Here is a 72,089-nt window from a genome sequence, read left to right as displayed (position 1 = left end):
CTATTTCAATTTATATCTATCACTGTGTCACGGTGAAGGAAATACCGACATCAAACCAAAAAATAGAAATCTTAGAAACGGAGATAGTTTCGATGGATCAAAATATTGTTATGTCAAGTGATGCATTAGTTACAACATCGACAGAAGACAATGACTTTAAATACCACTCCTGGAAAAATGTCGTAAGCGTATGTTTGTTAATATACGTATAGTTATACGATCTACGATTCGTTAATATATAGGTACACTAATTTTGCGAAATGAAGTAAGATGCTAGTGGCTAAATATGAGTCATTTAGCTATTGCAAAAATATTTTTAACTGCCGGATACTGACATACTATATATATAGTAGTAGTATATTATATAATAGTAGTATATTATATAGTTAATTATTCACTTACTTAATTGAACTTCATGATCAGTTTGTCTACCAATCACCGGAGCTATTGGAAACAGACGAATACTCTCCTTGATTACAGCTTCTAAATATGACAGCTGCGACAAATGATCCTTAGTCACGTTGTCACTATCTCCAACAACGTTTTTTATTCTATTAAAACATAACGTATTTAGATGCATTAGTAAATTTTGGTATTTTTATACAATGGGTAAACAAGCTGACGGCCGGATGGTAAATGTTAACCGTCCCTATATACACGAAGCGCACTATGGATCACTTTATCATGTGACACCCGCGGGCCTTCTCTGTCATTCCAGAGGACTAAACTATCATACACCTTATCCTATGCAGGGATGTTATGAATATGAAATATCGGATACAGATAGGTTTCGGATATAGGAATGATTATTATACCGGATATGGATATGAAATTATTTCGTATCGTCCGTTAGTTTCAGATAATTTCGGTTAGGGATATTATTTATATCGTGTTGTAGGTAGGTCAACATTAATTATTGTATTCCCTACCTACTTATTTAGAATAAAGCAGTTATCGTCGTAACATAATGTTTCATTGACACAACATGGTGACAGCGGTCTTATTATTTAGAAATTAAAGAGTTTTTGTCGATATAACTTTTGTTAACTTATACGAGTAACAATAATAAAATAGTGCCGTTATTAAATTAATAAAAATGGAACACGCAAGGCCACCTCCGGAGTTAAGTATGGACGGTAGCCCTGTCGGCCGGGCCGACGCATGGAAAAGGTGGAAAACCCAATTTCTATTATTTATTAAAGCTTCTGGAGTCCACAAAGAAGAAACTGGAGTACAAGCGAGTTTGTTGATAAATTTAATTGGAGCAGATGGATTTGATGTTTATCAGACTTTTGCATTTGAAAGTGATACACAACGTGATGACGTCAATATATTGATAAAAAAATTTGATGAACATTTCGGCGTGAAGACAAATGTCACATTAGCAAGATATAATTTTTTTACGCGTAATCAAAGTGAAGGTGAATCTATTATACAATATGTGACCGCATTGAAATTATTGAGTAAAAATTGCGAATTTCTGACATTGGAATCTGACCTTATTCGCGATCGTATTGTCTGTGGAATAACAAATATCGCAGTGAGGGACCGCTTGTTACGATCAGAAGATTTAACTTTAGAAAAAGCCATAAATATATGTCAAGCAGATGAAGTTGCTGACGGGAGACGACAACTAATCGAGTAGCAATCGTCAGGCCCGGGGCCTTCGTGAGCGCCGTAAGAGCGCGCGGTTCACGCGTAGTCATATAGCGTTACCAACCGCAGAGGGAATAGTCACAATATGCATACGGTGCCAATTGTCCAAGATGTGGGGCCAAAGATAAAACATGTCCTGCGTTGAATATTCAGTGTTACGTTTGTCATAATTATGGTCATTTTGTAATGTGTCTGTTAAAAAAATGTATGATATTGAAACATTAAAATCAACACAATGAGTCATTTTTTGTTTCTGTAATTTCGAATTCAACTAATTCCAAATGCTATCCATCAGGATTGGTACGAATACTTGAGATGTGATGGTGGGGTTGAAAAGTTTAAATTAGACACCGGTATATAATATATTTTAATGAAAGCATGATAAATAAAAAAGGAAATATATAGTCGTAATATAATTCCAATAAAAGGTATGTGTAATTTAAGTTTCTATTATAAAAACCAGTTATATTGTTTACCTTTTGCTATTTCTTATCTTAACTGTGAAAGTATTTTAGGACGTCAAACATGTACCGAATTAGAATAAGGCGTGTTCATGGTATAGACCACCTATAACGATATATTTCAGGGTTTGGCTCTCATATAGTTGTAAATCCGTCTGTGATGCCCGTAATTAGTGCAGATTCCATTAGGTATACGTGACAAATTAAAAAGTGAGTTAAATAAAATGATGGATATGGGTGTCATACGAAAGATCCCACCCCACTCCATGGGTTACGTTATAATGTCAAAAAAAAATGCTTTATGTCTAGACAGTCATTTTCAACTACCTACAACAACTTACGAATCCCAAATATTTTTCTGTCTAATTCGGTTTACTACTGGACTCTTCCAGTTTACCTTTGCACATTTAATACTCCGTTTGGAAGGTTCCAATTTTTAAGATTACCGTTTGGTTTAAATTGTGCCGCCGAAGTATTCCATGCAAAAATTAAACAGTTATTTGAGGATTTAGAAAAATAGATACCTTATTTGGAAAAGCTGAACATGACACACGCTTAAAAGCGCCGACAACTATTGAAAAATGTAAATTGTGTGTAGAACATATTTGGGTCATGTATTTAATATCCATGCACGAAATTTATATTCATTAGAGAGATTTTTAGCTATTAATTAAAATAAATTATTCAACATGTATCACTCCTTTGTTCAAAAAAAAAATACAGCAACAAAATGCATTTGAAAAGTTGTACAGCTTTGTTTGATGTGTCACGCCCGGTAGTATTATCAGTGGATGCTAGCAGTACCGCTTTAGGAGCGGTGCTTATGCAGGATGGTCGTCCAGTAGAATATGCGTCACGAACATTAACTGATACACAACGTCAGTGAAAAGGAACTGTACAAAGGTTTAATCAGTATATATTTGGCAAGAAAAATATTATGGTGGAAACAGACCATAAGACGTGTCGCAAGAGTGTTCGATTACAACGTATGTTATTAAGATTACAAGTAAATTGTCCAAATTATAAACCAAAATTAATGTATATTGCCACCTAAGTTGACATTCATCAAGTTAATCTCCTTATGAGTAATGTGAAAATGTCAAACGATAAATTAAATTTAGTCAGAGAACATACATGTTGTTGATTTTTGTGAATTGCTCCATTACATTAATAACAAGTGGCCTAAATACAAAAATAATTTACCTGAAAAATTAAAGAAATTTTGGTCTTACAGAGATGAATTACATAGCATAAATGGAGTTATTTTCAAAAATAATTTAATTGTCATTCCGCCATCATTAACTAACTATCGTACATGAGGGTCATCTTGGTATTGACCGATGCAAAAGGCGAGCGCGGGAGGTGATTTTTTGGCCAAATATAACGCATGATATCGAACTTCATGTTAAAATGTGTTCAACTTGTCGAGAACTCAAATTATCCTAGTAAAGAACCCATGATCCCTATTAAAATACCTAACTTACCATGGAATAAAATTGGTACAGATATTTTTGAATACAATATTACTTAATTTTAGTTACTATTATTCGGGTTTCATTGAAGTGGGAAAACTAAACAACATAACCACAAACTCAGTAATAAACATAATGAAGGAAAGTTTTATGGTATACCGGAATCAGTCATAAGTGATAATGGTACACAATTTACAAGTCGTGATTTTAAACTATTTGCACATCAATGGGGTTTTACACATATAACGTCATCCCCTAATTATCCACAATCAAACGGGAAAAGTGAGAGAGCCGTCCAAACTGTAAAAAAAATGATAAAAAAATCAGTTCATAGTAATGAAGATTTCTATTTGAGTCTATTGAGTTATAGAAATACTCCCCGGGATAATTTGGGTTCTCCAGCACAGCTGCTGATGGGGAGACAAATTGTAAATTACCTGTACATCCAAAGTTGTTAAGGCATGATTGTAAAATATCTCATAATTTTGTTCATAAGAGTTTATTAAATAAACAATTGAAAAGTAAAATGTATTATGACATACAAAAACATTGCCAGAGTTAAATGTTGGTGATAACGTCATGATATTGGATCATAATAACAAAATGCATGGACAAGTTATTTCTAAGTGCCCAACTCCACGTTCTTATATAGTGAAAAATAGACGAGGTGCAACATATCGACGTAACCGCCGACATTTAATAAAATGCGAGCCCAAGTGCAGTAGACAAGCGATGGGGATAATACTGAGCAGGATACTTTAAAAAAAAATCATTTTGCCGTTCCATGTTCAAGTAATACTAATTATTTATCTAATTCATCTAATATCCATAAAAAACAAATTGAGGGCAAAAAACCCATATCCATATCCCCACCGCTTACTCGTAGTAAAGCTAAGGAAATGAAAATGAATATTGATAATATTAATTTACACTGTAACAACTGTAAGAATAGGGGTGGTAGTGTATAAGTAGTTTTAATCAATAGTTTTTCTTTATTGTTTATTTCCATACGTAGACTTATACATACCAGTGTTAGAAAGTATATTTTGTTTATTTGTTTAAGGGAAAGATGTTGTAGGTAGGTCAACATTAATTATTGTATTCCCTACCTACTTATTTAGAATAAAGCAGTTATCGTCGTAACATAATGTTTCATTGACACAACATATCGGATATTTGATAGTTTCGGTTACGGTTACGGAGCTCCCTAACATCTCTGATCCTATGACTTAACTGCCTAATATGCACTCTACAACCGACATACAAATTTCAAAGGAAGCTGCTTGGCGGTAAGAGTCATGAGACGACTTTTTACAGTTCACCCCTGCTCTTGTATTTTGTCTTCTCGATATTTCGATAGTACTGTTATAATGAGCAAATTACTTTACAGTAGTCATAACTGTAATGTAATAATTCCAATAAAACGTAGTAAGATCATGTATTCTTCATTATAACACAAAAATTAGGAACACATACACATATAATATCTATATATAGTATAAAAGTATATAGTCGTCAATAGACACGAATACTACAGGCCTTACGAGATCATGCTGACACCCATAATGGCTCTCATATGTTGAGATTTCGGAGGTACGACTCCGTACTATAATGTCAATGCTCAGTCATCGTCGTTTATTTCTTTGTTAGCTATTACAATAGGTACCAAAGTAAAAATATGAAAGATCCCAACGTCGACAACTTAGAGGAAGACTAGCACGAAATTTATATTCTTAAAAGCTAAATTAAAATAAATTGTTCAATACATACTCGTTGTACACTTTTTCCTGAATTTCCGAATGCGTTCCAATACATATTAGTGTGTACAGCAACTCGAAACTTGACGTGTCGAAAGTGGCCAGCAGTAAATTGTCTACCAATTGCCTAAGTTGTTCATCAGTAAACAAACGAACACCGTTAACCATACTTTTTTCTAGTATTATATTTAACGCACTTTGGAATTTTTCCGCTGTAAATAAAATAATATTTATTATTACAAAATAGCAAAGGAAGAAAGTAAAACAATTCAATTTTATTCAACATTGTCGAATTGAGCATATTAAAAGGTTGTAGAAAGCGATTTCATACATTCGTGTGAAACTTTTAAAAAGATGGCAATATTGATGTGACTTTTTTTTAAAGGTGTCAGCACTAACTCTTTCAATACTTAGTTAATCCGTTTTTTTTTTCAGATCTTTCATTCAGATTCTTAATATCATGCTCTTTTACCTTGCACTTGTAGATATAAAAATAGGCCACACAAGATGTGCGTTATCTATACATATAAATAAAATTGCAGTGTCTGTTTGTAATATGCAAATAACCGTTTTTTACTACACGCATATGAATATAAATACGGTACATACACCAAAATAATATTTTTTACCATTTTTATCTGTCTGTCTACTTGTTCCGGCTATTCTCTGAAATGGCTGGACGGGACTTTTATTGGCAGGTAGCTGATGTAACAAGGAGTAACTTAGGTACGTACTTTTATTTTAAAAAAATAAAGTTAAATTCCACCCGGACGAAGACGCGGGTACAGCTAGTCTATCATATTTAACGTGTAAACTGCATACCGTGGTAGAAGCGGAAATTGAAACACAAACTGAATATGAAAACTATTGAAAATGCAATTGTCAACGCTATAGAGTAGACAAAGCGATACGAAAGGGTCAAGGTAGCATAACACCGTAGGTACTCTCTAATTTCATACAAACTTCTATACATATACTATATTTGTAGTACTATTATGTGCTAGTGACTAAATTAAATATGAACTTACATTCAGTTTCAACATTTTCCTGTTTTAACGATATACTTTCCAAGTATTCCGTTTTTTTCTTTTTTATCACCTGTAATTAGAAATACAACATTTTAATCAATATTAATATTTTGGAATAGTATACCTGTATTTATATACTTTTGCTTAGTATACTATAGTAGCACGAGCCTACCTAAGTACAGAATAGTACTTAGTACATATATGTAATATGAAAACGAATAAAATTGTGGGAAATGTATCTTTAACAAAATAATAAAATGTTTACGTTTTTGTAAAGAATATACATGTACCTAAATGTAGACAAAGAGGACGGGAAACAGTTGACGTAAATTCAGATAATATATAAAATACTATTCATTTTTTATAGTACTTTATATATATATACTATATATATTAAGAACACTTCTTTATTTTGAATACATCTATTATATATCATCTGAATAACAGGGTGTTGTTCAGATGTCTATATATAATTAATAGATGTATTTAAAATAAAAATCTTATACCTTTGCATTTTTATAGCATATTATATGTATTTTTATAAGAACACACCCTGTTGTTTAGATGTCCATATATAGTAAATATATGTATTCGAATAAAATATCAAAATCACATACTTTTCGCATCTTCTCTGAAATTATTTTTAATGCTTTATTTTGCTGCTGTCTAAGCGAACTGAAATAAAACATAATGTCTGGAATTGTCCATAGGTTTGCACATCTCAAAGTTAGAATATCCAACACTTTGTGTATTGCCGCGGCGTATTCATCATCAACCATAAATAATTTATCATCGCTGTTCACCCCCAATGCTGTTTCTGTATACAATATTACATATTTCAGTTCTATTGATCTTATTTTATATAATGTGTGTATAGTATATCCTTTATTCGCATTGTACAATGGTAAATAATGCACAGGTATATTTAAATAATAAACTAAACGCATGTGTAAAAAAACAAGACTGCTTAAAATGTCAAAACAATTAAAAAAAATCGTCATGTTATTATTTTTTTTATACTACAATGGTGGCAAACAAGCCTACGGCCTGCTCATATTCAATACTAGGAAACCATGAACAGAAACATTATTTTATAATTTTTCTGAGAAATATACGATTTTATTAATTAGACAAATGACAAAAATTAAGTACCTCTATGTTTATAATAAATATAACACAATATTGAAAATATATATCTTTTACTTACCACATGAAACTTCCAAAACTTTAATTATTAATAATTGACTAAAATCTTCATAATTTCCAACATTTGCCTCCATTGAGTCGGCCAGCCGTTTAGAGTGGCGGTTGAAGATATCTACATAGCCGTTTATAACTTTTGGTTTGAAAGCGTAATCCACTATACGTCTATTACGTTTCCATACTGCTACTGTAAAAAAAAATCTGTATGCAGACGTAGCATTGTGGTGAACATTGCACTGCATAATTGATTTTTTTAACCCCGTTGGGTTCAACATATTAAATTAAGCTCGAAGTGTATATTTATATATATATATATATATTCGAGAACACTTCGAGCACAAATTTAACGTGGGTGAAATCGCGGCCATAGCTAGTTAAATATATATATTTAACTACACATACCTGTGCCCGCGATTGCCCGCGATTTCACCCGCGTTAAATTTCAATATATCAATTTTAATATAAAATAAAGCATATATCTTATTCTGATGCATAAGCTATATTACTGTAAAGTTTAATCAAAATCCGTTCAGTTGTTTTTGCGTGAAAGAGTAACAAACATCCATACTTACGAACTTTCGTCTTAAGGTTATAGGAGCCAACGGAATATCAGCACTGCAGATTTATCTGCAGCTATATGCTGAGCTGGTTTCCTCTTCATCTTTGCAACACACAAAGCCACCTCAAATTTTAATTTCTACAATTTACATATTGGTATATTTCTGTATCTCATGTAGGTATGCTATGTGTTTGTAATTGACGAATAAAGTATTTATCTATCTATTTATCCTCTACTTAGTTTGGGACTAAATGGCGCTGTGTGAATTGTTCGGGGTTATTAATTTTATTATATAATAAAATAAAATAATTGTATTATACTTACAGTCAGCTGCAACCAGTTCCGCGCCAACATATGGCCGAATCACATTATATACGAATAACTTATCTAAACAACGATTTAGAACTATTGACGCATCATCCGGATCAGTAACAACTGAAAATAATAAATTAATAGTATTACACTACTTATACTAATTTTAAGATTAATAAATATATAAAAGAAATCTCCGTATTGATAGATAAAGAATATGGTATCTTCAATGTTAAACATGGTACAGAACTGTATATTATTTATTCTTTAATAAATTAGGTATTCCAAATTGTAATATTATAAATACAATATTGCGCTATATTTTGCTATAATCTATGGTTGAAGGTATTAGAGAGAGATAGGTATATGTTACACGTCAAATTTTTGGCGCCCAAAAGTCTTTATTTTTAAATATACTCTGTATAAACTACAGAATGAATTCAAATAACAGACCATCACGTACCATATAAGTGCTTATATTACAAAAATAATTTTATACATTACCATATACAGTTAGGAATGGCACCGTTACTTTAGTCAGTCCTCCATTAGTACTGCTGAATTTGCCAAATGCTATTAAAAGGTCAAAGTAGTCTAGAAAAAAAATACAAATTATATAGTAATTTTACTTGGGGTATAAAAAATATTCTTAAAAAAAAATCAAATTAAACAAAACTTTTTTTTCATGTAGGATATTTTAGCTGCTTATAACGTAAAATTTTTTATATTATTTTTTCCCTACCGTACAGTGCCCTTAAATGTGCCTTATAAAATACCCAGACGTGCAGTTCCAAATGAATAATATATACCGTTACCGTTACCCGTACCTTTGTATATGACAGAACCAATATTGGACCGAATTCCCCAATAACAAGGATAAACCACAATTACATTATAGCAACTGCTAATACTAACTCTATGATTCTAACTACATATAAGTATATTAATTTAAAATATACAATAATTACTACATTCTTCATAACAAATATTGTATTGTTTGAACACTGATCTTTCCTACTGTATGTATCAACTCAACGAGGTCCGTGAATACGATCGATGATAAAAATACTAATCAAATCGTAAATCATCATATAATTATATTTTATAATCATTTCAATTCTAAGGGGTGCAAAATAGTGTGAAGAAAAAACAACAGAATAAAACAAAAGGCGATCGAACGTTCGAAAACACACAGAGTTCTCTGTTTGAAAATTTTATAATAAATTATTTTTTTAGAGTATTGAACAATAATTACAATTCTTCTATATAAGGAATAGATGTAGTGAACAAATCCTATTGAATATGACGTTGAAAACACAAAAAGTTACATAAATAAATAATAACGTAGTATTCATTGATTTGACATTGAAGTAACTTCTGATGAGGTAAAAATGATACTTCATTGAGGCACAGTAAAAATAATGTAAAATAAAGGTAATAATTAGTAATTTTTATTCTACCTGTACCTTTTATGTGAAGGGAATGACAAACTGACAATTTTACGGCCCATCTGATAGCAGTTGGTAACTGCCGTTCTATATATGGATATGGAAATCACGTCCATTCGTTGACATTCTTCTGGACTAAGGTGTTATGGCTACTATTCTGTAAATTCACTGTGCTCATTAACACTTAATTGAAGGGCTTGCCTTGAAAACTGGCTGCTTGGTGGCTCAAATATGTAAGCCAGATATAACTTCATAGACAATATTTTACTAAGTCTGCCTCAGTAGACTCTGTATTATGTTGGATATTATATAAAAAAAATATTAATTACTGTAGATACCTATTTACAATACCGTACTAATAATAACTGCCACATGATAATGGCAGGATGTGTTATCAATGACAATATAATATACTAACTTGACTTACGTTAACCATATTTTTGCATTTAATTAGTGTCTACAATATCAATATTCGCTGTCTCTTTTAGTAATTAGCGCCGTAATTAGATACAATATTTTAATGTTTATATGTCGCATAGTTGTCTTATATACCTATGTTACTACTATATATATATTGCTTCACCCCTTTTTACCAAAATTGTAGGAGAGAGGAGTTTAAAATTTAGTGCATTTATAGGTTATATAGAGATATGATTTATACGGCCTGAGCCAAGGTTCGAACCTCTAGCGGTGCCCTTAGACTATAGTCGTATCGGTCAGGCGGGAGTTGACCAACCGTTGATTCAGCCGCTCCATAAGTTCTTAGCTATGGATCCCCTATGAACCTGCTGCGCCCGACAATATTAGAGTAGTAAAAAAAATTACAATTGTTAGAGTAGTAAAAAAAATTACAATTGTTAGAGTAGTAAAATAAAATTACAATTGTATAAAAGAGCAACACGCAAGTTTCTTGCTCATTCCTCTTGTGATGAGACAATTTTCAGCATTAGTGGTAGATTAAAAATATAAGTATGACTATTGAAAAGAGCTTAAATTTAAGTTTATTTGAATGAAGAATTTTATATTCTGTTTATGAAGTCTAACATTTTAGAATTGCTGTTCATCTAAAAACATGATCTATTTGTACTTATCATATTTAAATTATAAATACGAATATATTAGATTTATTTCTGTGTAGATTAATTTATGTTATTTAATTTAGTATACCAATAATTTTATATTCTATTTATTTATTTATGAAGTCTAATATTCTAGAATTGCTGTACATCTAAAAAAATGATTTATTTGTACTTATCATATTTAAATACTAAACACGAATATATTCGATTTATTTATGTTTAGATTAATGTATGTTATTTAATTATGGGTATTTCAGTATTTTAACCTTCCTCAGAAATCCTCTGTTGATTGATTAAAACCGCATAAAAATCCTTTCAGAAGTTCTTGAGATTATCAATAATAAACATGACAGGTAGGGTTGATGACTTTATTTTGTAAGACATATAGATAATATAGCTTTGCCTTTATTTGTTTATATGTATGTTTTAAATGAGCGTAAAATAAAAAAAAATACATCATAATTAAATGTTTACCTTTACTCCACAAAATTTTCAATGCATGCCCTACCAGTGGAAGATAGCCAGGTAGCACTTGAACTGGAGCTGATGGTTTGAACACGAATTGCCGCCAAAATAAATAAATAAATATCACTGATATTAATAAAGTTAACCACATTATGTTAGGTCAATTACGAGTAGGTATATTTGCTTAGAATAAAATTCTTACAACGGGACGAGTTACAAGTTGACTGCGTAGGTACCTGAATGTTATTATAATGAAATGTTATTTCATAATTTATGCGACTAAACTGACAATATATGCTTCAATGTAACTTGTATGTGAATAAAAAGCAGTTATCACAATTGGCTAAGACTATTATATTATAATTTATACAAAAAATATACAATAGAATTTAAATACTCCACTCGATGTGCTACGTTTTACTCTAGAAACTAATTTCAATCCAACGACTAACTGACATGATTTTGATATTTTAAATTACTCTTGATTATGTTTCAAAAGAACACTACAAATATCGATTGTATTGAAGTCGATATTGAGATTAAATTCCAGCGCGGACCCGCATTTTTCAGATCCCAATATAGGTATGTTGTAGTATATAACACACGCACTAAGTTTAAATGCTCATATGGCAATCAAAAATAGTATTCGATTTAAATTGCAGTATATCATTTAGTTAGACAGATGGATGCTTGTACGATTTATTTTTATCTTCAGCACACACAAAAAAACTTAAACAAAACAAAAAAGTGATTAAATAATTCTTGATGTAATACTATCTACAATTTAATAGTGTTATCCACAAACACAAAGGACAACTGCAACCAGTGAATATTATAAATACACTGTACCTACATTAATAAAATGCATCAGCCCAGTCGTTACACACGTATCTACCTAATATGTATATTACCTACCATTTTCTCTGATGTACTAACAGCCACTACACACTATACAGCAACTTCATAATACTACTTCAATTCAAAGTTACAATAATAATTTATTCATATGTCAATAAGAAAATCACTAAATTATAAACTGTTTGTACCTTTGTAACAGAGACTTTTTTTTAATAAGAACAATGTCGAAGATTTCGAAACGCTTCAAACAAATGCCTAATAAATTTAAAAATATAACTATTTTTTAATTTAATAGACAACGGCGTGTTAATATTGTTTCTATTTTTATAGGTTATGTATATAAAAATGTTGCATAATTCAGGTATATAACATATATACTATCATAATTGGTATATAGATATATATACAATTTTATAAGAGTTATGACAACATACAATATAATACAATTCTTAATGTTTTAATATAAGTGTGATTATTATAGACAATATCTAAGATTGATTTATTGAAAATATATTTGTTATTAATAATAAAGTTATTGAAACAGTATTCGCATTATAAATGTATGCACATAATCATGCACTGAGTAACAATATTCAATGCACGATGCATTGCGTATTTATAACTCGTAAAATTCAAGAGTTATGCAGGATATCGACGTATGTTTTATAAATTTATTTTATATATTTTTTTCTCAGTCGCATTTATTTTCGTCGCTCGATACTGATGCTGTGTCCTGCCGAGGGTTTCAGCATGACGTCCAGTTTTAGTTCGAGCTTAGTGTGATCCGCAAATACTTTGTAGTGTCGCAAAAGATGAGCCAGGGTTATCTTCATTGACATGAGGGCGTATGTTTTACCTGTAGAAAATGATACGATACAGATGCAAAAAAAGATATTGATATAAAATTATGTAATAATATTATACAACAGATGAGGTAGTCGAAAGGATAATCAACCGTCGATGAGGAGATGAACAGTAAACTTGACATTACTATATTTGCGTGGATATATTGAATCGAATGGTAAGATATAATCCTATTACAGTCTTTCGGAGAACTAAAAAAGTAGTAGAAGCGGGTCATAGAACCCTCAGATGAGGAACAAAGGACAAAGACCAATGAGATTAAAGCATGCTAAAAAAATATCTCAATCCTTTGCCAATACAACACATTTAACAATGAACAAAAGGGCGCGGACATCAGGAAACACAAATGCACTTGATTTTTTTTATTTATCACTATTCGGAAGATGATGGACAAATCTACTATAATCTAGATTTAAATGAAATATGGTACACATATATTAATGAATAAATTGTAATATGTTAATGAATGTATAGAATAGGTATTTTATACTTATATAACAATATAATTCATTGAATCTCTGAGTGATTCAATAATTTTCATGTAGAGATTATTACTACAATTTTCCTTAAGTGAAAATACTGGCACTAAACACACATAAAACGTACCAATGCACATCCGTCTGCCCATACTGAACCCAGCAAAGGCGTTAGGGTTGTCAGGTAACGAGGTGGGGTCCAGCCATCGCTCTGGTCTGAATTCATCCACAGTTTCACCCCACATAGGATGTCGGTGCAGACCAAACAGAAACAGGAAACACGTTCTCCCAGCCGCTAGTGTGTAATTCTCTGAGAAATATGAAATAAAATATATAGTATAATATGTACAGCAGTATTCATTTTATTAAAACACTAGCATATATTTTATATATCTGAAATGGTAAAACAAGGTGACAGTCAAATAAATAATAATTTCCAAAATAATATCACTGTCCATAAATGGGTATGGGTGGTGTGTAAGGTATATATATATTATGGGCCAATATTGTTACATAAGCAATATTAAGCTGCTTGAATTAATATAATAATCATTTAGTCCAAAAGTAAGCAGAGCTTTTGTTATGGGTATAGATAATTTTTTGTAAATATATTCGTAATATATATAGTTGGGGGGAAGGGGTAGGGGGGGTTCTAGTCATAGGACAATCCCATTGCTAACAATGCATGGTGCTGTGGTCAGGTACACCTTCACGCGGTTCCCCTGGAAACCATCGTAATAAATTCCTAGTGAACTTGTCACGAATCGCTAACTGACCAGATAATATGTTTATTTTATCATCTTGCACTGGTACTCCTCCAGCGTAAACCGTTAGCGCAAGCGGGGGCACCATACCATTATCATCCATAAAAAAATAAACATAGTAAACATCCAAACGGATACAAAAAATCATACTCATGAATACAAATGTTTATACCATGCAAGGTATCGAACTCCCGACTATCGGAAGTAAGACAGTGTGCTAAACCGTTAAACCACAGAGGCCGTCAAATATATAAATAAAACAAATACGTGTAATGTACACATACTTAATTGTACATTCTTGTCCAATCGCCTCGCCACTATCGGTACAATTGTGTGTATTCGCATACTTTCCTTGAGCACCGCCTCCAAGTACACGAGTTGTGATATATCGTGTTTATCAACATTCCTGTCTGAATCACCGAAAACATCTTGCAATCTGTACAAAATAGAAATTGCTTATGATTTACTGTCACAAATACCAGCAGTGGTACTTGTAGTCGGACCCCGTTGCTATATACCATATACCATATCAGGTCAATATCGCCGGGGGACCGCCCCACCTAAAAATATAGTGGTCAATTCCTGATAAATTCGCCACAATAGGCTAACTGACCTGACATCCCAACACTTTCCATTAGTACTCCGCCAAATTTATATCGTTACCGATGGTAAGTATTACATTAATATATACAATTTGAAAATTTAATATAAGTCTCTATAATGGGTCTATAAATAAATATTTTTCTTTATCGTCACTAGTTGAGTCCTTATTATCCCGACTTAGACAGAAAGGTCAGGTATTTGTACTCTCTGGCACTCTCTGGCGGAGAAAACGCTGATCTCAAACCACAATTAATCTGAGTGACGACGGTAGGCTCGCCCTCTGTTACGTTAAATTCAAATATGTCGCGCGCAATCTGAGCATGTGGAGTGTTGCATTCACCATGATGTCGCCTAATAACAATGTTTCTGACTACCTCATCTTTAATAACAAACGTGAAGGTATGTGTACTCACTCTTCGAAAACTCGATCCTGCGCCTCAGGATGGGATCCCAGTAATATCAAAGTGAACATCAGAACGTTTGCAGACGTGTCGTGCCCTCCTACAATCATAGTGTCCACGTGTTCTCTAATCTCCCTGTCATTAAACACGCCTTTTTCTATGGACAATTCCAACAGCAAATCCATGAACGCCTTAAATTTACTACCTGCAAATAAATTATACACAAATTATTTAAAATGTAATGACTATTATCTTTAAGAAAAGAAGAACACTGTAAGTAATAAGATGTGTGTTATTTATTATGCTTTTAGAAAGGGTACGAGGGTAGAAACAAATCAAGAGCCGGTAACGCACTTATGATACCCCTGGTGTTTCAGATGATAGACAATGGTAACCGTTTCATCAGAAGAGTTGTATTCTCATTTACCACCATTGTGATATAAAAATTACATAAAATGTATTTTTTGTAAATAAAAATCTAACCAGGCCCATTACATTTCAAAATACAATATATTTTAATTTAATTAATGTCTTTATTTTCTTTAAATTGTTTTATAAGATATTGATAGAGAAGTATATTAAAACGAGTAACAGTATCAAATATTTTTCATCAATTTCGTAAATTTATCTACAATTATTTTAATTCAAGGGAAGGTTGATTATTAGTATTACAATTAAATTAAAAAAGCAAATATAACATACGTGTTGAACCTCCAGTTTTTCTTTCAGGCAATACATTACCAACGAATTCAGACTTTCTTCTTTGTAATACCTAGAAATATATATTTTCCTTTATTAATTTATAAACTTAATTTCTTTATATAACGCCTTTTAGCTATAAGAATTGTGACTACTGATTTAGGAAGTCATCTATTCTAAGCTAACAAAAATGTTACATAATTAAAACATTGAGGAACTCTTTACCATATTCAACATTAAAAAAAAAATGTTAAGTTATTACTTCGTAATTGATAATTGCAGACATGACTGAATACCACTGAGATGAAATTACCAAAAAAACTTACCGTGTTTGACATGTTGTGTAAAATTTTCAAGCACTCGTCTTGTTTTTTCTTGACACCGCTAAAGCGGAATGTTAGGGGACTATGCAACCAGAACTTCTGGAACCTATCCACCATAGTGTTGAAGATTTGTTCGGCAGCCACCACATATTGGCTGTTGAGGAGATTATGGTCCGTGAAGTCTACTCCCAACGCTGTCACTGGAAACGACAACAATATTTATTTTAGAAATTACAGAATAACAGGCGTGACATCTTAGTCCTCTAGAATAGCAAAAAATAAATAGATGAGTGGTATCGCCAGTGCATAAGTTACGATGAAGTCCATGGTGTTGTTAAAGTGTATAGGTGGTGATAACCGCTTACTATCAGGTGGGCAGGTAGCCATATTTATATTGTATCACTGGCTGTATTATTGTTATTTGCGCGAATTGGAATAAATTGTATCTGTCTGGGTATTTTTTAAATATATTACATACGTATTCACAAGAAATAAATATCTATGTATTTACATCAGTTGTAATACATAATACATAATGCTTAGCTCGGGAAATGGGAGCTGTGTGAATTGTGTTGAGATTTTATTATTAATCTATCTATTCGATAAATTTCTTTCCAATCTGTTTAAAACTCGTTGTCTTTAGCATAGTCATCAATGTATATGAAATTATATAACCCTTTAGATATATAGAAACTTTTTAGGTTACTGGCAGTGGTTTAATTAAGTAATATTAAAAATATAATGTAATTTTATAGTAGTTATCATTTTATACTCTAGTTGATAGTTTCACTTACAACATATAGTCTCCAAAGCGTTATGTCGTGTATATGTCCAATGGTCGAATGCTCCTTTCCCCACTTCAACCGACAAATCTTTCACCAACCGTCTCGATTGACTGTTAAATACTTCAATGAACCCGTCCAAGACCGTATTACTGAAGGCTGGGTTTAATAGTTTACGATGATTTCTCCAAATTGATACTGAAACAAATTAATGTAACGATTTGGTATCTTTGCATATTATAAAATGAATTCGCTTCCATTGTCTTTTTACATAGATCTTTTAAACTACGCAATGGATTTTAATGATAGATTGAGTGGTTCAAGATAATATGTACATTGTACATGTTCAGGTGGGTAGCTAGTATATAATAAGTTGTTAGCTATATTATAAGCGTACATCATCTAAAAGCAGGCCTTTGATTGGAGTAGATAATTTTGTGGTGTTTGTATCGATATTTTGTATTATATATAGCAGGGGAGTGCTAAAATTTCCGTAGACACATACAAATATTTGGTATCCACCAAAAAGAAATCAGGATGATAACCTACTGCCACTACCATCTTTGTCAATTTTATGGTCATTGCCTTGATACTATTATTTGAGGTCGTCGCGATATCATTATTTTTATAGATCCCTAGCAACTGTCGTATCTGAAAATATTCTTCTTTTATACATATCATTTTTCGCACAATCCATGCATCTTTTCTTCGTTGGTCCTCTTCCTTTACATCCATCGATTTCACATTAAAAACACTTTTTTAAATAATGGTTTGCATTGGAACAAAAACATTTTTTTTTGCTACAATTGAAATTAGTTTTTTTTTGTACAATAATCCTATCTGATGGCTCTAGCAACAAGAAATAAAAAAAATAATTATACTCACATGTACCCGTAACCAATCCTTCACCGAGCCATGGTTTGGCAAAGTCATAGAATCCATCTTTTTGCAAACAATTGTTGGCCACCGTAAAAAAATCGTCCGGATCAGTTACAACTGCAATTGAAAAACATTTAAATAATATTAATAATATCTCAGGACAATTCACATAGCTACATCTAGGCATAAGCTAAACAGAGCTTGTTTTATGGATACAACTGATAAATATTATACATAAATAGTTTTTTAAAAGAGATTGCTCCTAAAAAAAGTATTTATAAATGCACGTGTAAAGTTATTATCTTGCCTATGACTTTAAACATTACATGAACGCATCCTAATTACAAAGAAATTGTTTGAGTTTACAATTAGTAATAGACCTTCTCCTTTAGATCTTAATGTAGTCGCACTAAACAGTTTATTAGAGTTCTCATAGTATCTGTACCATAATGATGGATGTAAGTTGTTTAATGAATTTTACCATATGATTATTTGGTCCTAAGCTTTTCGTAAGTAAAAGCCTGGCTACCGAGCAGACATAATTTTCTTATCACAAGACAAAAAACGTCAGGCAGGAGAGATAATGACTGTAGTTTTCGGAAGAATTATAACAGAAACGAGTACTTACCATAAATCGTCCTTGGACCAATGGCAGCAGACACAACTCCTCCAGTTGCATAACTTTTGTTTGCCAAATCTACCATAGAGTGCCATAAATCTATAATTACAGAAGTCGAAAAATTAGTATGGAAATAAACTGAACATAAAATTCTTATTTCACACTTTTTTGTAGTTTATTTAAACTTAACTTGTAGTTTCTATCTTTCCTTTGCTTCAGAAAACTGCAATAATTGCCTTTAAACTAGATAATGAAGTATCTGATAACTTTTTATTACGATATTTGACTGTTTTCTATTGGGTTTTAATAATTAAAAACAATTTAAATATAGTACTATTGACAAAATAGTAGTACTTAGTACTAGTATTTTGTCTATCTATATATATGTATATATAGACATAGCATAATAAGACAGTCTGATCAGATATCTAAATATACAAAGTATAAGACAAGATTCCTGTTTTCTTTATCATCATAATTTTAACATTTTCACATTAATAATTGATCAGATATTCTTAATTTGATGGATGAACTGCGGAATATTGATATATAAAACAATTAAGACAATTTTCAACCAAATGAAAAAGATGTTCTGGTGTTCTCCTGTGTGTTATCTCAGAACTGTTGTTGTTTGTACTTTCCTTGCCTCTACACGTATCTATACTAATATCATAAATACGAAAGTAAGTCCGTCTGTTTGCTACATTTTCATGATTAACAATCGAATAAGATCTTAATGAAATTTGCTATGAAGATAAATAGTACCTATTATAGACCACCATAGATTATCACTTAATAAAAAAATCAATCTAGAAAGAAAATTAAATAGGGGATAAAATTTGTGTAAACAAAGTCGCACACGCTATTTTATGCTATATGGTGGCTATATTTTTACGTTAGATGGTGCAGCCTAGAATCTTCAATAGTTTTCTATATTCGGTGGTGTTATATTTATATTTAGAAAAATAATAAAAAGGTAAACAGTACTTTTATCTATTCTACAAGCGTGCGACACGCCGATATCTCGATATTACAGTATAAATAGATGAAAATAGATAAAAACTTACAGTTGCTGTCTCCAATAAGCCGATGAGCATGTCCAATCACGGGCAATGCTCCCGGGCACATGGGTGGCTCATTTTCCGTATCTCGTGAACGTTGACTCCAAAGCCAATATACACTTAACAGACATACCGTCCAAATCAATATTAGCACAATCATTTCACTAACACAATAGTCCTTCTCGTTTTATACAATAGAACACACATAGAATAAAATTAATAATTAAAAGTTTATTTAATGTAAAAGCGTAAATAATAGTAATTTAAAAATTAAAATGATGCTGAAATAAGAGAAACTTAAATGAAATTACGATTGACCCCGATTACAATTTGATAGTAACCAAATTGTACACGAAAATCTCTAAAAAAAATTTAAAGTTATATAAAAATTAAGTAATTATTATAAGTACAAAAGCAATACAAGTATACGTTGAACAATTGCGTAAATAAACAACGCAATGTTACAATTATGGATTTCACTTTATAGTTTTGTACTTCGAGGAAATCATTGCACATTTAATAATTGAGACAATTGCTCATTTCCCTTATTTGCAATTAATAAACGTTTTTTTTTTAAATCTTATATCACTGGCCTTGAAATTAATCCTTGAGTGCAATTTTTATTACTTAAAAATTATTAATATTACGAGTTCCTTTTTAATAATAAGGATTGAATAAGATAAATTAATGAATTATACTCAATATCTGTTAACAGTAGCTAATCTTGTTTTATATTACGCCGTGCATAACGAACTGCGCAGGACCTTACTGAAAGCTGGTTTATATTGGGGAAAGGTATGTAGTAACTACTGCCTGTACTGTAGTATTTACGTATAAACCAAGAGACAGTGTTTATCCTTCACAATTATACTGATATTTATAATTTATTCACTTATTTAAAGATTCTTACAAAGAATATCCTATCCTATTATGATACAATACAAACTTTTTGTCTATTCTTACAGCTAAGTGCCTTTATAATATGAAGTTCCTTACAGTATAGTCGCCAACCTCAATAGAAAATACACTCATCATTATAGGCTGAAATGGAGGCAACACGAAAATTTATATGTGAACTTAAACATTTCTTTTTATTTATAGAATAATTACTATAATAACCACCTATTTTTTATCTTTTGGTCTTTCTTTCTTATGTATTTTCATGGTAATAATTGCGGCCTTTAAACTTATGGGATGCTACGATTGCCAATGTATAGCAATATCTAGTACTAAATAATCTTTCGTACATAAACGTATACACATCAGTCAGCTCCAAGACTACATTTGTAACGATACGTCATTCATTGCAACTGTTTCAATGTATGAACCTTCGTAAATTTAAATACCAGTGCAGTTTCCTTTACAACACTATCAGTTTGCTCCGTTTTCAATTGCGATCTCACTATTCATATACTATTCTCACGTGAATTACAGTAAATTTGTATAGGTACCAAGCACCGAATACATTCAGTAAATAGGTATTAGGTGTCGTTGAAACATAGTTTTTTTGTGTGGATCTTTTTAATAATAATAATTTACCCTGACGTCTGTTATTCCAGATGAGGTATTCAAAACTGTCATCACCTTGGCTATAGCAATACTATGCCTGCAGTATGCTAGGTATATTTGAATCCAAACTAACAGAGGACCTACTGCAGCCTCTTGAATTGATTTGGTTAATGATATCGTCACTAGAGAGTTGAAAAAACTAAACGGGCACAATTTTTAACATATTGATACTCTACCTTTCTTTATCAAATCAAATAACAATATAAAAATCATTTATTCATTAGAACAATTAGCCACTTTAGAACATTTGGTTTTTTATAAATAGTTTTTCTCTACCATTATAATGTAAATATTAGCTAAACCAATTAACATATGTCTTATTATTAGTAATATAGTACATGCATATGTTATATACATTATGATCATTGATTGCGTAGTTTACAGTCACGTTGTTGGCACGCGATGTCTTCACAATATAGGCGATATTCGTTGAACTCCTCTCCGGTCCAATGGTTTAAATACAGGTTCTTTTACTCTCAAGGCGAACTCTTTCATGTATGTACACGAAGGTTACTTGTACAGTAACTCAGTGCACGTGTCATGTATCATATATCCTTTTTTGTCTGTAGAAATCCTTCAAAAGACTATCTATTGGTCATAATGAGTCTTATATAGGCTTATTGTGACATTGGATGTCTTAAATGGGCTACACCGAACCTTGAACAGGAGCATAGGATATGAGCAGCTGGCACTTTGATGTGAAATCAGCCCCGATTTTGCTATACATGAGGTAACAACACTTCATAGATATTAATTGACGGTCTCGGTGGTTTAGCTGTTTACTACCGATGGTCGCTGGTTCGATTCCTCATTCCAATTAACAAGAAGCCGTCGAATACTGGTTACCTTTTAAACTCTCACCAACTGAAAATCGCTGGAAACCCTGTTTCCAGCATTACGCTGAATCAGTGTCCACATCGACTCAGTGTGTCAATTATTGTTTATAATTTTATATAAACTGTTTGTATTTAATTTTTTATGTGTACGAGTCAATAAATTCTATTCCATTCTATTTTATTTTCTTTGCAATGTATAAGTCGATCTAACAGCCGACAATAGATAATTAAATAATAATAAAAAACAAAATCATGGACAATTTACACAGCGTCATCTAGTCGCACGATTAGCAGAGCTTGTGTTATGGGTACTAGACAACTAATACTTAGATATTTTTTTTAATATATACACAGATAACAGCCAGCCCGATACAAACAATCATACTCATAATTCAAATGTTTGCACCATGCGAGGAATCGAACCCGCGACCATCAAGTAACGCAGTGTGCTAAGCCGCTAGATCACCGAGACAGTCAATGGATTGTAATAATGATGTGTTAAATGTAATAAAAAAAGTATATTCCATCTGTCTGCATATTAATAGGCCGCTGACTGGCTTCAATGGTCATCGATGTGCGATACCGGTAATTGCAATAAAAGAATAATAATTAACGGTTAGGTACGAACCGAGGTTACAAACTGTGAAGAATCGTATTAATGTGAATCAAACTGAATTATTATGTTATACAATGTTAATTCATATTGGAATGTATATAGAATAAATATTTGTGTAATTATATATAATTACTAATATTTGTCCACGCATCAACAGTCGACCGGGTCGGTTTAAAAAGTAATTTTGCATCGATTTCGTAACTGATAGCGGGTAGATAGAGAAGTAAGTCAAATAACGAACGACTAAATAAATGAATAAATAATCCCGGACAATTAACACAACGCCAACTAGTCCCACAGTAAGCAGAGCATGTGTTATGGATACTATAAAACTGATAGGAATTCAAAAGTTTGTACAATACAAATGTTTGAATTGAACCCGCAACCATCAGAAGTAAAGCTATGTGCTAAACCGCTATAACACAGAGGCTGTCAAAATCAAATAAATGAAATAAAACTTTTCATGTATTATTGAAAAAATTTCAATTTTTATTTTAAACTTATAATTTATTATTTCCATACAATCATATACTAAATGTGTATCTAAGAAAAAATATTTATTTATATCACTTTACTAGATGACATTTACATTTAAAATCATATTAACAGAGTGGGTGCTTCTGAAGACACGAAGTTTTTTGTCCAAAATACTGAAACAACAAAAACTGTAACTGAGTTTATAAGTTTAACAAAATTACATCCCATTAACAAAATTATCCCCATATAGGGCACGAATTTAATCGTGGATGAAAAAATCGTTAATAAAGCTCCTTGTCCATTCTTCAAAATGTATCGATGATGAATTGGAGTCATGCATCTTATTCTTATAGTATAGTTCAACTACTCAATCATAACACCTTTACATTCATAGTAATAGTAAACAAATACTTGATCATTACTTTTAAACTTTCGTATTTAATATACATTATTTAAATTATTAACCGGGTCTTAACATGAATAATTTTATGGCAAATAAAGGTATTTACCTCTCTCGACGTTTCGACTAGGTTGCACTAGCCGTGGTCATGAGCTAACTGGAGTAACAGCGATGTCAATGTAGATAGGTGACAGCAGTTTTTTCTTCATCTACCGTCACTAGATTGTGTAACGAAAGTTCGCGTTTCGTTCAGTTAGCTCGTGACCACGGCTAGTGCAACCTAGTCGAAACGTCGAGAGAGGTAAATACCTTTATTTACCATAAAATTATTCGTGTTAAGACCCAGTTAATAATTTAAATAAAATACTTGATCGATCTTAAAAAAATCACATATAGATAGCGGCATACCAGCGAGTAACAGGCAACGCCGTGAGAAACAACTAATCCTTACTTAATACTATGTCTGTCGCGCTTTCACGCAAAAACTAAACCGATTTAAATAAAATTTTGTACACAGATACCCAATTTTTAAATCTATAAGTCGGTTTAGTTTTTGCGTTAGTTTAGTCTAAACCTGCTACTTTTTAATGCAAAAAAAGTGTTGTGACTATAGCAATTGATTAAAGATGAAAAACGACATTCAATTTGTGTAAAAGAATTACCTTAAAGAGGATAAATAAAATAAGGGATGAAAATTCATATGGAAATTCATCATTCGTCGTCTATTCCACGCAGACGTAATCGCAAGCGCAGCTAGTATAGTATACATATACAAAACATACACTCTAAATGTATTGCAAGCCCAACGCAGCAGCATGAGCCAGCACCGCTTCAGCTGCTTGCCTGGTCTCCAAGTGTGATTTAGCGGCGTCGTGCCACGAGGAAGCCGCGGCACGAGACGCCCCCTTCAAGGAATCCACGTAGCGAAGCGCCGCTGCCAAGTTGCCGCGTTCAATCCAAAATCTACTTGATATGGAATAACTTATTAAATAGAGCTAGGACGGTCGAATTCACATACTCACATAAATGATGTTTATTTTCTTGTTTGTATAAAAAATATTTATATTGTATTAACTTATAAACAATATAATATAAATTAATCAAATAGTGAACAGTGAGGGTTTCATATAAAAACGACTGGACGAATTTGGACAAAATTTTCACGAAATATGTTGATGAATTATTATTATACACACAAACAAATATAAACCCTAAGAAAAATAATCCCGTAGCGGTAATTTATTAATTACTTTCAAAACATATCCAAGTATTCCTAACATTTGTCTGGTACCTATGACGCAAACACTGCTTAACTTGGGAATAGATGGCGCTGTGTGAATTGTCCAGAATCATTATTACTGTATAGAAATTTATAATTATATATATGAGAGTGAAAACAAATCCCAAAACAGAAATATCTTCCTGTCAACATATTATGTATCTCAACGATATATTTACATAGTATAAAATAAATATCGCCACCGCTGTCTCTTCGCTGATATCTTTTAAACAACGAATTTCAATGCAGTTTTCAGCAAACAGTGATTCAAGAGGAAGATTTTTATGAATAATACATGTATATATAACTGTTATAAGCCTCTTTCGAGAAATTCAAAGGTTTGTAATGCATCCATATAAGCCGAGACGGGTAGCTATCTATAACTTGATATCAGTAGCGGAAAATTAGGCCATATCTGAACTTGCCTGGCTCTTTGTAACAAATCGAACGTGTCTAAATTATTAAATGGCTCCTGGAGTGGTTTGTCAATTTCTCCTTGTGGTATGCCTGAAACCTATAATAGACGTCAAAATGTTAATATTTATAAGTATGTATAATTAGTCAAAATCACCGGATCATACCACGTTTTTTTTTTAGATTTATTACAGTGATTCAACCGTCATGAGCACGGGTGATTTTTACTAATTATACGTATAAATAATTTTACAACACTCAACTAAAATTATATTTGACTCGTATGTATTTAAATAGTGCCAAGTAAATTAGGTCGCTGATTTTGATATTCCCATCTACCTTATAAACAATTTCGACTAGAAGTAGACTGTATAAAGTCGTAGCGTTAGTATCGCAGCATCACCTGTTTCAGCAGCCAAGTAGCTTGCTTTAAAAGCTGTATTTCAATTCTAGAGTGCAGATTAGGCAGTGAGTTTACAGGATAAGAGGCATCTTAGTCCTTAGTAATGCATGATTGATATCAGGGGTGTTACATGATAACGTGATGTCCGTAGATAGTCCGTTCATATAGACCAAGGTTACCGCTTACCATCAGGTGAGCCGTCTGCTTAGTTACCATTGATATTACATAAAAAAAGGCGTGAAGATACATAGATCGGGCTAACCTTCATAAACAGTAGAATAGATTGCAACCAAGACAAAAAGAAGATCGGCAGTGGTCCACCATCCTGCTCCACTAAGGCTACCTTCAATGCAGTTTTCTCCATCTAATAAAATATAAAACATTACTAGAACTAAACTACTGTAATTACTAATATACAGGTGGTAGGAGATTATTACTAATACGAGTTAACCAGCAATGTACTTGTAGAGTCGATCTCCACGCGGTCACTACTGGAAACCATTGTAGTTTATTGTAGATGAAGTCATCATGGTGGCCTAACTGAACTAGCCTCATTTCATGATCATTCTATCATACTGGCTGGCATTACTAGATGGTAATGCCATCTGGTGTCTGGAACACAGCTTACACAGTAAGCTACTTTGCCGCTCAAATGTGAGATTAAGATACCGCGCTGAAGACTTTCTACAAAGTCTACTTCCTCGGTGCCCTCAGACTGAAATCGTATCCGTCAGACGGCAGTTGGCCTTCAGCCGCTCCTAAGTCCTACGGGTTTGGAGTGCCATCTGCACTCGCCTCTTATCATTCAATGAAGCTGTAAAGGCCAGCTGCGGTCAACAGCATTCGAGTAGTCCGAATAAAAACCAAAGAATCAAAGTAGCGTTTTGTAATAGTGGTTATATGTACAAAATAAATAAATATAATGACAATATGTATATACCACATGATATCTCTCACGAAGCACACTTTCAGGTACAATGCCTTTCTCCCGTACAGAGTCCGGTATAGCCTTTAGAACAGTCATCACCAACTTATCATCATCGCCTGTAAATTACATGTTTTTATCACATTTATAATTAATGGGATAATCGAAATGTGATCGCTGGATGATGAACGATCACCACAGTCATAGAGAACAGAACATAAATAATCTTTATTAAAATAAACCGAATTTTACCATCACACTACCCGGCAGAAATTGCCCCTGGCAACTACAGCTAACAGTTGGAAAGACGGCTTCGATGATCTAGCGGTTTATCACACTGCTTCCATGGTCGTGGGTTCGATTACTCATAGGATACAAACATATTTATAATTATGATAGTTTGTATCGGTCGGTGATTTTTATGTAAGTATTTACAAATAAAATGTATCTAAGCTTTTATATCGGTTATCTAATACTCATAACACAAGCTTACCTTAGGACTAGATGGCGCTGTGTGTGAAATATTCAGGCAGGCAAGCATATTATTATTATAATTCTACAAACCAGAAGCCTTCTCAATGGCTTGCAATTCCTTGTTAACCTTCACTATAGGGTCGCCCTTTTTGGTGGCGGCGAGTAAGGATGCGCCCGCAGCCCATAGCTCTTGGGATCTGCGAGTCTCTCGCTCGGCTTTTAAGCGCTCTAACAAAACCAATATATTCCGCTTTTAATATATGTACAAGTATTATAATTTAATATTTACAAGCTGTGCCAACGGTGATACTAACAACTTGAAATTATGTGTCATTCTAATACCTATAGGCTATATTATTGTAAAGTTTCATTAAAATCCGTTTAGTAGTTTTTGCGTGAAAGAATAACAAGCATCCATTCATCCACACTTACAGACATCGTAGTGATATATGATATGTGACTCCCATCCTCCATCTCAAGTGTAACCTATTGTAATGCATGATCTGAGGTTTCTCAACCATATCTCAACATTCCACTACAGTTTACAAAGCAAATTACTTGCTATTTACGACGGAAATGTATAAACTTCATATAAAAGATGCATTTTTATTAACTGTATGTAGACCAACAATTACACATTAGTTTGGTCAAAATATAAATTAATCAAATGGAAAAAATCAAAATTAAGCATACTATAACCTAAAACCTTTGTTAATGAAAATGCATGCCATTAAGTTTATCCTCGACAATTTTCAGTTTTGCTGCCATTTCTTTAAGTTGATGGGCGAACATTCTTCTTTCAGTCGCCACATTCTCCGCTACCATTTTATTGAACTTCACCATTACCTAAAAACAGAAAGTAGGTTGAAATAGAAGAAGAACGATTCGACTTTATTCTAGAATAACCATAATCCGAGTTCTGTTATGAATTTAGATACTTTCTTGTAGAAACGCGAGATCTAATCGATTTTACCTAGGTAGTCTTCCAGATCGATACAAACAATCATACTCATTAATACAAATATTTATACCTTGCGAACCCGAAACATAAAAGAAGGTTAGCTGATAGGTTAGTCTAAGTCTGTTCTGGTTTCGGTAGATCATTGAGGCCGTCAAAAATGGAAGCATATCTTATTTCATTTCAGAATGAAAAAAGGTAAGTGAGACAGTATATATATCTATTGCTTCTATTTCTAGTTTTCTTCTAGTCTTCTAAAAGGATAATGAGTAAAGAGTACCACGACGGATACATAACGATATGTATACATGATGTGGTTCAATTATATAGACAATCGTTATCACTTACATTAAGCTGAGTGGTAAGCCGGTTTGCCATTCTACTTCCATAAAAGGCCTTTAGTTTTGTTAAGTAAGATCTGATGATGAAATTTGGGCCAAGTTAAATTGTTTAAGACTTTTTTTTGTGTGTTGAACTCTTAATTTATTATTTCTATACAAATATTTGGAAACGTAAAGAAGTGTAAAACAGCAACAAAAATGCGAATAAAATAAATGTAGAAATGCTCCGTAGAAAAACAACGAAACATGCAGATATGTTTCAATATATATATATATATATATACCCATCTAAAAGTTTCATTATGAATTCGTAAGTTTGTTTGGATTCGTGTTGATAACCAATGATTCATTAGTTAGTGATAGAGACTTACCTCTTTCTCTTTCTGAAGAAGTCTTGTTTGCACATTTTCTTGGTGTCTCGCCAACTGTTTCTTCAAAGCTTCTTTCAAAGTCATATCATTAGCAGCTTTTAAATCTTCATACTGTAATAAATAGTATGTAAACAAAATGTATTTTGAGGCATTTTGTAACATAATAAATATTTTGCTACGAGACTGCAACATTTAAAATTTACGAAGAATCGGTACAGAGGTAGTATGGACAGTAAAGAAAGTAATTCTCGAAGATTTTTGCTAAATCTATCATACAAAAAACAACTTTTTTTTAAAACATGAATGATGAATATGCACCCGCGTGGGTTACACACTGCCAAAGTAATAGTTTAGTTAAAGTTAGGTCACGTAACCCCTCACAGTGAATTTACTATGTAGACAATTTCCAAAGAACTTGTTGGGGTCGATCTTAGATGATACTTTAGAAATAGAGCTACTAATCATCATCACTAACCTCTCCCCCTTAGATGAAGATGAAGATGATAACATTATCATTGTGATTATTATAAGCTTCAACCAACAAGCAATTTGTAAACATATTTGCCACTACAATTGTATAAAAACTAAAGTATTATTGCTATTGAATGGTGAATGTTGTCACATCGATCAAAAATGTTAAGATATAGATCATACTCGTCTCTTAAATTCTTTCTCCAAGTCGGCTCTTTTTCTCTTAAGCTCTGAATGTAGATTTGCTTGCCATATTTTCTTTTCTTTTTCACAATGCGGTAGAGCTGAAAGAAAAATTATATATTCGGGATTCGTTAAAATTGTCCGAATTATAATATAGTTAGGAATTCATTCATATCTTTCCAAAGGACTATGAAAGATCTAAGATTTAAATATAAAAAGAAGGTATTTTGATATTTTAAACTTAGTCCCTTAAAATGTTATAAATAAAAAAAAATATGTCACAACTTACTATTGACAGCTCTGTTCACTCTTTCGGTCATGCCCGCACTGGCATCTTTTAACTCCTCTTGCAATTGTTGTGACTAAAAACAAAGAAGTAAAGTAAAATTCCATACAACTTTTAAACGCCTAAGGATATCTAATAATTATCTAATTTTGTTTATTTTGTTTATAAATTTACGCACGCTAACCTGAAAAACAGCTCAAATGTTTTGATAGCATTATTTTCAATAATGTATCAACAAGTTTCTCATAACATGTAGGTAGGTAGTGTTTCTAACGTACATTCCAATCGCTTCACAAACAAAAGAGTTATAATCTACTGTTACAGTAAGTTAAGTCAAGCAGTCAGTTAATAATACACAATTACAGATGATAAAAACATGCTACACGAGCAACTATGTAGAGATTAACATAAACAACATATACAAAAAATTATGTAGAGATTCCTAGCAACTTACATAACGTAATGTATGGTAGAGAAGTAAATCTGCGTCTCCTTGCATCGAAGGTTTGTTATGAGTGTATTTTAGTCCAGGAAATAGTGTCTCGTTTTCTTCTGTATATTTTAACATCAATTGTTCCACCTAAAACGCAATATTATAATGATGAAAGATTTTATATGAGCTTTACTGGTGACTTCAGGGAAACATTATAGTAGAAGCCTGAAAACTGGTCAGTTATTTCATAACAGTGAATTCTCCAGTATTAATCACTCTCTAGAGGGACCTTGTGGCGATTTATTATGTCATAAATTGCTAGTCCCCCACTTCTTTATATCAGGTTCGAGGCTCAGAAAGAGCACACTAGCTTGAGTCTAGAGTGTTGTCTTAATGGTAGAGATAGAGTAGGTATATGTATGACATTATATCATAAATAATCTATCAAGTAATAGACCCAGAATCGCAATCTTATATCCGTAATGATAAATCTCTTAATCGCGCTCCAAGTAATTAAATGATATATTACCTTTTGCCACAGCGCGTCTAATGCCACAGATTTATCATTCTGCCACTCGTATTCCATCATCATGCCTTTAATTTTGTCACGGTAGTCCTTCATAAGGCATCTAGTGTTCTTCATTGCCTCGCAAGGAGCCTTCACGCCGCATTCGAAATAATGTGTTAGTCCGTCTGAAAATTATATAATTTTATTAATGAAAACTATAACTAGAATACGCTCTCTACTCCATTTGTTAAAGAATCATATAATATACTAGCTGTCCAGGCAAAGGTTGTTTTGCCTTAAAATAAAATAAAAAAAATTAGGGGTGGACTACCCCTAACATTTAGGGGGATGAAAAATAGATGTTGGCCGATTCTCAGACCTACTCAATACGCTCACAAAATTTCATGAGAATCGGTCAAGCCGTTTCGGATGAGTATGGGAACGAAAACTGTGACACGAGAATTTTATATATAAGATATAGCTAAAATGTGTAATACTAAAAAGTATTAAATAAAACAATCACTTATTAATTATCACACACGGCTTCTCCTGGAATAGTATCCAGATATATCCATATCCTGGATAGTATCCATCGTGCTGAATTCTCTACGACAAGTTAACTGAAGTGACTTCTCCTATGACAGTGGTGCCCCGCCAACGTATACCATTACCGCAGGCATGTACATTGTACACAATTTCATTGTCAACGATAAATAAGTTGTTGGCACGTAGATGTCATTACAGATTATATTTCCAAATAAACTTACCTATTTTAACAGTTGCATTCTCGACATTTTTAAGGGATACGTTGACTAAATCAATTCGCTCTGCCATCGCCGAGTGCAATCCTTTCAACGATTTCATACAGAAGTTCTCCATTATTTCTTCTACTAACTGCAATTAATATCAAAAATATATCAGAAAGTTATCTTTTTTATTATTTTAGTTAACTTTAAAAAGTTGTACGCAAAATATTTTTGAAAGGAACCTGGTGACAAATACCTACCAGTTTTATTTCTACCCTTCATTTAAAATTATGAAATACCGTCAAGGCAACCCCAGCCATCCTTAGTGGTTGGACGATAGAGTACAGTGGAACTCCTACCGACCAGAAATTAAACACAATATGCATCCCTAAAATTTTAAATAGTATTACGTATTCCTAAAATCCCGAACAATCGATAATTTAATAAGAATGTTAACATCATGTAATTTGAATAATTTATGGACTATGCACACATATCATCTCAGGAACAATGATGTTGAACTTTAAATTTTCTTTTTATTTTATTTTCTCTGTTTATTTTGTTTCATTTTTATATAGTCAACAATTGTGTTTTTATGAAATTAATCTAAAAAATCTTAATTAGTCTGATATGTAAAACTCACTGATCAGTAATAGTAAATAATTATTTGGCAATTCTATTGTGGACTCCAACGATACAGGTTCGCCTAGTGCGGGGTTCAATGTATAATAAATTTTGTAATATTTGTACGTTATTTGAATAAAGAATAAAAAATACCTTCCAAAACTTCCCGATCCGTTGCATCTACGGGGTACATATAGAAATGTGCTAATACACCCATAAAAATATTTAAAGCTTTGTTTTAGATCAACCTCTAATGCTCCGTGTACAAGGTGGAGACATAACATTTTTTTGTAAATTTATCACCTTAATTTTACGTAGGATAGGAATCAATTACAATACCAAGAAATAAGTGGGTACCTTATTATAATAAGCACATGCATCTCTTGCGGTCAAATAATTATTAATGATAGAGTCGCCCAAATCCCTAAAGCAAGTCTCGATCTCACAAACGTCTTTCATCAACACTGGTGGAGGTAAAATCTCACAAGAAGTTTGCTCCGGTTCTTTGTTTTCTAAAAAAGAACACTGTTTTATACACTTATTCATTAATACCCGTAATTAATACGGGTCATTACACGTCCCTGCTTTACATCAGTAAAGTTGACTTAAGTATTTCAAATGTTAGGTATTCATATTCAGCCCAGGTTATCAATTGGTAACTTAAGTTTTCGATAGGTCCAAGAAAATTCTTGGACCTATCGAAAACTAAGTTACCAATAATAATAAAATTATTATTATCGGTTAATAATTTTTAGTCTATCCATTGCAAATGTTCTTTATCCATAGGTACCTATTAACTATTGGTAAACCTATTAGTAGAGAAAAGCAATTTTTCCCATAAATATACAATAACTAATCCTAATCAAATTTAACCGTAAAACTATGTACCTATATTAGTTTTCAGTGATAATATTAAATATTTATTGTAACACTACATTTTTTTACTGAGATCCAGATACAGAATTAATTGTACTTTTTTACATTTATATGTAGGTATTATGGCATAATCCTTAAAACTGAAAGGCAATAAATTCAGTCCGGTGTTGGTGTAATTAGAAAAAACAACATACCTTCTTCTTTTACGTCAGTTATCTTCTCTTTAGATGCTTTCTCTTTTGGTCCAGTCTCCTTAGGCTCTTTTTCTTTAGGTCCTTCAGAAATGGCTAAAAATTTACAATCGGAATATAATTATAAAGAAATATATGTTGTTTAATTTTCTTTGATTTAGTATTTTTTACTTTAAATATATTCCTCGAATTAGGTTAAGACTATTTTATTTATATGGACTTGTAATATTGTATACTATAACATAAACCTTCAACAAATGGATTAGTCTATATAATAAAATCAATTTAAAAAACTAACATGATATAGACTGGCCATTATTGGAGCACTTCTTGGGCTTCGGGTCAGTGAAATACTTCAAAAATAACTGTAAATAACAGTTTCTAAAATTATCGAAACTCTTCGTCACAAACTCTCCGTATGTCATGTTCTCCTGGTACGCAAGAGCTATGAAATCGTCGAACCATGGTGCGTACAGTGATAACCAATCACGAACTTCTGGATTTTGTCTAGAAATTAAAACCACTTAAAAATAATCATTGTAACAATTGAAAATTAGTTTAAAGAACTGATAAGTAAGAATTTAAAAGACAAAAGGATCTCACATGGATACCAAATGTAAGCAAACCTTTTTTTACTTGGAGAAAACCTTCGGGATCGTCCGTCCCGGGGAGGGAAACGCTACTGTGAGATTCCTTACTCTTTAAAAACTCCAAGATGTCCCTCATCCAAGACCATATATCAGAGTCGCGGGATCGAATGGCAGTCCGTCGCGAATACGATGTCGGTGGCCAACTTTATAGCAGGCCTCATCTCTACGGGTTCTCAAATATAAACCAAACCAGTAAAGCTAGGCGATATTCTTAAATTTCACAGAGACAATAGTTCCGGACGCAGGTAATTGCAATGATGAACAACAGATTTTTGTTTATAAATTTTGACATTCATCCGTTGCTCAGTATTCCAATGGTATTGTGAAGCAATTAAGGCTATGAATATACAAATAGCTAAATGTAACTTATACTTTGTCATGTTATGTTATGTTAGTCAGGAAATGACGGTAAAAAAAGGAGGAAACAAATTACGGCTGACTAATTATTGGTATGGTTTAGATCTAACGTTTTGAACACCATTGCCGTACTAATTGAATGTAAGAACCACTAAATACAGTTTTCTCTAAAGGAATATCATATTAGAATTCATACAAATTGTTTTCTATTTTTATGACACAAAAATGCTTTATAATTGATAAGTACCTATGTTCTACTACTAATTCGCTTTATCACTTACTTCGCGTAAACAGCAAAACCTCCAGCCAGGAACATTACGGTCAGCGTACCCCAGAGCAGGCGGTCGTCCTTGGGCGGTGGAGGGGGCGGGGGTAATGGTGGTGGACAGGTTTCACGTTCAGTTGGGTCTTTGTACTTGAGGGTAGGTGGGGAGCGTGTAATTGTAAGTATTTGTATGTGAACTGGGTAATGGTGGTACTGTAATAAATATAGTTAAACCACGTGTAAGATATTATTTCATTAAAGAATATTATTCAAGTGTCGTGGCCAATTTTTTTTACCACCCAGTCTTATAAAGTATTGAGTACAGGAAGACACCATAAAACTTGGTGATAATGTATATATATATACTTACCACAGATAAGATATTCCGTTAGGATAAAGGAGTGAAGTTAGATATATTATTATTTATTTTCTTATTACCAACCACAATGAGAAGTCAGGTTAGGGTTTGTTAGAGTTTCGTCATAGATGTAAATTCTATTCTATTTATATAAGTTTATAATCAGATGGGCCGTTTGCTTGATTGTCAACATTGTGGTATAAAAACAGACTTAACTGTTTTGCTTTCTACTCCATAAAATATGTAATCGATACAATAACATTCATATTGATCTGTCTGTAAGTCTGGACTACTTACCAATAGAACCCTACTATTGTAAACGTAGGGCGTTATTCGGAACATTTTTGCTAAAATTTCTTTTATGTGAAGAGACTCGTTCCAAGCTTCATTCTCGCGACATCTGTGTATTTTTTTATTGACAAAATAGCAGAAGTCGGCCAGTAATCGTTGCGGTAATATTTTGTCTTTGGTAAGAAACTAAACAATGTTCATTAAGGCGTTTTTGCCATCTCAAAGTCATTTAAACTGTGATTTCAGTGTGAGTTGGCATTATATAATATTTTAGTTATTGTAAATTAGTGTCTAAAGTTACAACACATCCATATACGACAGCATTTGATTAATTCGGTTGGATCATATAAATGACCATTTAAAGTGCTGAAAGATTGAAATAACTACTCTACCACAGATAACAGAATATTACATACTAGTAATAACGTAAGCAGGTAAATAAAATTACATGGTAATAATTTAAATCTATATATATATGTATGTATTATCAATTTGTACACAGTCTGAAATAAAACTATTATGTAAAAATCATTCTTTTAATTTAAATTACATACAATATTTTTATATTTACATAAGTTACTAAAATTAAAGAACCTCGGAGTTTTTAACTGGCACCGTAATTTAATTATTCAGGTTGATAAATGCGAAATAGCTCAGCAGAAAAAAAATCATTCATAATTTATACATTTCTACTAGTTAACAATTCTATACAGTTGATTTTATTTCTACTGTATTATTTTTAATTCAACGTTAAGTGACTTCTTAATTTTAATATAAAGAATATTCTAGAGGTGATCACATCTATCCCTTTACAATCAATAACAGCCATTATACCATAAAGTACATTTTTGAACAAACATTGTCAAATCACTGTAATTTGAACATTGGTGTATAGTCGATAACAAAAATAAATAAATAACCCTATTTATTGAAACTATTTTATAATATAAAAATACTCAGGACAACAAATGAGTAACAGAAATTTTGAATTACATTTGACTCCTACATATTTCGTTTCACAATCTACATTGTAGTAAAATTATATAGAAAAAAAATCAATGAAAATTTCTCATAGATATATTAATAATATTAATATTAAAAATAGTTTGAATAAATCTAGACAAATCTAATAAAAAGCCTTCAAGGTATTTTAAAGAAAAATACAATGGAAACCACTTATTATGTTATTTAATGAAATAAAAGAAAAATATTGAACAACGTATCAAGTGCGATGGCAATATATTGTCCAGCAATAAATTCAAACAACAACGCATCTTAACACACAATAATGATTCAATTCTATTGAATGCTATTTCATTCGTTTCTATATAATGTGAAAGAGACGCGAATAGGTGCGGGTAACAAAGCGTCGAATGTTTTGATACATTGTATGTAAGCAGACATGTTTTATATGAATGCTACATTCGCAGATTTCAGTTACGGATCAGCGATCACTTGCGACTTCAGACTGGTGACCATCTGAAATAAACACATACTTTAAATAAAATAATAATTACGAACTAAAATGTGTAAGTGTGTAGTGTATGGTGGCATCAATATGATTCAACAATTAAACATTAACATTATATCTGACTTCTAAAGACATTCACACAGTAATTGTGAGTAATCTAGAAATCAGTAATTAATGTTTATTTAATCCAGAATTAATTGAAATACATTGTTAATATTATTAATTATAAATAATCTAATTATTTGGATAAAGGTCGTGTCTAGGAAATCACCTTCGCAAATAATACATTATTTCAAAATAAATTTGATTTCTAAAAAAAGTTATAGTGGTTAACATTAACAGATAAACATGTTGTCGCCGATTTTTTTTTGAAATGTTTAAAGAATTCCTTCATACAACCGATCCAAAAGAAATACTACTAATAATAGTAGACTAGAGGCGGTGGGCGAGCATCGAACGTCGAGCTATAGGTAGAGGAGGACGACGGCATGCGCGAGCGGCGGCGGCTAATTTTTTTAGAACTTTCAAAACAATTTCATCATACAACTGACCCTAAAAAATTAAGACTATGTAATGTGTAATAAATCTAAAGATAGTGGAGCTCACCGCGTAGTGGACTAGCGGAGGGCGAGCATCGAACGTTGAACTACAGGTAGAGTAGGCCGGCGACGGAGGCGTGCGCCATGACGGCCTCGGCCGCCTGCCGCACCTCGAGGTGGGTGCGCGCGGCGGAGGCCCACGCCCGGGCGGCGGCGCGCGGCCCGCCCTGCAGCAGGTTCACGTACCGCAGCGCCGCGCCCAGGTTACCCTGGTCCATGTGATACCTGTACATATACAAGTACCAATACTCGATTACTACCTGTGCTTCATTCAAATCTATTTAATGTACTTTGTAGAGTCAAGACAGAACTCCAGAGTTTCAGCAAGTATAGTAGGAAGGTTGGTGATGACACAATGATATGATCGGCACGAGACTCGGAAGACATTCGGGAGTATCCGCAACAGGATGAGTGCTATTGTTGTGGTATCCACAGAAAGGATAAAAATTAACAATGAACAGAGTAGAGATTAAATCATTTGTAGGGAGTCAACAGAAATTCGTGCTTCCGCACCACACACTACCATCAACATTTCAATTCTAGGAGACTGTGGGAGTCCATTAATTGCATAGGAGGCAGAACAGGTATGAGAGAACGTCAAGGCGGAACAAGATAAGAAAGACATTAAGGGAGTATCTGAAAGTGTTTATTGCTGTGGTGTACTCGCAAAGCACGTACCATATTCAATTATAGAAGGCTGCGGGAATTCAGACTATATATATAAAAAAATAATATTATTACCTCGCCCTTTGAATGATGTCAAATGTATCTAAACTGGTGAAATCTGTGGGCTGGTTCTCCAACTCATCTTTCGGTATTTCAGCGAACTAGAACAATTTCTTTTGATTAATTTTTAATGATACGAATGTGGTTTGATATATCGGTAACATTTTGAGCAAATAAATTTTATTTCTCAGCGCTTTTTCAATTTTAATAACCCAAGAATTGTAGCACCGGGCCAACTAGTCCCAAATCTAGCAAAGCTTGTATTATGGATGAAAATACTAAAAATAAAATTTAAACATTGTAAATACACACATAATATACATAGTAAGCAACAAGACCAATACAATCATATTTACAAAATATTTACATATCATAAAATAAATGTATGTAAATATGATTATATATTTACATATAATCATATTTACATACATTTGTTTTTGTACATTGTACATATCATAGGAGAATCGAACATCAAAATCAGAGGGAAGATGATGTGCTAAACCGCTAAATCACCAAGGCACTAGGTACCAGCTGATATAAAAACATACCTTATGGAACAACAGTTTGGACTGTAACCACGAAAGGAAGTACACAGGTAAGCTTGCACCCTCCCGTCCAATAAGGGCAACTTTAACTGCGGCCTTTTCCATCTGTAATACCATAAATAAAATACATTTCATTGATTTAATAAACCTAGCGGTTGACTGCCATGACTTGCACACAAAATGGGGTGAGATCAAATCTGACCGACACCAAATAAATAATTTTATGTATTAATTTATATATCTGACTCATATATGGTGAAGATGCATTTACCATAACAAATAATAACAATGCAAATTAATGTGTATTGTTTGACTGAAATTTCATTGCAGGGGACTTAAATGTCATGCCTTCTTTGTACCATATCCTGTAATTTATATCCGTATATAATAGAACAAAAATATATAATTAAGTATATACTTCAAATCGCAACGCAGCTTACAAAGCAATCTGCTTGGCAGCAGAAAACGAAAACTTATAAAATAAATTACAACTTTATACATTTTAGTTACTTTATTATAAAGAACCGTACTAACCTTGTCGAACCTTTCACGAAGTGCCTTCTCCGTAGCGATTCCGTTCTCCCTCACCTCTTGTGGTATACCCTTAAGTACAGTCTGCACCAACTTATCATCTTTACCTGCGATAATAATTACGTATATAAAAATAGTCACTCTACTCTAGAGACTAGAAGTTTAAAAAATATTATTATTATATATTTTTTATGAAAATTACCGCGTGGTCACGTGATCCATTTAATAGACTGTAGGATTTTTATCAAATTTCGACTATTTATAGACGAATGATTAATCCATCAGCTTTTTTACTACTCTTAATCGAATTTAATCTTTACAGAAATTTATATAAGAAACAATATCTGATAAGTATTAAAACCATTATGTAATTTCAATCCAATGTATAATCGAGTTCTCGATTTAAAACCATTCAATTCGCCTTACTATTGCAACTCACCCGCTTTCTCTAGCGCCTTCAACTCATTGTCTATGGTCGTATCGGGCTGCAGGCGACGAGTGGCAGCAAGTAGTGCTTCGCCCGCCGCCCATAATGATTGCGATCGCCGCGCCTCCGCTTCCGCTTTTGCACGCTCTATTACGCAAAAACAACACTATTACCCAATAAACTCATTCAGACTTCAGATACGTTAACTGTTATTTAAGGATTTCATCTGTGGGAAAAAGTTACAATAATGCACCATTCCATAAATATCCAATAAAAAAACGGAGTATTAATCCGACGTTAGATGTAAGATCAATACTCGATACTTTTTCGGTGTTTATAATTAGTAAATGTACCAATAACAAATATATACTAAAAATGCCCCACTATATTTAAGCTTCAAGCAAAAGCAAAACAAACTCACGCTTGAGTGTCTGTTCAATGGCCTTCAACTTGCCGGCCATTGAGGCCAGTTCTCTCTTGAACACGACACGTTCCTTCTCCACTTGTTCGGACACGGTGCGGTTGAATTTGCCCAGGACCTGTTTTAATAATATCAAATATGTACTCAAAACCATAATCCTACATATCCCTTCTACCACGAAGAGTTTACATTTTGTTGATATTACTTTTATGGAGAATCCTATCTCAATTAAGTTTCTACTAAAATACAAAAGATTTAATAGTAAAAAATTATTGTTATGTAATTAATGATATATACATATATGAAAAGAAGGATTAATAGTTTGCGTATATATTTACTTTTCTGATTCTAATATAATGTTCACAACTCCATTGTAACTAAGTTTAAAATTTCAAAAGAAAATGTAAGTATAATTTTGTAAGAAATTAAGCTACATAGTTAGTGACATTTACTATACAAATCATTGTACCTCTTTTTCTTTCTTCGCGAGCTTATCCTGTAAAACTTCCTGTTGGATTTCAAATTGTTTTTTGAGCTGCTCCTTTAATTTTCTATTAGCATCCGCTTGGATCTCCAGGCTCTGCAAAAGATAGAATTCATAAATATTAATTCGCAATCAAATCAATTTGAACTTTTAAGTTCTTATGTTGAACGCGCCGTGAAAGAACATTTGTAACAATATAAAAGTATATTTATAATATATTAATTACCCTTTTCTGAAATTCCTTTTCATTTTGTAATCTTTCTTGTCTAATGATATCGTCGACTTTTGCTTCAATTATCTCTTTCTGATCGTGACCTAAAATAACATATCGCTATTAAATAAATTCGTAATTTTGTCATAGTTTTTATTAATACAATAAAATAATCGTCTTACATTCAATGGCTCTGCTGATTTTAAGGTCTCTTACTGTTTGGATTTCAGCTAACTCATTTTGGAGAAATTGAATCTGTAAAAAGCAAATAATAGATGTGTGAATATAAATACATTTGATATACATAAATAATAAATCAATCCATTAATACAAAACATAAATTAATATAACCATTATGAATGATTATAGAATTGTGCATATGTATACGAGCAGGATACCAGAGAAGGATGACAAGATGGTCAAAGAGAGTGCAGTTCACCCAACGAAGCGAATTCATCAGGAATTAACCACGATGGTTTCCAGGTGAAACCGCGTGGATAATAAATAATCCACGGCCTCGGTGATCTAGCTGTATATCATACCACCTCACTTCCGATGGTCGTGGGTTCGTTTCCTCGCAAAGTATAAACATTTGTGTTCATGAGTATTATTGTTTGTATCAGTCTGGATAGTTTCTACATATAATATGTATATATTTACAAAAAAAATGTATCTAAGTATTTAAATCCGTTATCAATTACCCATAACACAAACTTTGCTTAGCTTGGGTCTAGGTACCGCGTGAATTGTCAAGGGAAAAAAATGTACCTGCTTCAGTGTGTAGAGAAGCAACAGATCCGTGTCACCCTTGAGTTCTAGCTTGCGTGCCGTGATATCGATGCCGGGGAAGAGTAACTGCAACTCTTCTTTGTAGGTGTGCCGAGCTGCCTCCACCTGCGAACATCTTACTTTATTATCTAGCAACCCATCCAGGCTTTGTATGGGTAAAATTGAAATTAGAACTGAACGATATCGCTGCCGCTCTCTGTTCACTTATATTTTTTAAACTAGCTGTTCCCACGACTTCGTCCGCGTGGAATTTAAGTCTATTTTTATAAAATAAAAGTTGCCTAAGTTACTACTCCTTATTACATCAGCTACTTCCCAAAAAAAGTCACGTCAAAATTGGTCCAGCCATTTCAGAGATTAGCCGGAACAAACAGAGAGACATATAGACAAACAGACAGACAGACAAAAATTGTAAAAAAATGTTATTTTGGTATATGTACCGTATTTATATGCATGTAGTAAAAAATGGTTATTTCAATATTACATACTCCAATTTTATTTATATGTATAGATTAATATAGCTATGCCTTTTATTTCTCTAGTCCATTCTTGTGCCAACTACCATTTTCTATATTCTCTCCTCTACCCAAATGTAGTATGGAAGAGATTGCTTATGCGATAAGAGCGCCTTTTGTACCTTATTACTTCAATTGATTTATATTCGTTATAATTTACTTCTGGCACAATAAAGAGTTATAAAATTTTTAAAACTTATTTTTTATTTATGTGCCGCCAAAATTTAAATCATTAAAAGCGTGCCACAACAAAGATTGAGAATCGCTACACTAGGCTATATAACCCATCTATATAGTACCAACCTTATTCCAGTACTTGTCGCTGAGGACTGACTTCTCTCGCTCCTGCTTGTACGCGGTCTCCGCTTGAGTGAGATCTGCGCGGAACTGCTTGATATACCTCAGTGTGGCAGTTACGCTCTCTGGAGGCGCTTGGACACCAGCTTTGATCAGGCGGTCGAGGGTATCTGAAATATAAAAATAAATAATTAAGTCATGGCACGTAGTAGTCTCTAAAATCCACTAAAATAGTATTAACCAGCTGGTATTAAAGGTTTTGTAGCTCTTAAACAATATTGTCATGGTAAATATCTTTTCTTTTATACTCACAGCGCCATCTAGTGGACGACACCGAGAAACGGAGTAAAGAGCCAACTATGCAAGGTTTTATAACCAGTAGTGATAATGCCCTAGAAAACCTTGAATGGCGATGTTGACTGTAATGGCTTACGTACCTATTGCACATTTAGCCTTCGCTGACGCGTCCTTCGCTTTCTTGAAGACTGTGTCCCTCTCACCCTGCGCGCTTTGGAGTGTGGTATAATGTTTCTTATCTAAATCTTCCAATGAGGACTCGACGATCTGAAATTTGGATAAATTGAAATTTAAAAATTATTCTGACTACATTAGGAAAGCAGACTTTACTAAGTATATATGTTAACTTTATCTGACCTCTTTTTGTTGATAAGCAACCTTTTGTAAGGTGAGGGTTTTAGGGTTGAGATTACAGGCAAGTCATGACTTACAATACTTGCAAATCATGCAAGTATTATTTAGTAACTATAATACTATTCATGTATTTAGGCAACGGTTATTATTTTCCAACAGATGTATCATGTGCTTGTATGCATCAAGAAAGATAAAAGAAGTAAACATAAGATTCATTATAGTACATTATACATTGATAGTTTTAATTTACAATTTTCATTTATAAATTCCATATTTTACGTAAATTTTATTAATAAATGTTAGTAACTTATAAAACATTAGTAATTATTTTGTAACTAGTAGCCCTGTCATTATTTGTGTGCACATATTAACTTTATAGGTTTTATATGTAACATTAACATAATGTATTATATATTCTTTTATCACTCTAGAATAATGTAATCTTAAAAACAGTGAAAAAATTCAAATTGGTGCAATAGTTCCATAGTTTAATTTCCTGAAAACAATATCCACTCTCTCTATAATATTAGTATCGGTTTTATGGTTTTACGAACTGGTCATATGGTTGATTTTGCAACGTCTTCATGAAATATATATAAACAATACTATGGATATACTTTAATGTTTACCTTAAATAATGCCTTATTGTATTCAGCACAGAACTTAGTAGCTTTCTTGTAATTATCAATAGCCGTTTTGGTATTTTCGTGCATATCGTGCTCTAATTCCACCATATCTTTTGTGATGTTAATAGGTGGTGGTGACTGGGGATCACTCTTCTCCGTTTGGATTAAAGTGGCTGAAACAGATTTGTAATTAAAAATTAACTAGCAATAATATTATCATTAATTCCTATTAACGTTGTACAATGATAACTTATACAAGTATGAATATATGTTGGGATGTTTGTTATTAAATCAATGGTCATTATTTAAGGCTAAACTGTTTCGAATTAAATTTGGTACAAAAACAGGTTACATTCTAGATTAATACATTGCGAAAGGGTACCACTTGTCCTGAAGTGGATGGTCTGCTTATTTGTCCTACCAATTACATAAAAACAAACTTTCAAACATTCTAAATTCTATATATAATTTTAGAATTAAAACAGGTCACGTTTTTATATTTTCTTTTCACTCTACGCCCAAATTACAGTTCGGAATTAGTTCTATTTGTGTATACTGGTATAGCAAACAGAGCCTATTGGGTAATTACTTAGAAAACTGTGATAACAGATTCATAGTTAACATCCATACCACATCAAACCCGGTTTGATGACTAGCACTTATTATTATACAAAATCATAAAAAATTATCACATAACTAACCTTTGGTTTCTACATCAGGTGTGTCCAATTTCTTCTCTTCATGATACAATGGTTCAAATGACGGTGGCGGCACTGTTAGGCACAACACACAAATTAAGTCAAGCAGTGTGTGATGGTTAAATTCAAAACTGTTAAATAAATTATGCTGCTATTTAATGATTTAAAATTAATATAATAGCATTAATATGCCTGTTTCTTTCGTTTATAACCAATTTACTAAAAAAAGAACTTAATTTTAAATTAAAGAGCATGAGAGAAAAACAAATCCTTTCCTAAAATAGATTTATTAGATGTTTGATATTTTTATGAATAGCAATTTACTAAAAAAAGAACTTAATTTTAAATTAAAGAGCATGAGAGAAAAACAAATCCTTTCCTAAAATAGATTTATTAGATGTTTGATATTTTTATGAATAGAGGGATAATATAATATTTATTCACATTTATTATATTTAAAGAAGGACTCCAATGTCGACATCGCATTTCGATGCGAAAAGCCGTGTATATAACAATGTATTATACATAATTATAACACAATGATTCCCATTACCCCTCACATTTTTTGTTTTTTTATAGCGAGATAAAAACTTCAAAAAATAATAATTAATTTATAGTTCTAATAATACATAAACTAAGTGACTTTTAATATGAAAGATATGAAATAATATGTAATGAATTTATTCATATCATAGGGATTGTATGTAATAAACGTAATGTTAATGCAAAGAATTCACTTTTTGCAAATATCAGTTAACATACAAGTAAATAGGTTACGAAATTATGAATTTTTAGTGCATTGTTTGTACAGTTCAACAAAATCAGATGTTAATGTTCAAAACTTAATGAAAATATATACAATTTAATAATATATGTGCATGTACAGTGAAAATAGGATCTATTGTAAAACAAAGTCTGAATATTATAAGAAGTTCTCCATAGGTGTGTCAATCTCGAAAGGCACTGGAGACAGACTATCGTTTGCAAACTCCACTATCACAAATTAAAACTTTTTTAGCTTAAAATCTGTAAACTAACATAGTAGCCACTTACATTGATAATCCTTCTTGGTGAATTCTTGTAATGCATCTTTTTCTATGTTTTGTTTTGTTCTTTGCTTGACATCTAGTGGTGCAACACCCTCCTAAAACAGAAGTATGATGCTTATGTAAATATGTTTTAATGGTGATCATTATCATTTCACATTATTTAGAGTCATATGACTTCAAATCCTTATCAAATATATAATAATATATATTATTTCACAGTCAGTTCCATCCACATTTTCTTCTGTTAATACTGACTTTTATTAGCAAGTTCATTTTTAGTGACAAAATATTACTATGCATTATAGTAATATTTTGTCACTAAAAATTAATTTGAAATGAATGAAACATGAAAAATAGTGAAAATTGTGTTGAAATTTAAAGAAGCACCAGTAGTTAATGCAACTTCATCTCCCTTTTTTGAGATAATGCATAGCCTGTAACCATTCTCATGATACTAACTATACCTAATATATCTTCATTTTACATTTAATTAAGTTTCTTTCAGAAATTTTATTGTAAACAGTAGTAAACATATAGACTGGCACGTTATAAAATTAGTATCAATTAATACGTAAAAAGTGAGAGTATACAGACAAACACTGTCATTTTTGCCATACACCATGTTCAGTGTTCAATTAGAGTCTTGTGGAAATTCCTGCATCAAAGTTTAGTAACCAATTTTATACTATACCTTTCCAAATATAAAACCACCAAGTGATGAGGATATCTTATTGAATTGATTTACACTGAACTTCCAGTATGTTGTATTCTCCTGATATACGAGAGCCACAAAGTCGTTAGCCCAAGGGACATTAGATTCAAGCCAGTTTCTAGCTTCAGGAGTGCTTCTGTTAACAAAATATAAATTTATACAATCATATCCATCACTCTAATTATAATTGGTACATTTCTTACAAACAAAATAAAGCAGCAAGCTTATGGTTGTAAAAGAAACTATCTTAGCTAGCAATCTACTATATCAGGTAGACCTCCATGCTATTCCCCCTAGAAATTAATTTGTAGTGAATCACAGTTTGCTAAGCACACTTCATCCTCACCCTATTGAGTTCTCCACTGGTTACCCAACTGTGTCTACTGTTAGTACAGGATGTGCTATTTAATCATCCATTATATAATAATATACACTATTGAAATTTTGCAAAGTTATAATTAAATTACAGTCACACTAATAATATTTAGATTTATTACATAAAAAGAAAATTAAATTAAATTATTTCAATAAGTGGATTATTTGTAGCCACTGGATTCTGGATTATTGCCCACCTTCTGATGTGACAACAAAAGATAATAGGATACTTAACACTTTTTAGGAATACCATAGTCATTTAAAGCTGTCCTACATTTACATGGAACTAAAGTCTGTTAAGACTGAACTTGCATTTTGCTCTTTCTACATAGTGCATGCAAACCAGTCTGATCAGTTGACATGAGTATTTCAACTCAGTAGCTAAAGTATTAAATTCTAACAGTAATAATAGAATTGTCTAACTTGGCATATACAACAGCAGCTCCAGTGAGCACTGTAGCGCCGATTGTACCCCAGAGGAGCTTTCTCGACTTTGGCGGTGCTTTTGGTGTGGGACATGAGTTGTCGGACTGTACGTGGCGGCGCGGCGCCCGCATCACAACCAGAGCTGCGCAGGACCCATCGCCAACTTGTTTTCTCACCTGGAATATCAATACAACTTTTTAATTATTTATATTTATTAATGCACCTTAAAAAGCAAAGGTTTATGTGTTCTGAAGATAATGGTATATTTATTTAAGATACAATAATAATAAATTCAAGAGTTTTTTATTATTGCACCTTAAATAAAAAACCAAAAACAGAATGTGGTAGATGGTGCATGAACATAAATAATAATACCTACTAATATATCGAATATATATACAAATAATATAAACATACACATTATTGATAATACATATAAAATTAATATACAATAATATAACATTAAAGAAATGTTAATACACTTAATACAATACAATACTTTACTATACACAGTAATACAATATGTTATTAAGAAACAATTTGGAAGAGATTTTTTTTCTTAATCTATATAATTTGTATATACAGATTCTTATCTTAAATTTAGAAGGATTTAGGTCACAAATACACATGTATTTGTCATGTAAATTATTCCTTTTAAATGGTTGGACCATTGGTAATGAAATATTATGTGTAAATATTAAAGCCATTAAAATCCACTTGGATGGTTTGAAAATTGAAACCAGTAAGTGGCATTGCTTAATCGAGCAATATTAAGGATTACATTATTCATGTACCTATTCAGTTTCTGGATATCTCAACTAAGTTAGTAACCATAACTTTAACTCTTTATCTATATACATATATATATAGCAAAAATGTAACTGATTGCTGTCTACACATGTCTATTTCTTTGTGTAGTTATGTGTGCTATATCTCTAATCAAACAAATCAAAAACCAATGCAATGTCAACCAATTGGAGTGTACTTCATAATAATGTATTATTGGTATATGTAAGGTTATCACCTTCACTTAAAATTTTGTAATTGTTGAATGACAATTGGCTAACAAAATAAATTATAGACACACAAAGTCGCTGGTTCAGCACGAAATATGAAAATAAGCGTTTCTACATTAATACAAGTTTATTTATCATCTTAACTTAATGAAGAATAATATTTGTAATATAAAATTTGTTAAAACATATACCAAAATTATTTGTTTCATGTTTAAATTACGATAATAATTTTTATCGAAGATTATTTCATCATCAGAATGATGGTGATGATAGGTTATTTATGAGAATGACGTACAGCAATTGTTATGTAAGGGACAACAATAATACAAAGTTTATTGTTTATATTTATTTAGTACTAAATTAAAGGTATTTATTGATAATATAACAACGAATTTTAATTGAATAGTACCCGTATATTCCTAGAAATATACAATTTCATACCGTTTTACTAGTAACATTAATTTATTAAATTTTATTAGTTCAAGTCATGTGTAAAGTGCAAACTGGAGTATGGACAAGAAAATTACAGAAATACATACCAAAACAAGATTGGCGTGTGTTAAATGGTTGGTAAATTTGTACATTTTCGGCAATCGGCACTGAATCTCTTTCCACTTGGGATGGGTTATCCAAGGGTTGTCAAAAATGAGAGACTACAGATTACAGAAGTTTGACAAACCAATAGAATGTACTATAGATAACTAATTATGGGTCACAGATGAACTCTGCCGAGTGCAAGACAAAAAGATGTAATCTTCATCTAGTCAATATAATCAACGGTAGACAGAGTTCATAAATCTAAAAATAGTAATATTTTATTCTATATATACATTACCGAGTTCCCCAGTCCACCAGTGAATACCACATTATTTTCGTAGCATAAGTCAAAAAAATATTTTGTGTTTATTAGTATGTAAGCGACTACACTTAAATTAAGTTTAATATTCTATTCCTATTACTTGGTAAAAGACGTTCATATTATAAATTGGTCATTATATATTTTATAACGTCCATGACATTATTTTTCAAACCCTATAATCTTTGTATATCGCCTTATTACGTCTCATATATAACAGAAAATTAAAGAAAGCTAAGGTTTTAGGCCTTATATAGTACAAATAAGCAAAACTAAATGAATAATGGTAACACCGTAAAAAATTGACTGAACATCCAGCGCCGTGAAAATTGCAGTGCAAGAAAAAAACTAATTAATTACTTAGATTTTTGTTTTTATAATGTTTCGTTCTGTATTTTGTGGTAAATATTCCAAATTTTTTTACTAAAACATTCTTAAAACGTATATTTTCAGTGACAACGAAAATGATTATGTAGTAGTTTCGATTATATTGCGTAATGGTGTATTTGCGACGACTTGAATTTGAGGTTACCAATTTTTTTCTTTTTCAGTTGTACGGAATATAAGACCTCTCACGATTCCCTATTGCAATACTGCCAGTATCATTGCAAACAATTTTAGAAATTTATGTACCACCAACAAAATTAACCTAACACCACAATTGCCGAGTTTGAACATTACCAGTGGACATCTGTCATCTAACCAGCATGTATTGACAATATGTAGCAATATGATAATTCCAACAAGATCTGTTACAAAGTTTAGTTTGAAAAAGGGCAAAAGGAAAACAGTTAAGGCTGTAATACACAGATTCTTCCGTTTACACTGGGGTGGTTGGATAAGAACTAAAGCCGGCAGAAAGAAGAGACTGTGGAAAAAATCTAGTGCACAAAAGCGGCGTCTCCGTCAGCATGTTCTCTGTAATGCCACACAGAATACACTACTAGATAAAATGGTTACTAAATTTTGGAAACGTCCCAAATATTATGTTGATGACCCCTACACACCATATCATTCAAGAGAAGAATATGCATTTACACGGAAAAAGCCCTTAATTAGAGATTGAAATAGATTTGCCTGTCAAATTAGTTTAATAAACAAATTTAAATGTTAGTAGTAAATAATTACTTTCAATTTAATTTATATCAATTATTGTTTTGTCTTTTTAAGCTTTAGTGATGATTAAAATATAGTATACAAGGTTATAGAATTTATTCAGATATGCCACATAATACCTATTTTAAATGCATTAACTTTACTTAAATTATAACAAATTAATTTTTACAATAGGCAGATTTGGAAATAAATGTATGCCTAGAGCAATGATCATTATTACTACCCTCATGTCTTTATACAGGGACATTTTAGGTGTGGGGGGTGCCCTATTATAGTAACAGAGAGAACCTAACATTAACACACTAGAACCTTTTTTTTTTACTGTGAGATTCCTACTCACTAAAAACTCTAAGATGTCCCTCATCCAACGCCATGTGCCGGAGTCGCGGGGTCGAATTTTAGTCTACCGCCACTCCGACGGCGGTGGCCCACTAGGGGCGGCTTGGGCCGCCCTTGCCTCCTGATCGCTGTGTCCATCCCCTCCTCTGCTCCACTCCTATGGCTAACACACTAGAACCTAATCTAACCATTAACACTGCCAGCCTTGTCTCTAGTTACTGCAGATCCAACAGTAATCAATATATACTCCAATACTGAATTGTCTCCTCTTTTTTTATTAATACTACCTACCTATGACCTTTTATTCCTTACATACATTGTCCTTTTTATTTACTAAGAGAAATATTGCCAAGTATGCTTGACTTCAGGCAGCTGGCGCAAAGTATTATATATAAGTTGCTACCTTAACTAGTTGTATTTATTTTAGGAAGATCAATGGTGTAATTTTACATGTTACGTTTATGAAGCAACATAATTACACCAATCAAAACGATTATGAGATAAAGTCAGGAAGAAAATAATCATTTGAAGTAATTCGTCGTAAGTCGTTATTCTATAATATGCAATCATTTATAACTTAATTTTAAATGGTATGAATGTTGTTTTTTTTTTTGCTATTTTAGTCTGTGTAACTTGCTATTTAACTACTTAATATTTGTATATTAAGTAGTTAAATATCTTGTGATACAAATACAAATATCTTAGTAATCGCAATTCCAATAATTCTTGACCTAGGTATGTTGATAAATGTCTACGATGTGCTAAATCTACAATCGTTAAAATTTTGGAACGAATAAAAACTGCTATATAATCTGTGCCCACCCACAATCTGTCCGGGGTGCCGTTGTTTTATTTGTTTACATATGTATTTTTTTATAGGTACCTGTCTTCTCTTGTGTTATTGACTTTATTAAATAACTATTTCTTAAAAGTTCTAATGAAATTATAAAATATATCTAAAAAGCAAATTACTTTAAAGAAACCAGACTACAAGTGATTGATAAGAATCGTAAAGAATTTTATTATGTTTTGAATAAATTAACCTATAAAATCTCCGAGTCCAATTCGTGTCGATATTTTCCCGACAAACGTTAGTAACACAAAACGTAACAATAGTGTCTCTCTGTTATGTAACTAGTGAATAAATTGTTTACGTAATTTCATCACAATCTGACGTTTTTATCTTCAATTATCGTGTTGAAAATGAGTGCTCTTTTAGTTGGACGCGCGATATCACGCCTGGAAACACTTTATTTAAGTAAAGAATCTGTCAGTAGCCTATACAAATCTAGTGCAGTAAGGTATTTCTCGGCAACACATAATAGAAATATGAAATTTGTACAGTTTACGTATAAAAACAAACCGGAAGAGGTACGCGTTGGTTATCTTGAAGGGAACAATGTTGTGGACATAAATAATGTGAATTCATCTCTCCCAACTTCTTTGTTGGGTATTATAAAGAATGGAGCCATAGAAAGAGTTCAAAAGTTAGTATATTATTGTATATTAAATACATAAATCATTTGCAACATACTTATCAGTCTATCATAAATTTATCACCTGATTATTGATAATATAGTACCTTCATAACTTTCCAAGAAACATCGTGATTTTGCATTTTTAGTGACATGCCCACAAGTGTGGATGTGAAATTATTTGGGATTGTCCGTTAGTTTCAGATAATTTCGGATAAGGATATTATTTTTGAAGGAATTTCAAAAATAAAATACAAATAGCTAATAAAATGTTTACATAACATGTCTCAATTAGGCTCTACCCCTATCCGATATTATCCGAAACTTTCATTTCAGATTTGGTTACGGTCATGAATATTTTATTATATTGGATCACCGATAGTTTCGATTATGGTTACAGAGCTCCCTAACATCCCTGAAAAGTAGATACCATCCTAAGGGTGGATACACATTTACTTCACATCTTTAAAATCTGATCACATTGTGAGTAACTGGCAAGTGTTATATAAATTGACAGTTTTGGTATAGCCCTGATTCAAAGTCAATGTTCTGCCCTAGTGGGTGACCATCACGCTGTATGTGTTATGTTCAAATGCAATAAAAATCATTGAATTATGATCTTTTATTTTACATGTAAGTTAGAGAAGGTCTTGCAAGTCAGTCATTCAATAGTTTACTAAGAAATGTCTATAGATATTTTATTTTATTTATTGTTGGAAAATTAATGATGAAATTTACATGTTACTGATCACATTGAATTGTCCTATGCCAATTAGTAATATTTACCAATAATATTACTAAATAAAATTTGCTCTATGATCCAAATACAATAATACATAGTAATATGTGTTACAGTATTATAGTTATAAAATACATGTAAACAGAATATACCTATAAGTAATGATGTATCTGTAGACAATATTGTACAGATAAATTATAGCTGTGTATGATATTTCTTTAGTGTTTAATCATCAAAAGGATACCAAAGTAATAGTATAAATACTAGTAAATAATAACTAATATAATTACAGTAATAGTTCTTAAAATTTAATCCTGCACAGAATTGGACCCTGTTGTACAATTTCTTTTATACTTTTATTGGTAATACTAGTGTGTGCCTAGGAGTTAAATTAACTGAATTGTTAGTTACCTAAAAGTGTTTAGGGCATTTTTGGCCCATACAAATTGGTTCAAGAAACAGGAAATTGACTGTTAATTTTGTAAAATAAATTTCGGACAGTGCAGTTCAATGAACTGTTTTAATTATTATGCAATAAATCTTTTTGTTATCAAAGGTATTATTATATCAAAAATATTACAAAAATCTAAGGTAAAAAATTAAGTAATACTATTATTTAATACTGTACTGATTAGATTAGTTGTTATGTTCATAGATATGAGTTCATTCATTTTGTTTTATTGCAACATTTTTGTGTTTATAATATTAGTATAATAAAGATGTAATACTATTTGTATATATTTTGCTATTAAGATTTAAGGTATCATTTTTATTAAGTAATGTATTTTAGTAAATTTTATTTGCTTATGAATGTAGTAAGTTTTTTCTAATAATATTTTTTCCCTACCATTCAGTTCATTATACAGATTTAATTGAGAAATATTGACTAGAAACTTAACTGAATTTCTTCTTCTCTCTTTCTTTTTATTTTTTAAATATGATAGGATTAGCTCTTGTGAATGAACAGCCTTGGGGGTCTAGCTTTTTACAATATCACTTTACAACGACAACTTACTCTACAACCAGGAATCGAAACCGCAACCGTCAGAACGGATGCCGGTTCGATTCCTCGCACGGTTTAAACATTTGTATTCGTAAGCTTTGTTTGTAACATTGGGGGTGTTTTCTATAATATGTATGTATTTACGAAAAAAAAATATGTCTATGCATTCAGTTGTCTAGTACTCATAACACAAGCTCTAGCTAGCTTAATTTAGGACTAGATGGCGTTGTGCGCAGGTCAATTCATGTCCTGATGTTATTACTATCTACATGAAAAAAAATCCTTTGATTTGATATCAAGTGATATGATTGAACTGCGATCCATAGAAGACAAACAGATATTATTCATTAAAGTACTGTATAAATATTAGTTATAAAAATAATATCTATATCAATTAATAAGCATAAGAAATAATGAAAGGCGAATTAAAATTCAATTTCCCATTATCGATTTCTGCTAATGTGTTTGATAGATAAGGTATTTAGTGGATAATAAAAATATTAATTTGCTTGAAATTGATCCTTAAATACATTGTTCACTAATATTTTTAATATATTATAATGGAATGATGCTCCCGCCTGTACTATATTTGTATGCTGACTGGCGCCAGTGAGGATGATAAGATAAATATGATGTCAAGTCAGTTAGCTCATCGTGGAAAATTCACCAGGAATTTATCACGATAGTTTCCAAGGGGTAACTGCGTGGGGGTTTACCTAGCATATTACATTGATGGCAATGGGTCAACAGTCCACATAACTAACAATCTCCTTCCCCCCTAGGGTATACCATTAGCGCAGGCTGGAAAACCATTTCATTATAACCTATTAAAAATCTACAAAGTAATAAGTATAGACCTGAATATGATGATGATGAGAGTATGATCACCAGAGTATGAAGGAGACGGAACGCTGTCAAGGGATTTTATCTGCATCAGTATATGGTGAACGACATTCCTTTGCACTCCCAAAATGTTGTAAGAGTCGACCAGGGAACGAATCAAGGACATTGTTTATAGGCGGGAAGGGAATTGTTAGTAATGTTGAGTGATGGCCCCATTTGACATTTGACAATGTGCAATGTCAGGTTGACCTCCACGCGGTCCCCTCTGGACAACATTGTGATAAATTCCTGGTAAACTTATCATGATGGGCTAACTGACCTGACGTCCTGCTCATCTTAAAAAATACATCGATTATGTAATTAAAATTGCAAACAAGCTGATGGCCAACATAGTTTATAAATGGCAACATCGTGTCGTGATTCCTGTATTATATCTCGCATATTGCCAAACAAGACCACTAAGCTACGTCTTCCTATTCTGTAATTTTACTGGCTTTTCCTTACTTTTTCATAGAACCATTGCTTATAAAGCAAGCTGTTTGTGTCTGGAATCGGGGTTCAGAAACACACACATTTCGTACAAAATGTACTTCGGAAAATGATGAGTATATAAAACCGATGACAGTTTTAATAGGCATATGTATTAAATTATCTATTGAGGTGACATTATAAATTAATAATATTTTGTTTATAATTTCTTTTTAAAAATTTGTAGATCCCACAATTATTTATACCTATAACCCACTGTTAGTCGTGTTAGGTCGACATGCACGCGGTCCCCTTTTGAAGACGATGTTTTTAATTTTTATTGAATTGCCACGGTAGGTTAAATGACCTAACTTCATGCTCATTCTCTAGAGTTATCAATCGTAGCTACTTTTCCATTGTCACCAACTAAAAATACATGTGCGAAGCAATACCAGGTTGCTATTTCGTTTGATACTAGGTACTCTTCGTCTTTATAAAAGAGGAAAGATTTTAGTTAAGTTTTTTTTTTATATATTTATAATTAGCTGGGCCGTGCAACTTCGTCTGCATCACAGTTACTTGATACCCAATTCACATATCTCTTAAAATTATAGCCTATGTATTATTCTGATATATAAACTATATTACTGTAAAGTTCCGTCAAAATCAGTTGAGTAGTTTTTGCATGAAAACGTAACAAATATCCATCCATACTCACAAACATTCGCGTTTATTTGTAAGATGGATACTTAAAATAATAGGTATTTGACAGTATTTAAATATACGTCCATTTTTACTGCTATCTACTTTATTTTGTTATACTACAATGTTGGAAATCTAGCATACGGCCCATCTTATTGCATGCGGACAGCGCTGTGAATAAAATTTGTATGTTCTGTCGTTTTAGATTGAAATCAACAAACCCGGCTTCAGTACCTCTATCAACTGTGACGTTGGCGGCTCCAATCCACGGTATAGATAAAGTACTATGCATTGGACTGAATTACAACGATCATTGCGTAGAACAGAACTTGACTCCGCCAGCTGTGCCAATGATCTTTAACAAGTTCCCTAGCGTTATTGTCGGACCCAATGATCCAGTGAGACTAAGAACTGATGTTACTAAGGTAAATGTAACTTAATTCTTCATTGCAATTGGGCACGATGCATCAAGTTACTTCATATGTTTTCTTGAGGTAGAATAGATAATCCTTTATTAAAATAAACTGGCTTCAATGCCAGTTTATTTTAATAAAATTTTTAGCACTTTTGAATGGTTCACATTTTTTTTTAATCTACCGCTCATTAGGAACGCTGTCTCATCACAACAAGAACGAACAAGAAACATGTGTGTTGATATTTTAAATAATTTTATTGTTACTTTACATTTTTAAGTTGATGTGTGTGAATACAAACTACCAATTAGCACTAATTAAATAAAATATTGAAATAGAGAAAATATAACAACCAACTGGTTGAGCAACTCAATAAGAGTATATCAGTAGTAGGGTTAGAGCAGACCAGTCCAAGCACCACTCTTTCACGAGTATGGCGGATGATCCAGCCATCATTGCGCTCGACCATATCAGTATGATAACTAGGATATTATATAAGTTTTTATGTATAGGAATCAAGTGTCACAAACAAACAAAGGAGTTTATACTAGTTGAAGAATGCACCAATTGAACACAGGTCTCTTGTAAATTAAACGGATGGGGTCAAAATGTTGCGTGAATCACAGAGGTCCGCTCTGACCTCAGCGACACAAATTGGGGTCAATTATTGAAACAAATTGATCGTAATTCATACAGCGTGGGTGGATAGACGACATGTAGTCGTCATCAGGCAGCTTGCATACACCCAGGAATTCTTCGCACCCTTGGTCGAACTAGAACCTACACTACTGCTATTACTGGGTCCTCTCAGGCCGCTGGGAACTCGGGTCCATGTTTTTACGTAATTGGAAAGGCATTCAATTGGCCCTCCTTATTCTGAGCGATTACTAATCTATTTTATAAAAAATCGGATAGCAATAAAATAAATACATAGCAATATTAATAATATCCTCATTCCTATACCATATATTCTCTCACTAATCAGTCGATGGAATGTACCTACCATATATCTTTCACTCTTTAGTCTGGAATGGTTTTTCCGGGCCTTGATACATATACCGTGAGTAAGTGTCGTGCTATGTTTGCCCAGATAAGTCGCGTAACCATTTCTTGTAATTTTTTGCCGCATTGCATCTCATATGGTTTAAATTAAAAGATATTTTTTTATTATCATAACCAAGTATTTATTTATGTATTTAGTAAGACGGCCTCGGTGGGCTTGCGGTTTTCTTGTAAATTTTGCCGCATTGCGTCTCATATGGTCTAAATTGAAAGATATTTTTTTTATTATTGTAGCGAAGTATTTATTTAGCAATACTTAAGTATTTAGTTAGACGGCCTCTGTGGTCTATGGATTAGCAAATCGCCTTACTTCCGATGGTCGCGGTTCCTGGCACGCCAAAAACATTTGTATTCATGAGTATGATTTTTTGTATCGGTCTGTGTATAATATGTATGTATTTGCGAAACAAATATGTATTTATGTATTTGTATCAGTTATCTAGTAGGTACCCATAACACAATCTTTAGCTACCATAACTTGGGACTAGATGGGACTGTGTGAATTTTCCTGAGATTAGTATATTATGTAGTAATAAATTCTCAAATGAAATATAATACGCAATTTTGTACCGCGAATTTGAATTAACAATAATTAATAGCTTACTAACTGTAATCGCGCTTTCACCCGCATGAAATTTATAGCGTCACATACGCTTATACATTATTCTGATGTATAAGCTATATTACTGTAAAGTTTCATCAAAATCCGGTAGTAGATTTTGCGTGAAAGAGTAACAAACATCCGTGTTCAATACAATACATTATTATCATTAATAATAATAATGTATTCTATTGAACACGACACTATATGGTACGGGATGTTTGCTAAAAACATATGTCTAGCACCGCATTCAAATCGCTTAATTCATTTCTGAGATTAGCGAAGCAAAAAAGACAAACTCTACAAACAATGTTTAGACATCGATAATATTAGTGCAACCCTTTCAAAATTTACAGACTATTAAAGTTATTATTTTGAAACCGAAGTAGCGTAAGTTTAATACTCTGAATTATATTCAAGACGTCGTGAGTTCAAATCTAGCTGACGCCAAGAAATTTGTATTTCTGACTAACTAACTCTCCGGCGAAGGAAACACCGATATGAAACCAAAAACTAATCCGAGAGACGATGGTAAGCGGGCCTCATAAACACGGTATTCATTATACTGAGCGATATATGTGTATGTTAAGTTTTGCGTTGACCACAACATCAACAGTTGACAATGGCTTAGTCAGAGCCATTGTCAACTGTTAAGTTACAGTTGACAATGGACAGTTAGAATAGAATAGAATAGAAAATCATTTATTCAAATAAACTTAATTTAAGCACTTTTGAATAGTCATAACAATTTGTTTTTTATCTACCACTCGTTCGGAAAGCTGTCTCATCACAAGAAGAACGAGCAAGAAACTTGTGTGTTGCTCTTTTAAATAATCCTTGTAAGTTTACATTTACAAGTCGAAACGTGTGAATACAAACTACCAACAAGCACTAATTTTTTGGGTCAAATATAATCATGCAATAAGATTAAATCAGTCGTAGTGATAAGAGCAGACCAGTCCCTACAAGCAGCACTCGTTCACGAGTATGACGGATGAGCCAGCCATCACTGCGCTCGACCATATTTTAGGGAGCCCATTGACCCGGCCCCACCACGCCGCCACACGTCTGGACATTTTAGTGAGCATGACTACTCATTCCACACGACCACGTCACAGCTACAAAAATTACTATATGGTAGTTACAGTATTCGCACTTTACAAAAGGATGCATGCGGCAATCAATACAAAAGCCGCTACGCTATCATATATCAAGAAAGCAGTATGAAAATTAAAATTATAACGTTGTCCGCAAATAAACTTATTCTTGCTATATATTGCTATCATCTATAAATTCATCTATCTTATAATAGGCTTTTTTACATAACATTTGTTTAATATAAGATTTGAATTGCCTCTCTGTAAGATTTAGCGTAGACTCTGGCAGTTTATTATAGAATCTTACGCAATTACCATAACCAATTAGTTGACAATGTAGCCCCATCTGCTACATTAGTAGTGACACTATGTTTTTTATTCTGTAGGCATTCTTCATAATCTGTATTTATAAGTACATACAATATTTGATTGTGATGGATAAATTATAAAAAAAAATCTAATATAGATATAGCTACATTATCAGCATTAGGGTTCATTCCCGGGAATTCTCGGTTCGAGAATTCCCGGGAAATTCATGGGTTTTGTTCCCGGGAAATCAAGCTCGAGAAAAGTCGAGAACTCGAGAAATCATATACCTATATAGAAATTAAATTGCGCTTTGTTTTGTTGCGTGGCGGCGCAATAATTTAAGATATTAACTTTTTTGTTTTCTTTCATGTTATTTTTTTATTTTGTAGAGTTATTTTTGTTTACGTTGTTTTTTTTTTAAATAAGCAGCCAAAAATGGTGGTGTCATCTATACATATATAAATAAAATTGGAGTGTATGTTTGTAATATTGAAATAACCGGTTTTTACTGCATGCATATGAATATAAATACGGAACATACACCCAAAAACTACTTTTTAAAATTTTTGTCTGTCTGTCTATCGATCTGTTTGTTCCGGCTAATCTCTGAAACGTCTGAATCGATTTTAACGGGACTTTTTTTGGCAGTAGCTGATGTAATAGGGAGTAACTTAGGCTACTTATATTTTAGAAACATTATTTTATTGTAAAAAAATTAAGTATAATTCCACGCGGACGAAGTCGCGGGTACAGCTAGTTATAAATATAAGTCTGAATAATTAGGTCCTAAAAAATTGAAATTGGCGTTTTGTAAGGGAATAACCTGAAGTATTTTTTTCAAAATATAATATATTAATTTAAGCAAAGTATTTCTATTAATTTTTTAATAAATTTTAAAACCATTTCTATTTATGCACTTTTGCCTTTTGTTTTTGTACTTTGGACTGCCCCATCGGAGTTTAATTTTTTCCCTTGCAAGAAGTTATCCAAATTTCGAAAAAAATGGTAATCTGTTGGAGCAAGGTCCGGGAAGTACGGTGGTTGTCTTAGACATTCCAATTGAAGCTCTTCTAATTTGGTAACTGTCTGTTGTGCAGTATGTGGTCAAGCGTTCTTGGCGATTGACCAGCCTCGGTTGTTTAGCAGCTAGCTTTTCCATTATGATTTCTCAATTGCTGACAATACACATTTGCCGTAATCGTCTGGCCAGATTTAAGAAAGCTGAAGTGAACAACACCGGAAATAGTCCACCAAACGTTCACAAGTAACATTTTTTGAGCCAATTTTCGCTTGGGGCAGGATTTGGTTGGTTCGCCAAGGTTTAGCCATTGCAATGAGCGTTTCTGATTATCGTACGATATCCACTGTCCATCACAGAAAATGATTTGATTTGTAATCCCTTCATTATTATGCCAGTTGATTAATGTAACGCAGCAGGCTACGCGCGTTTGTCGATTCACTCCATTGAATTCATGAGGGACCCACTTTTCAAGCTTTTTCACCTTCCCAATTTGCTAAAGGATTAAAACAGTTTTGTCACTAACACCGGAGCCTGCAGCTAACTCGTATGGGTTTGCGATGGATCCGCTTCCACAATAGCCTTCAATTCTTCATTATCAACCTTGGATTCCGGTCGCCCACGGAGATTGCTTTGCAGGTCGAAATTTCCAGAACGAAAACGTTGGAACCAAAAATGCACGTGTTTTCTTTTGCGACACCACTGCCGTACACATCATTAATACTTCGAGCCGTTTAGCACCGTGTAGCACTGGTGCTACAGCGGAACTCGTACTCGTAAATAACGCGATATTTTAAGTTTTTTCATTTTGTATGCTGTGAGTGACCCAAAGTGAATAGCTGTATAAATTTGGAAATGGAATTCCTAACCAAAGAGGAGATATTTGAGATCCAAGTGGCCAGTACGACAAAACGCCAATTTCATATGTAAGGACCTAATATTATTTCTCTATTTAAAAAAAAATTAATTTATTCATAATATTAATGTTTTTAAATATACTCAATAAAAGTTTTATTTGAGAGGAAAACCACTGAATTTTTTGAGTTATTGGAACCAAATAATATGAGAAAACGTACGTAAATGTAAATTTCTCGACAACCCGAGAAGACCCGAGAAATTGACCTCGAGAATTCTCGAGACCCGAGAAATTGAAAAGCTCGAGAAATCATGAACCCTAATCAGCATATACCATAAATGTCGTGACATGAGGCTTGTTTTTTTATAATATTATTGTCCATGAATAATAATAATAAAAACCATGCTATAAAAACAAATAAATATTTCGAACTAATAAACGAATTAACGAACAGTAGTATGTTGTTAACATAGGTACATGTATATGCGCTCGAAGTGGGAGCGAGAGGTACAGCAATGAAATCTCTACAATCTTCTAAAAGATTTTGGCTAGTCTAGAACTGCAGTAAATTCTATTATTAGATTTGGCTGTGTAGTGAGAGAAACACGAGTGGTGAAGGTACGTGTTGGTGTAAGTCGGTAAGCCCCCCCGACTTACACCAACACTTAAACCTACAACCGGTGCACAAGTCCCGGGAACTGCTCGGAGTTTACCTCTCTGGTACACGTAGCACCTGCTCGGTGAATCTATGGAATGTCAAGTTCTTTCTCTTTTTATTTAAAAAAAATGTTTCTACTTGCCCATAGGGACTATTACAGAGCGGGTGCGGGGTTGTCTTTTGCAGTTTCGCCCCGCACTCAGTATTTCATTCATTTTTAAATAAAAAAATTATAATACTGTTATTGTTTCATATTCTTTTCAGAAAGTAGACTGGGAAGTAGAACTGACTGTTGTGATCGGTAAGAAGGCGAGCTTTGTTAAAGCAGCCGACGCTTATGACTATGTGTTGGGCTACACAGTTGCACAGGACGTGAGTGCCAGGGATTGGCAGAAAGAAAAAAATGGCGGCCAGTTTCTACTTGGCAAGGTGATTATAAATTAATTTAAAAAATTACAAATCTCTAGAGACTCACTTTTAGAGAGGTCAATATCATTACAAATATTGACCTACCTATCTTAACATATCGATTAACTTTTCTAATGAAATGCAAAACTTTCTTAATTTTTTCTTTCCTAAAATTCCCAATTTCAATTTCTCGTACGAATTGTTTTCAAGAGTATGCCTGTTTGTATTAGTTTGTATGTTCTCTATATATTTAGTTAAGTATTTGTATAAGTTGTTTAGTCGCAGCAGTACAGGCTCTATTTACTTTGGAATTAGATGGCACTGTGTGAATTATACTGGGTTATTATTATTATTAGAAAGGTTCAACATATAGTCTAAATTATATAGAAATGAATGAATTATGTAATATATCGTTTAATGAAAAAGAATATAAACGCAGAAGTATTAATTATAATTTATTGCTTTCAGTCGATGGATACTTTCTGCCCGATTGGTCCTTGCATCGTAACTAGCGACGAAATAGGCGATCCTCAGAACCTGGACATCAAGTGCAGCGTGAACGGCGTACTGAAACAGACCAGCAATACCAATCAGCTAGTGCACAAAATACCTGACGTCATTGAACGATTAACATCGTAAGTTATCTTATTTTTTCTGCCTAGTGGTGCCCACAGACTAAAGTCGTATCTATCAGGCAGAAGTTGGCTATTCAGTCACTCCACAAGTCTTTTAGCAGGTTTGAAGTCCCATCTGCACTCGCCGCTGTCGTTCCGTGGAGATGTAAATGCCAGCAGTGGTCAATAGCATTCGAATAGTTAAAAAAAACTTTTTTTATGAATTGACAAACCTGACCTGTCAGCTTACAGGCCACGTATCACGCCTTTTACTATCACTACAAATGTTACTACTTTCTCCTGTTACTATAGTATTTTTTTTTACTATATATAATTAATCATCATCCTGATTTGTCTTAATAATGAACTGTTACAATTCTGCTTATAATAAAATTAACAAGTATTAGGCACATTGATTGTGAAATAAAAAGTATAATCGTAATAGTTAATTATATACATATATTAAAAAAAATGTAGCTCAGTAACAGTTAAGTCATGCAACTGTTGTATATCCACTGAATATCTCGATCACAAACCTATATGTTTTATTTAAAAACTGCCATTTTCCAGGGTAATGACTCTCCTCCCTGGTGACATACTTCTCACTGGTACTCCTGGCGGAGTGGGCATGTACCGAAGCCCTCCAGAGTACCTCAAGCCGGGTGACGTCATCCTCAGTGAGATACAGAATATTGGAGTGCTGGAAACTAGGATTGAGAAGTTTTAATTATATGTTTGTTTTAACATTACATTATGTACAGGGCATATTAAGTGCAGTTGCACTAAACAACATATTTGTATTATATTAACCATTTGATTGAATTGGATATATACATGTGTAACCAGATATTTTTATAGACTGGTCGGTTTTTTTATATATCTATTCTATTAGTTACTAGCTATGCCTGCATCTTCGCCTTCGTAGAGTAGTAACTTTGTGTAGCATTTATAATTATTTAGGCTAAATCCTTTCATCGCCCCTTTCAACCCCATTACAATCCCTATTTCTACAATATAACCTATGTTATGTAACCTACGTCCTTTCTCAGGCTCTAGACTACTACCTGTGTACCAAAGTTCATTTAAATCGGTAATCAGTTCAGACATAAAAACATAACACATAGAGTTGCTTTCGCATTTATAATATCTTCTAGATAAGCAATTTAATTAATTACAATTCTTCGAAATTTTAAATTCAAACTATTGCTTATCTACTAGATAAAACTGTGTTCATAATAGTTTGATGTAAACAGTTGGTTCAACTAGAAAATTATTTATTAATAAGGACTACTAAGTAGTACTACATGTGTTGTAATACATCATTCAATGAATTTAATTTTATTATCGGTACTAAAATAAATTTAAATATATATAACTCAAAGGTGACTGAGGTAGTGATCTATCAACGCACAGCTCAAACCACTGGACGGATTGGGCTGAAATTTGGCATGCAGGTAGATGTTATCACGTAGGCATCCGCTAAGAAAGGATTTTGATTAATTCTACCCCCAAGGGGATGAAAGTTTGTATGAAATTTTGTCAATTTTAAACCGATCTGGCTGAGATTTTGCATGCGTAAAGATACTATGACGTATGCCTACGTCTACTAAGAAAGGATTTTGATAAATTCCATCCCTAAAGGGATAAATTAACGCGAGCGAAGCCCCGAGCAAAAGCTAGTATAGATATATTAACTTTAAAATGTCTAGCAAAATGACTTTTTATATTCTTTATCGATGTTGAAAATAAATATATGTTATCTTATTTTCCTGCTTATTATTCCACAAACCACTTTGGACGCTAAATATAAATTACACCGGACAATTAACACAGCGCCATCTAGTCCCACGGTAAGCAGAGCTTGTGTTATGGGTACTAGACAACTGATATAAATACTTAGACATTTTTTTTTTAAATACATACATAATATACGTAGAAAACACCCCAGACTGATACAAACTATCATACTCTAATACAAATATGCATGCTGCAAGGAATTGAACCCGCGATCATCGGAAGTAAAGCGATGTGCTAAATCGATAGACCACCGAGGCCGTCCTGTTACTAGTTTATAAAATACTATATGTGTATGTATACTGTTTTAGAAAACCCATATCATATGGCCTTTCAACTATACCGAGAATGTATGATATAAATAAAATTGGAGTGTCTGTTTGTAATATTCAAAATAACCGTTTATTATTACATGCATATAAACATAAATACGGTATGCATACCGAAATAACATTTTTTTTACAATTTTTGTCCGTCTGTCTGCCTGTTTGTTCCGGTTAATCTCTGAAATGGCTGGACCGATTTTGACGGGACTTTTTTAGGCAGATAGCTGATGAACCTAATAAGGAGTAACTTAGGCTACTATTATTTTAGAAAAATAAAGTTAAATTCCACGCGGACGAAATCGCGGGAACAGCTAGTAATAAATAAAATATTTATTTTATGATTTAAGCAGGTGATTACTATTATTAAACTATTCTTAATGCATATGCATGTAGTAAAAAACGGTTATTTCAATATTACAACCAGACACTCCAATTTTATTTATATGTATAGATTAATGCTAATAGCATTTTCTACTAGCCAATCTTAGGGAGCGCAGAAATACAAGAATGCAGTTTATTTTATTAAATATAATTATATAATAACCTATATTAATAGATATAAATATAAGAGTAAGATACACATAATAAAGTATCTGTTATCAACTTTTTTATAACCTTATTGACGTATTCAACATATCTTTATTAATAACATACTTAATACATATCTACATATATAGATAAGCCAATGATTGATTGATTTGTCCTATGTTATATTATCGTATTTGAGCTCATGCCAAGCCCACATTTTTTACAGTTTAATGGGAACAATAATTCCCAAGTATGAACTTGTGGCATACCACAAGTTCATACTTTGTTGGAATCTTTATGGAGCGCCATGAATATCACGTCATTAAGTGACGCTCTTAATTCCCTTATTCATTGATATCTATTACCTTTTAAATTATCTTTAATGGTAATGGAATGGTGCACCAGCTTGCGCTATCTGGTTATGCTGGCGGAGTGGCGGAGTGCAGGATGATAAGGTGAGCATGACGTTAGGACGGTTATCGTGATAAATTCTTTCTAACATTTTTGAAAATATTCTATCGCCCATGTTCCTCAGGGGATTTTCTCGGAGTAAAAAAATGAACGAAACTACAGGGTGAATTTGAAATATTCTTTACACTTCGTTCAAGAGCTTATTCAATGCAAACAATTAAACCATCAGTCAATCTCATCCTATATCAAAGTAACAGGTAAAGATAAATCGAGAAATATTTGTTATATATAAATATTTGTGTCGTCAACTCACATACTTAGAATTAAAAATCCATAATGACTTCATTGTCACGGTAATGAGTTTCTCGATGTAATATATCTTATACCTATGAGTATGCACTGTTAGCTTCAAACTTAAAGTAAGATACTCAGTTGACTAATTTGTTACATTTCAAGTTTAGAACCATAGTCACATGATGTTGGTGGCGTCACTATTACGCCATCACCAATAGACATAAAGAGGAAAGGAACAAGGAGGGGTCGGCCTTTTTTCGTAGAATACAGCGACGCAATTTTTTTTTGTCATGATAATGGAATGGTGCACCCGTCTGTGCTAACGTTTACGCCGGCGGGGCACCAGTGGTGAATTATGAAATGAGCATGAGGTCAGGTCAGTTAGCCCATCGCGACAAATTCACCAGAAATTTATCACGATGGTTTCCAGGGGAAACCGCATGGAGGTCAACTTGAGCAATGTACCATACATTGCTAACAATGGGGTCAACAGTCCCCGTCCCCCTAGCGACGCAATTTATGTGGAGTGTAATTTGAAAAATGAATAATAATCAAGTACTGACACTTCCCAAAAGTACTATAATGACTTATTAATTTTGGACAAGTTATTGAGGTCAATATGTAATCCCAATAATTCTAAAAATCTACATAAGATGACGAAGATAACTACGGGATCCTACTACGTTTTACATGAACTACTCGTTTTAACTAAGGAAAAAACTAATATAAAAGACGATCAGAAAAATATTGTTTAATTAAAAAATTCTAAATAGGTAGTATGACACATACGACAATCTAAGTAGTTTTAAAAAAAGATAGAAAAAAAATTTTAACTATAAAACCGCAACATTTTATTTATTTTTATTGAATTACCTGAAGTAGGTAATTTTATCCTAATAGGTATAATAATTTTATTAGCTACGTTTATTTATTTTATGACGTGTGGAATTTTGTGCACAACGTTGAGTAATTTATCTTAAGTAGTAGTATGTTATATTATGTTATCTGTGGTAGTAGCATAAACATACACCTATATAATCTCAGAGCTGATTTCAGCTCTGAGATTGCAATTTGCAACTTTCACAAATTGAACAATTCCAGAAACATTTTATTTATAGAGATTTTCTAGTCTATGTTTGTTGTATGAATTTGTATGCCTGAGATGCATATTGTATCAATATGATAGGTGACTTATTTATTTTTATTATTTTAGGCCTTTCTGATTTAATTTTATTTATATGTTGTATGTTTGTATGGTATGGTTGTATGTATACTTTGATTTTCCGAAAATAAACAAATAAATAATAAAAATAAAACACAAGGGGGGGGGGGCGACTTAACACCTTGCGGCGTTCAATTTAATATTGTTGAGTTGTTGGTTGCTTTCTAGAACTTGTGAGCAGTACCTAGTAGTGACTTTTCTTCCCTACCTAGTAGTGAGTCTTCAATAGACACGCTTACGTAGCATGTCCAATAGAATTTGTATAAGTAGGGGAATTCCTTTTGAAGTAGGTAAGCTGTTCCGAGACGTAGATAGGTGTCTCTGTTAGAGCCTTTGTAATACGATTATAATAATATGTTGTGTGACACCAAATCTGACTTGACTTGTTGACTGTCGTTTATTATGAAATGGAAAATTAGTAGATGTTATAAACAATGTGAACTAAAAACATTTTATTGTGCCCGCCATCAGTCGATTTTATGCAAGAGTATTATCACCGGAATGTCGTAGATGATTTTAACCTATTAACCGGGATATTATCTTTTTAAGTAAGCAGCATTTACGGGGTGGTTTCCCTAGGACGTGTCAGTATGGCAGAATGTAATTTCATATAACTATGTAATATTGAGCATTAGATAGTGTACTTTGGTTTAGACTTTTCGCAAGTGATAGGTATCTACTGCTGTATCTACATTTATTTGATATACCACCAACACTTTAAGTGTGCCTAGCTGTTTAAGATTCGAGGTACGAATATCCTTAAGTGTATTTTCCTTTTATTCCAGTAAAATTTTAAATTAAACATGATGTGACCATTTTTGGCGCAATATAAAAAAATAAGTCGGCAAATACATGAATAATAATATTAAAAATAAAATGTTTATTTAAGTTGAAGGGAAAAGGATGAAGAAATTAAAAAAAGAATAGAAAAACGCTTCTTCCAAATTAACTCGATGAAAAAATGTTTTAAATGAAAGTTCTAGAGAAAAAAAGTCTAGACAAAATAGGTCCTCCTCAGTTTTTCATTATCTGCTGTTGTTTAAAAAAATTAACGTCTTTTTTAAAATATACGTATAATTAGTAAAAATCACGGGATCTTACTACGTTTTATATTTATTTGCTGCTATTAATTAAAGGAGTGACTGATAAGATAAGCAGACTATTGAGTAAATACTCTGTACTTACTTAGACGAATGGAAGAGAAAAATATATAGTAAAGCGAAGTGATATGTGATAAGGTAAAGGAGGTGATGATGGTAATTCTTCGTCTGTACCCGTACTTCCTATGTATGTTAAATGGGCATCCGGTTAAACAAAATCATAAGAATTGTAGCGTGCTGTCATTACCATGTTCATCAAGGCATAATTTTGGTTGCATTCATAAAAGGATACCTAACTTTATTAAGCAAAGCTGTTACATATCTATACAAAACTATTTTACTAGCTGGTAACAAAACCTGAAAAAAAAACTTTAAAAAACACATTCAGAATTTTTTTAAATGTCGTCACAAATAAAAAACACGAATTATTGTACTCGTATTTTTTTTAACTGTACCAACTAGTGTTCTTCCTCTTACTGCAATTTACTTACTTCAATATGCCAGAAAAAAAGTATTTTTCTAAAAGTCTTATCAAGCCTGATGGAAGAATACTTACGATGATTCGTATGTAATGACTTAATTAAAAAAAATGTTTCCGCAAACTTTATTACATCTTTAATGATTACAGATTATCATCTGTAATCATTAAAGAAGAGTTCCGGATAAATTATTTTTTAATTAAATTATAATTTTATTACATGCGTTCAAAGGTAAAGTATTAAATTAGCGTGTGTTTGAAATTTCAACTAAGAAACGAAAGAGTAAAAACGTAGGTAAAGCTGAAGACTCGCTTAATCGAAGATCATACGCGGCACCAATAAAATACGGAAATTTCTAGAAAATTACGAAATAACGGCAGAGCATGTATTCGAGTCAATGGTAGGTATAAAACAAATGTCTACCACAAATCCAGGGGTACCTAGGTACCATGTGAAAGTCGACCTGGCATGATACATTGTTATCAATGCAGTCACTAGTCCCCATTCCTAACAATCCCCTTCCCACCAATTCAAAAGATTGGTTGTCATTGCTCTGCAACTGAATGCTGATTGGTGAATGCTCCCAACAATTGTGCCAATCGGTGTCTTCCGTCCCCGACAGGAAGAGCCGTTTGCGCGCGCGTGTTTAGTTCTTTTCAAAGTCTATTAAATTTAATGTCATGCAAGGGGAGTTTTATTGGGTTAAGTGGAGCTATACGGGTCGTATCCAATGATTATGACCTCTCCACTAGCAGACAAATCACTACCATTAGTGTCTCTTTGTAATGGTTCATTTTTTGATACCCGCAGATTGTAAGTCCGTCTGTTTGCGGCGGATATTCGTCGTTATGAATATTATTTCGAGCAATTTTCTTGTTGAGCTCTATTGGTGGCTATTGCGTTTATTGCCTCTCAACGCTTCTCCCCATTATGCAGTTGCAGTTTATTTAGGCATTTATCAGATTATTGACGAATATAGCCACGTAATGGATACTGACATGCCTAACATCCGGCTTAGGAAAGATTTGAATACCGTAATAAATAAATAACGCAGCAAAATCTAGTCTCAATATAAGCTATTACAATCCTTTATTTTGGAGTTGAGTTATATTAACACATAAGATTTCATTTTAGTTGGAATTTAAAAAAATGGTTTTCTAGTTTTTTGACAAATATTAAGAATCACATGGTTAAGTTTTTTTTTTAAATTTAATTATACTGACAAGTACATTGATAAATATGAAAACATGTCATAAATGAATATTACAAAATAATATTATGTACATAAATATACATCTTTATATTACATAGGTACTCGAGAATCACATGATTTCACAATGGTTATTCGGTACCTATTTAATTTTGGGGAAAATTATTGTTGTTGTATAACCAGATATAAACATTTCTTTAGGAGTTAAAAGTATTATATTATGTACTATTATAGTAAGTAGGAGTCTCAGACATCCATAGGTTACGGCCTATGGACACCTAAGACACCTAAGACATCACGTGTGCCTTGCCGACCCGTTGTATTGTAAAATTAAATGTAATTGATAATGTCACTCTGCTCCACACATTTTGATAAATTCATAAGGTATCTGTTGTTGGTTTTAATAATTATATAATACTAAATAATGTGTATACTTTGTACAAGCAATTGACCTAAATAAATGAATAAAAAATAGTCCTATAGCTCATCCAGTACAAGAAAAGAAGGCTACATGATTATGTTGAAATTTGACTCTACAACTTTCCGTACCCGGTCAAAAAGGCAGAAGATGATGGAATGCGAGATCTATGAAGACGATGTCTGACACATGTTAAATTGGCTGAGAAATATAAGGAAAGCTGACCTTACCAACATGTGGGATACATGACTAAGAGGTGAGAGATTTTTGATATAACTGGTTTCTACCAGTTTGTAATCTATCTTAACTATGCTATCAGTAGATATTCATACAAAAGTCATACATATATTAGTGTTATCAATGTGACAGTCAACTTAAATTAGTTATATTAAAATATTTTAGTAGAATATAAACTTAACAACGATTTAACTTAGAAAATAAAAGTAACTTAAAAAAAATATTCAGCTGATTCCATAAAAATTTGTTGCATTTTCATGTTGATCCCATTGGGCAGCGGCGATGTAGGTACTCGTAGCTGAAGTGTAACTAAATACTCATTGATAAGCACTTAAGCAGCAGGAGACATGATAAAATACTCCTGCGGCACTAGTACTTAGGAACAAGAGTTAGCTTTTTGATTTGCTTTTCTTTCTTCTTTTTTTCTTTTTTGACGTGTGGATAATCTTCACCAATATCTTTCACCTACGGAAGGAAGCTTATATGGAAAGATTTGTGGGATATCTACTTATAATGTGCTAGAGGTATCATACCCAGAATCATGGGTACCAATCATTTTACGACTTCGGCTAAAGATATAAAAATTACATTACATATATTTATTTTATGTTACAATTTATCTTCACAATAATGAAGTCTTGTAAAGTTATATTAGACACACGCTTTTTTTTCTAACTATTCTAATGCTGTTGGCCGCAGTTATTTTTTACAGCTTCAGTCCAATCCCGCAGAAGAATTATGGAGCGGCTTAATTCCAAATCCTAATACAATATTTACGAATAATTTTACAAAAATATTTTCTACAGGGTTATCACTTTCAAAATACAACACTTACAAATTTTTTATTGTTTTTGTACTACAAAATACTATAATTATGATATTCACATTTTGTCTCACACACATTAAAAACACAGTAATTGGGTATATGTGACAAACAATAAGTAATTGATAAATTTGTTTACCATAAAGTTGAATAATCAATTTCTGTGTGTAATTGTCGAAAATAGTAAGCGAACATAAAATTATTCACCGAAAGTACTTAAATTTTGAATTCCATCAATATTTTATCAAAAGTGCAATATTATATAGGAGGAAAATATGAACATATGTATAATTGTATAACTTGAGAGAAAACTAAGAGGAATTTGATAACTGTGGTTGTTAATAAGAAGAAAGAAAGAAAAAATATTGTAATGCAACATTGTAATAGCGATAGAGAGAAAAGTAGATAAAGATAGTTTTATCTTCATCTACTTTTAGTCTACCCTAGTCTTAAAAAAATCACAAATAGACATACCTACATACTTTTCTATTTATAATATTAGTATGGATTCATCATTTACAACGGCCAGTAGCTTTAAATAAGAAAGTAACAATTAAAGAACAAGTATACCACTGAAATGCACAAATAAACAATACTTGTAAAGTCAATTAGACTCGTCTGGTTTCATAATTATTGCTACAGACAGATGGTGTCTCCCTAAACACGCACCAGGGTTACCGACTTTAAATACTCACGAAAGAATAAAAATATTATTATAATTTACATTATCTCAATTTCACTTTTTAACCTCGTAACCTGACCGGTTTTTGTAGATCAAAACCTCATTTTAATTTAAACGAGGATGGAAATGTCCACATACCAAAGCCTAAAAATCTTGTCTTTGTGCGAGGATCCTCGTACGGTTGGCATCCCTGGTACCAACTGACAAATGTTTAAATTAACGTATACAATGTAGATACCGACATTCTTTTTCAAATTCTATGTTTTATTACGTAACATGTTCTGGATATGACCAATGGAATGGCAGTCGAGAATGATTAGATGCGTAAAAAAAACGCCCTTCTTAGTG

General features: G+C 32.5%; 5 protein-coding genes and 1 long non-coding RNA gene across 6 annotated transcripts in view; 2 read left to right on the top strand and 4 right to left on the bottom strand.

The window, feature by feature from the left end:
• LOC131845438 (cytochrome P450 4C1-like) overlaps positions 1-19,941 on the bottom strand; it is a 21,175-nt gene extending 1,234 nt beyond the window's left edge. The window contains exons 1-16 of the mRNA XM_059194502.1: positions 19,776-19,941; positions 18,718-18,807; positions 18,096-18,206; positions 17,223-17,408; positions 16,432-16,628; positions 16,109-16,178; positions 15,419-15,611; positions 14,687-14,838; positions 13,769-13,948; positions 13,008-13,154; positions 8,513-8,571; positions 7,582-7,813; positions 6,992-7,191; positions 6,375-6,444; positions 5,360-5,558; positions 403-551 (exon numbers count right to left, since the gene is read on the bottom strand). Of these exons, the coding sequence (XP_059050485.1) occupies positions 403-551; positions 5,360-5,558; positions 6,375-6,444; positions 6,992-7,191; positions 7,582-7,813; positions 8,513-8,571; positions 13,008-13,154; positions 13,769-13,948; positions 14,687-14,838; positions 15,419-15,611; positions 16,109-16,178; positions 16,432-16,628; positions 17,223-17,408; positions 18,096-18,206; positions 18,718-18,807; positions 19,776-19,929 (2,389 nt within the window). The 5' untranslated portion in view covers positions 19,930-19,941. The remainder of the gene's footprint in view (positions 1-402; positions 552-5,359; positions 5,559-6,374; positions 6,445-6,991; positions 7,192-7,581; positions 7,814-8,512; positions 8,572-13,007; positions 13,155-13,768; positions 13,949-14,686; positions 14,839-15,418; positions 15,612-16,108; positions 16,179-16,431; positions 16,629-17,222; positions 17,409-18,095; positions 18,207-18,717; positions 18,808-19,775) is intronic.
• A 3,392-nt stretch (positions 19,942-23,333) lies between these two features.
• Positions 23,334-35,170, bottom strand: LOC131845578 (MICOS complex subunit Mic60-like). The gene is made up of 18 exons (XM_059194661.1): positions 35,078-35,170; positions 34,439-34,635; positions 33,449-33,657; positions 33,154-33,246; positions 32,441-32,595; positions 31,481-31,607; positions 30,735-30,898; positions 30,227-30,352; positions 29,776-29,848; positions 29,487-29,587; positions 28,833-28,943; positions 27,891-28,008; positions 27,253-27,390; positions 26,704-26,807; positions 26,026-26,127; positions 25,372-25,460; positions 24,450-24,630; positions 23,334-23,440 (listed from the first exon to the last, which is right to left on the bottom strand). The coding sequence occupies exons 1-17, from the start codon at positions 35,120-35,122 to the stop codon at positions 24,453-24,455; spliced, it is 2,130 nt and encodes a 709-aa protein (XP_059050644.1). The 5' UTR covers positions 35,123-35,170; the 3' UTR covers positions 23,334-23,440; positions 24,450-24,452.
• Positions 35,171-36,519: 1,349 nt separating this feature from the next.
• Positions 36,520-48,295, bottom strand: LOC131845500 (MICOS complex subunit Mic60-like). The gene is made up of 19 exons (XM_059194567.1): positions 48,180-48,295; positions 46,622-46,800; positions 45,803-45,959; positions 45,116-45,206; positions 44,066-44,137; positions 43,368-43,537; positions 42,525-42,651; positions 42,094-42,257; positions 41,255-41,380; positions 40,669-40,741; positions 40,502-40,590; positions 40,261-40,371; positions 39,792-39,909; positions 39,383-39,517; positions 38,947-39,050; positions 38,416-38,517; positions 37,883-37,968; positions 37,149-37,366; positions 36,520-36,550 (listed from the first exon to the last, which is right to left on the bottom strand). The coding sequence occupies exons 1-18, from the start codon at positions 48,222-48,224 to the stop codon at positions 37,189-37,191; spliced, it is 2,127 nt and encodes a 708-aa protein (XP_059050550.1). The 5' UTR covers positions 48,225-48,295; the 3' UTR covers positions 36,520-36,550; positions 37,149-37,188.
• Positions 48,296-48,815: 520 nt separating this feature from the next.
• On the top strand, positions 48,816-50,088 carry LOC131845470 (large ribosomal subunit protein bL35m). Its single transcript, XM_059194534.1, has 2 exons — positions 48,816-48,897; positions 49,048-50,088. The coding sequence occupies exons 1-2, from the start codon at positions 48,876-48,878 to the stop codon at positions 49,560-49,562; spliced, it is 537 nt and encodes a 178-aa protein (XP_059050517.1). The 5' UTR covers positions 48,816-48,875; the 3' UTR covers positions 49,563-50,088.
• A 743-nt stretch (positions 50,089-50,831) lies between these two features.
• Positions 50,832-63,455, top strand: LOC131845469 (fumarylacetoacetate hydrolase domain-containing protein 2-like). Its single transcript, XM_059194533.1, has 5 exons — positions 50,832-51,438; positions 55,387-55,606; positions 61,460-61,624; positions 62,072-62,238; positions 62,788-63,455. Exons 1-5 carry the CDS (start codon positions 51,155-51,157, stop codon positions 62,942-62,944), a joined length of 993 nt encoding a protein of 330 aa, XP_059050516.1. The 5' UTR covers positions 50,832-51,154; the 3' UTR covers positions 62,945-63,455.
• LOC131845471 (uncharacterized) lies at positions 62,002-62,841 on the bottom strand. The gene is made up of 2 exons (XR_009357637.1): positions 62,754-62,841; positions 62,002-62,170 (listed from the first exon to the last, which is right to left on the bottom strand). It is a non-coding gene; the product is annotated as an uncharacterized LOC131845471 (long non-coding RNA).
• Positions 63,456-72,089: the final 8,634 nt, after the last annotated feature.

The sequence above is a fragment of the Achroia grisella genome, unplaced genomic scaffold (genome assembly GCF_030625045.1).
Source record: "Achroia grisella isolate CSIRO2021 unplaced genomic scaffold, CSIRO_AGI_Agris_v1 utg474, whole genome shotgun sequence".
In the NCBI taxonomy this organism is placed as follows: domain Eukaryota; kingdom Metazoa; phylum Arthropoda; class Insecta; order Lepidoptera; family Pyralidae; genus Achroia; species Achroia grisella.
Note: the sequence above shows the minus strand (reverse complement) of the source record. Positions and strands in the feature narration are given on the sequence as shown.

Excerpts from the sequence above, each read along its gene's own strand:
- LOC131845578 (XM_059194661.1), bottom strand. The coding sequence starts at position 35,122 with ATGTTCCGAATAACGCCCTACGTTTACAATAGTAGGGTTCTATTG. Across the intron at positions 34,636-35,077 it reads ACAATAGTAGGGTTCTATTG|TACCACCATTACCCAGTTCA; the intron begins GTAAGTAGTCCA and ends TATTTATTACAG. Across the intron at positions 24,631-25,371 it reads GATTTGTTACAAAGAGCCAG|ATTTTGGATTGAACGCGGCA; the intron begins GCAAGTTCAGAT and ends CATATCAAGTAG.
- LOC131845500 (XM_059194567.1), bottom strand. The coding sequence starts at position 48,224 with ATGTACAAATTTACCAACCATTTAACACACGCCAATCTTGTTTTG. Across the intron at positions 39,518-39,791 it reads CATTGAACAGACACTCAAGC|AGCGTGCAAAAGCGGAAGCG; the intron begins GTGAGTTTGTTT and ends TTTGCGTAATAG. Across the intron at positions 37,367-37,882 it reads GACATCATTCAAAGGGCGAG|GTATCACATGGACCAGGGTA; the intron begins GTAATAATATTA and ends GTATATGTACAG.
- LOC131845470 (XM_059194534.1), top strand. The coding sequence starts at position 48,876 with ATGTTTCGTTCTGTATTTTGTG. Across the intron at positions 48,898-49,047 it reads GTTTCGTTCTGTATTTTGTG|TTGTACGGAATATAAGACCT; the intron begins GTAAATATTCCA and ends TTTCTTTTTCAG.
- LOC131845469 (XM_059194533.1), top strand. The coding sequence starts at position 51,155 with ATGAGTGCTCTTTTAGTTGGACGCGCGATATCACGCCTGGAAACACTT. Across the intron at positions 61,625-62,071 it reads GCCAGTTTCTACTTGGCAAG|TCGATGGATACTTTCTGCCC; the intron begins GTGATTATAAAT and ends TATTGCTTTCAG. Across the intron at positions 62,239-62,787 it reads GTCATTGAACGATTAACATC|GGTAATGACTCTCCTCCCTG; the intron begins GTAAGTTATCTT and ends GCCATTTTCCAG.